A 67,515-nucleotide genomic window follows, 5' to 3' on the forward strand; every position below is an offset into this window, starting at 1 on the left:
AAAGAGGTATCAAGAACTGTGAAAGGTCTGGGATTTTAGCCTCCCTGCAAGCTTCCAATTTAAACCTGCCACAGTTTCACGGATGCTGGCAGAAGACACGAGACTCCAGGATCAGAGACAAAGGACTTTATCGCTCACAGTGCAGCAGGCAGCACGAACTTCGCGTTTTTGCTGGTTCCTCCCAAGTCCTATGGGGATGATGCAGGTGAACTCAGATGGGTGCTGGATGCACACTCGGTTTACATCACAGCTGAGGAACTCCAAGCTTAGAAATCCTAGTTTTTTCCTATCTCAGAAGGAGGCGTTATCTTTACTATGTGGACAGCAAACAAACCTGCCCTCTGCTCCCCAAGAAGAAACTCTCTCTACCTTCCAAGCCTGTTTGCTGTACAAACATCCTTGAAAAGATATCCAGAACAAAAGTTGTGCACGTCCCTGCTTGTGAGCTGTACAAAAATGCCAGAGACTCAGGGAGGCTTGTCTCCCTACAGCAGTAGCACTGACGCCAGTGGGTGGTGGCTGTCATCTGTGAAGGTACTTCAGGCTGCAGGTCAAGCACAGAAGGCTGTTCAGGGTATAGTGTAGTGGTTCAGTGTGTAGACTCAGGAGTCAGGCACCCTGGGTTCAAATCCTGCTTCTGTCTCTATTTAACTGTCCCCTTGACCTCTCTGTGCTCCAGTTTCTCCTGCTGTAAAATGAGCAAAATAACCCTATCTCATTATTATTGTAAAGTTTAATGTATGAGTTTCTATATGCAGGGGCAGCGCGGGAAGAATGAGGCCACGCCAGTGTTAACTGTCGTTATTGTTAATTATCATGATGCAGCGAAGCTTGGGGTCGTGCCTGCTTTTCTGCATTTGTGGGCAAGCCCTGTAACCCACACAGTTCTCTCAGAGTCTGTCTCAGACATTTCTGGCAGAACACGGGGCCTTTGCTCCCTCCTTCCCACACTGAGTTAAAAAACGGGTCAGCAAGGGCTGGAGGGCTGGTGGTTTCAGAATCCGGGGCGTCAGACAGACTCGGGTTTAGATCCTGGCTTTGCCACATGCCAGCTGTAGGGCCATGGCGAGCAGCCTCCCTGGCGGCCTCCGAGGCCGCGCTGCACAAGGCTCTGAGTGAAGGGCCAGTGGGCCTCCCCCATCGCCCCAAGGGACCCGCTCAGCACACGCTCTGCCTCATCCTCAGCCAGCGCCATTTTGATTGTCATCCTTGTCGTATTACTATTCAGCAAACACTTCTGCCTAAGGCGCCAGCCCAGAACATCTTTGCTCGTCTCCTCCAGCGCTCGGGAGCTCCCTCTGCCCCTCAGCCCCTGCACACCTCACACTCGGGGGCCCTCTCCCCTGCTGTCTGATCCCGCGGCCTCATAGCCCGCCACACTCCCCCTGCCCCGTCTCTGCACTCAAGTCCCTCCCCGCCGTGGTCTTCACATACGCAGCACCCATCTCCACCAACCCCACCCCACTCTTCAGTCCTCCCTCAGACCTTGCCTCAATTGTCCCCTCCCCAGGGCAGCCTTCCCTGACTTCCACCCAAGACTAATCAAGTCCCTGTGTTACTATTCCATTGGTTTTGGGGTGGGCTTTTTTTTTTTTTTTTTTGGTGAAAAGATTGTCCCTGAGCTAACCTCTGTGCCCATCTTCCTCTATTTTGTATATGGGATGCTGCCACAGTGTGGCTTGATGAGCCGTGTGTAGGTCCGCGCCCAGGATCGGAACTGCAACCCCAGGCCCCCAAAGCAGAGCATGTGAACTTAACCCCTGTGCCACCAGGCCGGCCCCCTTTAACATTTTCACTTGACACTCTGGGGGCCTGCCGGGTCCCCTCAGCTCCCACTGTTCCCCGCCCCCACCCAGGGTTTCCTTCTTCCAGCAACTGCATCTCTGGGGGGAAGGGGGCTCTCTCCACCGCTGAAGCTGCCGTCGCCCATGCAAAGGCAGACCAGGAATGCTGGGGATCAACACCCACAGAGCAGCCTTCATCCAAGAGGACTGGAATTGGCGGATAAACACCCCAGCTCCCCCACCCCGCTCGGGAAACTCTGCCGAGAGCGCTCTCGACTGCCCGCAGAGGCTGCGGGCGGGACTGCGCCTAGTTGTCCGAGCGTAACCGCTTTATCACCGAGCCCCCCGTCGCGCCTCCGGCGCTTCCCTGTCTCGCTCCCCAGCCCCTTCCCGCGTCTCCTTGGGTTACCTCCCAAATAAATTCCTCGCTCTCGAATTTCTGTCTCAGGATCTGCTTCTGGGGGAGCCCAACCTAAGGCAGCAGTCTCGCTGTCGTGATGAGTTCCGTGAGTGTTTGCAGGCATCGGTCCCTCTCCGCCGGGCTGCATGGTGTCCGCCACCGTGCCTCCAAAGCCCGCACAGAGTCTGGCACGTGGTGGATGCTCGATAGACGACCCTGAGTCTCATGGCTGAGGTGGTCAGGCTGGCAACGGGGAGCCCTGCCCCTACTCCCATCCTCAGAAGCCCCCGGCTGGAGAGCTGCAGGGCAGGGGCGAGCTCTCTTCTTCTGAGCTGTAAAGGCCAGCCTCCACCTGCCTGGTGCCCCAGGCCACACAGCCTGGACAGCTGGGTCAGAGCCCCCAGGAGCCAGGACCCCGCATGACCCTTCCAGCCTTGGGAGGACTCCTTGGGTGTCCCTGGGGCAGATACACAGAGAGGGCGTAACTCCAGTCCTAAGGCTGCAGGGCCGGGGGCACAGCTGGGATCGAACGCCATGCCCAGCCCCCTCCTGCCCTCCCTGGCATCAGATCTTCCGGGAGCTCCCTGAGCAAGAGGCTGTTCCAGGGACAAGGGTCTACCCTACAAGGCCGCAGAGCAAGCTGGCATCTCCTGGGGGAGGATCTCTTCCCAGAGCCAGTGGTGACAGGAATTAGCCACAGCACCTGTGGTGAGGCTGGCCCCAGGGTCTCCTGGGGGAAGAGTGTGGGACTGGAAGGAGCTTCCCTCCGATGACTCAGCCTGAGCCAGCCAGGGGACGGCAGTGCCAGGCAGGAGGACATGGCGGGGGTCCCAGGACGTCTCTCCAGCTCAGTCCTAGGGTCAGCTGGAGCGGGTTCCAGCTCTGCCGATCACAAGCTGGGTGGATCTGGGTGGGCCACTCTGGACTCCAGCCTCCTCCTCTATAAAATGAACATAAACAGTCCCCTGCCTGTTAGGTGCAGGGGGGCTGAAGTGGGAGGTGGCAGGTCGAGCATGGCACTGTGCGTGGCGCGTGGCGAGCGCTCCGAGAACACGGTTCCACTGTCTATCTTGTGTCCTTTCACTGCCGTCGACATTCCTAGAGATGCAAGCATGATGATCCACTTTCCTCATAAGAGGAAACAGAGCCTGCACAGCCAGGACTCGAGGAAGGGATGGGGCAGGGGAGGGGGTAGAGAACCGAGTTGGGGAGGGATCTGGGTGAGGCTCCCTCGCCTACTGAACTTGGGGAGAAACCAACATACTTAGAGCATGAGAGAGGTTCCAGAACGTTCTGTTTGCTACTGTTTTGGCCCCCATGCCGATGAGGGGGGAGTTCTCACCATGACAAAGACAAGGAAGCTAGCTTATGGGTGAGGGAAGGGCTCGGGACAGTGCAGACAGGAGCTGAGAACTCTATGTCTTGGCCCGACCCCCACACTCCCCAGCAGCACTGGCCACTGCCCAGTCTCTCTCTTTATATCACTCCCTCTACTGCCCAGGGCAGGAAAAAAGAAGCCTCACTACCTCTACTCCATCCCACATAGAAGTCTTGATGCTGGGCTGGGGGTCAGGGCTCTGTCTAGGAGTCCAGGAGGGGTTCCTGGAAGAGGAGCCATCTGATCTGGGCTTTGAAGGATGAAGAGAAACTTCCTAGTTAGAGAAATCGTGTGTGTGAGAGAGAGAGTATGAATGTATAGGAGGAGGTGTTCATTTTAATTAACAAGGATTTTCTGATCTTCTGGGGACCAGGCAGTCAGGAGGCCACAGACAAGACTGAGGCACAAGCCTGCCCCAAAGCAGCCCACAGCCCAAAACGGACAATCAAATAATAGCAATAACAGTAGCAGCTCCCACATTCTGAGCACATGCTACTGGGGTTCAGCACGTGAGAGGCACTCTGTGTTTGTCGACTGAATGAACGCGTAAATGAATCTTTCCGAAGGCAGCAAATCCTGCCCAGATTCCTGGAGATGAGAGGGAAGGCGCACAGGCCGAGGGGGCTGCATGTGCAAAGGCCTGGAGGTGGGGAAGTGATGGCCCTGCCTGGCAAGCAGCAGGAGGAGCTCTGAGCTCCCATATAGGGAGAGTCGAGGAGGGGTGTGGGCAAGAGTCTTGAGTGAACGCTGAGGAGCCAAGGCTGTCTCTTGTTCCTGCAGGTGTTGGGGAGCCACAGCCAGATTCTGAGCGGAAGGGAGGGCAAGATCTGAGGAGAGCATCAGGGACTGGTCTGGGCCTGCCTTGGCCTCTGAGAGTTTCCAAGAGAAAGACAGCCCAGGTCAGTCCCACCCTGGAAAGCCAGATCCATGGGGGGCAAGGGAGACAATGGACAGAGACAGAGAGAGATAGGGCATAGAGGAGGAGAGAGAGAGAGAGAGAGAGAGAGAGGGAGAGGGGACCCTGAAGAGACAGAGAGAGAGAAAGACAGAGAAACAGAGAGAGTCCAAGACAAAAAGACCAAAAGAGACAGGGAGACAGAGACAGATGGAGAGAGACACAGAGACAAAGAGGGATGGAGAGAGATGCAGAGACAAAGAGAGATGGAGAGAGACGCGGAGACAGTCACTGAAAGAGAGACAGAGGGAGAAGATGATGAGACAGAGACCCTCCAGAAAGAGGTGGGAGCAATCCAGGGAGGTCCCTGGGGGGCAGCAGGAGATGGGATGGGGTCCTGACCACAATATCTGGAGGCAGGACATAGAAGGGAGAGGGGAGAACAGGAGTGTCCCCACCCCTTGCACCCCTACTCTGCACCCACCCACAAGCCCTCTCCAGCCCTCCCAACCACAGATGGGGAAAGTGAGGCCAGCCGGCAGGCGGCTGGAGTCCTCCTGGGCCAATGCTCTGCCCGCACACCCACACGGGACCTGTGTCACCAGGTTAAAACGGAAACGGGTCGGGCCTTTTTTTTTTCCTTTGAGAAAATCCTAGGCCCAAATAAGGCCAGGGCTGCAGGAGCCGGTGAGCTGGCCTGGCTCTCCTGCCGAGCGAGTGGCGGCTGGCCCGGCCTGGGCTTGGGCCTCCTCCAAGACTCGCCTGGCAGCAGGGCGGTGCGCCCGCCTGCGAGGCTATAAGGGCCCTCCTCCGCCCTTGCTGCTCACTCGCCACCCACCGCAGGCCCTCCACACCCGTGCCCCCACTGCCCAGCCATGGAGGCCATCAAGAAGAAGATGCAGATGCTGAAGCTGGACAAGGAGAATGCCATCGACCGGGCCGAGCAGGCTGAGTCAGACAGGAAAGCTGCCGAGGAGAAGTGCAAGCAGGTGAGGTGCCGTCTGCTGGGCCACACCAGGCTGCCCAGCACCCTCTCTGAGTTGGTTTCCTGCCCCAGAAGGCGAGGCTCTGGGGCCGAGGGTAAGGGTCTGGGAACCCTTGGAACTTGGAGGTTGGGGCAGAGACAGGAGTGACACTCCGGCAAGAAAGAGTGAGGGGACCATGGCGTTCCCTGGAGGGCTCCCTGGGCTGGGAGAGGGGCAGCCGGACCCACCCCCGCAGGGCACAAGGGAGCAAAGTGGGAGAGAGAGCGAGAGAAAGGGAGGGGTGCCTGTGTGCCAGCTGTGCATGCAAACGTGAGTGAGCGGTGTGTTGGGGTGAGTATCGGTGGGGCGGCGTTAGACAGGGTGGCTGGGGGGACGCTGTGTGTGTGTGAAAGGTGTGTTTGTGCGTGTCGGAGCATTTCTGTGTGTGCATGTGTTGTGTGTCGTGTGTGTGTGTTTCTGCTGGAGAGAGTGTGGAGGGGTGAAGGTGACCATGAGAATGAGAGAGGCATACGTGTGTGGTTATTGGAAAGTGAGTGTGAAAGAGTGTGGAAGTGTTTGTGAGCCTGTGTGTGTGTTGATGGTGGTGTCAGCCTGGGCTTGTGTGTAGGGGGGAGAGGCTGGCTGTGTGTGCTTGTGCAAAAGTTGGCATGACAGTAATGGAATATGTGTGTGCCAGGATGAGTGTGTGTGTGTCGAGGTGACTGTGTTGGCCTGCGTGTGCTTGTCAGGGTGACTGTTTCTGTTGGGGGGTGTGTGTGTACACATGTGTCGAGGCGAAGGTGGCAGTGCGGGGCTGGGGGTGAGTGTGGCTGACCCTGTGCCCGTGTCACGGCACACCCAGGTGTGACTGTGAGCCTGTGAGTCCGCATGGGCGACTGTCCAGGGAGGGTGGCCGAGTGTGCATGCGTGGTGGGGCCCGTGTGGCCACGGCAAGGGCAGCTGGATGAGGGTCTGGGGACCTGGGTGGTTGGAGATTCAGGGGGGACCCTGGCAATCTCAGTGTGTTCCTGCATGTCTGGGGTGCCCCTGCCATGCCCACGAGGAGCCTGGGGGCAGGCAGAGGTGCCCGAAGCAAGCACAGGCCTTGGGCCCAGATCTTTGGGGATGAGATTCCCAGGAGACCCTGGTAACAGGGGGAGATCAGGAGCTAATGGGGGGACCGCGGGCAGAGGCCTGGGCTGGGCAGTCCCAAAGCCATGGCTGGGTCAGAGCGGAAGTCAGCTGTCCAGTCTGGGTGGCCAGGGCAGCGGGCAGGAGGAGAAGAGGGGGTCCGACCCATCCATAGCACCCTGCCCCCACGGGGCTCACTCATGCCCTCGGGGTCAACCGTCAAGCCCTCTGGAGCAACAGGGTCTCAGATAAGCCCCAGGAGCCGCCCAGGACAGTGATGCCAAGTGCCCAGCCCAGATGCCAGGCCGGCTTGGCAGGTAAAAGCACAGGGTATGAGCTCAGACTGGCCCTGCTCGGGGCTCAGGCGCTGGGTGCCCTGAAGCAAACGCATTCACCTCTCTGTGCCTGGGCGGCCACCCGTGTGAGATGGGGAAGTAACAGTGGTGTCTCCCTCGCCATCATGGGAGGACAAGAGGTAGCTGGGCAGGCGGAGCCCTTGCCCTGGCGCCTGGCACAGAGTAAGCACTCAAGAAACATGGGATTATTTCCTGCCCCGCCCTATTTCCCCTTTGGGCCTGCCCATCCCCCAGTGTCCCAGAGCTGTCCTAAGCACCTGTGACACATCGCACAGGCGTGCCACACCCCAGGGCTTCCTGCCAGGAACTCTGCTCCTCCCTCCCCGGGTCCCTCCCTGGCAAACACAGACAGCCATCCTGAGCTGGCCCTGAGCTGCTGGCTGCCATCATTCAGCCCTCACCATGAGGGGTGTAGCCAGGGATTCTGAGAAAAGCAAGTCGATGGCTCTAATTCTCATTAAGGTGTGAGTGACTGATAGAGCATAACCTCCCAAGGCAGACACAAGGTCAAAAGGGAAGGCTCCTCAAAGCCCCCAGCCAGCTGTGTGGCCCAGGAGGCAGGGACAGATTCTCTGGCCTCCACTGGATTTTCATTGTGCTCTTTTTTTCTCCACAAAGGCACCCATTGGGGTGGACTTGGGCAGGAAGCCAGCTGGACTGTGTTCCAGCTTCGTAACTCAGGGCAAGTTGCTGCCCTTCTCTGAACCCTCAGTGCTCTGATCTGAGAAATGGAGGCAAATGATGCCTTTCTGATGGCTGGGCCTGGAACCCAGGGCCCCCGAGGCCCAAAGCAGGAGCCAGATTCCCACGGGGCCGATGGCCTGCCCTGCCTGGGAGCAGAGGCAGGAGGGGGCGAGGGACTCAACTTACCCCGAGTGCCTTACACTCCCAGAGGCCAGGGAGAGGGGTCTCAGGGCCAGCCCAACCCTCGGGGACCCCAAGCAAAGTGCTGATTCCAGGCCCTGTCCGTCCAGCGTGGGAACGGGACCGGGAGCCCAGCCTGCCTGCTTCCCGCCCGCTCCCCTCCCAGGGCAGTGACATCCGCCACAGCTGGCCTTTGACCCCACATCCTGCCTCAGTCCTGCCCAAAGGCCCCATTTACAGGGACTAAGGTGTGCAGGCTGTGACCCACCCAGTCATTTTATAGGCAGGGAAACTGAGGCTCAGAGAAGAAAGTGATTTGTTGGAGACCTCCCAGAGCCAGGGCAAGCCTCCGTCCCCAGCAAGGTGCCACCAGCTGGCACACCCTGCGCTTGGAGCTCAGACAGAGTGAAAGAAACCCGATTTGTGTCAGTCTTAGTTATTTTTCATACCCAGTTCCAACTACTGAAGGGGTGGAGTGTGTCATTGATTCACTCTGCAAACTTGCCCTGAGTTCCACGGCGAGCGTGGAGCCCAGCCCTGTGCTGGACGACGCTGGGGCTCAGAGTGACCTCAGCCCCTCGCCTGACCTGGGCAGCCCCAGGCTGGGGGATGAAGGCTAACATGGAGGGACACTCCCTCCCCCAGGGGTCAGGGCTAGGCCAGAGGAAGGGACAGAGCCTGGGAGGACCCAGGGGGGAGGCGAGGGCTCTGCCCAGGGCAGGAGGCCGCAGGGCGGGGGCACTGGCTCAGTGGAGGGTCAGCAGGAGGAGGGCATGCCAGGCAGTGGGTACAGCACAGCCTCAAGGTCAAGAAACCAGCTCTGGAGTCAGTCAGACAAGGGTTCAAAGCCCCATCTGTATGGCCTCGGGCAAGCCCCTTCCTCATTCGGGGACTCAGTTTACCCTTCTATAACAGGGGGCTTCGTGGCATTTGTACTGTGCCTGGCACCTTCTAAATTCTTCATGGCCCCTGCCCACCTCATCCCAGGCCCCAAATGTTGTCATCCCAGCGTTGCTGTAAAAAAACATCAAAACCCCACCCAGCCTTTCCCCGTGCCTGCACACAGTTGGCACCCAGTGGACGCTGCCCCCACAAAGCAGGAAGGAGCTCAGATGGATGCTGGGTCAGGTTGACCCGTCTTTAAAGAAACCGGCTCACCGTCTCCGTCAAGGCAGAAGTTGGAAAGCAACTGCCAGGGTGCTCAGAGACCACCACGTCAGGGCTTCCATTTTGCAGACAAGGAAACTGAGGTCAGAAAAGGGGACGGGGTCATACAGCTGGGATTTGGAGACAGGCTTCCGGGCTCCTTGCCTGGAGGTCAAGGTCAGGCCCCACAGCCCCTGCCTTAGGCCTGAGCTGCTTCCACGCTCCCCGCCCTCAGCTCAGCAGCTGGAGACGAGAAGCCGTGTGGTGCCAGGAGAGGGGCTCTCTGGAACATTTGCACTTCAAGAATTTGTGCATGCACACACACACACTCACACAGCATCTGGCACATTTGCACATCATCTCAGGCATGTAACTCAGATCAGATTCGGAGCCCGATCTAGAAGCTGCAGGCACAGCAGCTTTTATAGCATATTTTCTTCAGGAAAGAAGAGAAGAGAAGGAAGTCAGGGATGCGGGAAACCAGGCCCGCAGGAGGGCCTGTTCAGAGAAGTGGATTCAAATGCTGTGCTGTGTGACCTGGGGAAAGTCACTCCACCTCTCTGGGCTTCCTGCTGTGAGAGGGAAGCAGGAAGATGAAACAGGGCCCAGTGAGGGCTACCTGTCCAGCCTACGAGCATGGTCAGGACCAGGGGTCAAAGCATCCGAGACAGGAGTCAGATCAAGCCAGCACAAGCTGGACTGAGCACCCCAGCCCAGAGCTCGGAGTTGGAGAGAGCATGAAGCCTGGGGGTGACAGAGAAGTCTCCCTGGCCAACCCTTGCCTGGGGGGTGGAGGGTGATGGAGAGGGAGAGGCGAAGGTGTCTGTGGCTTGTATCTCATAGATCTGAGCGTCTCAAACTGAGGGTGCCGGGAGCGGGGCAAGACTCGAGATGAGCCCGGCTGAAACCGCAGGGAACGCAGGGGACATTTTGATTAAAATGAACACGAGCCAGACCTGCAAGAATTTAAAAGATTTAACCCGAGCCTTCAAGGAAAGTGGTTTTTGAGGGGTAGCTCTCTTCTAGCCAAGCCCCCAAAGTCCAGGAGCAGGGGGAGTCTAAGCCCTTCAGTCCTTCCAGGTATTTTGTGAGACAGTCTGCAAACCACTCTCTTGGGCAATGGGGAGCCATGGCAGATTCTAGGTAGGCGGAGGACAAACATATACTACAGGTTGGGAGTAGGGGATGGTCCAGGCCCAGAGAATGAGAGCCCCTTTCTGTTTAACCCCAGACCACGGGGAGGCTGCACCCCTGAAAGTGGGATGCAAAATTGAACGTGTGTTTCCAGGAAACGTGTGGGGACGTTTTCCCAAAAGCTATAATCGATTCCCCAAGAATACTGGGGGGAGCTCCAAAAAGATAACAACGGCAGCGGGTCCCGGGAAAGGAAAGGTTGTGGAAATCGTATTACCAGGGAGCGAACACTGAGCGGTGCACAGTAGAGTTCTCCCTGTTTTACGGCTGAGGAAACTGAGGCTGAGAAAGACTGAGGACTCTCGTGAGTGTGGGGCACGCCCCTGCGCCGCGCGGACGTGGCCCCCGGCTGACGCGCCCCTCATCTGTCCCCAGGTGGAGGAGGAGCTGTCGCACCTCCAGAAGAAGCTGAAGGGGACGGAGGACGAGCTGGAGCAGCGCTCCGAGGCCCTGCAGGACGCGCAGGAGAGGCTGGAGCAGACGGAGAGGAGAGCCGCCGACGTACGTGCGCAGAGCCGGGCGGGCGGGCGCGCGGGCGAGCGCCCGAGGAAGCGGAGCAGCAGGAAGAAGGGGAGGCGGCGCCTCCCGGCGCTTTCTCCAAATAAGTCTGGGACAGGGGCACTTTCCCGCAGCTGCGACCAGCGGTGCCGACGGCAGGCCCTCCCCCAGCGGTGCTGACGTCGGCGGCCGGGCGGGTGACCTCAGCGCCCCGCCGGCGGCCGGGCCGGGGGCGGGGAGAGGCGGGGCTGGCCGGGCGCAGGCAAAGGCTCGGGCCGGGCGCGGCCGCTGCAGCTCTCGCCGGAGCCGAGCCGAGCCGCGCGCCCGCCGCCGCCGCGTGCGCCCCCGCGCCTCCGCGCCATGGCCGGCCTCAACTCGCTGGAGGCGGTGAAACGCAAGATCCAGGCCCTGCAGCAGCAGGCGGACGAGGCGGAGGACCGCGCGCAGGGCCTGCAGCGGGAGCTGGATGGCGAGCGCGAGCGGCGCGAGAAAGTGAGCCCGCTCCCGGCCCCGCGCCCCCCGCCCGGCCCGGCCCGGCGCGCCCCTCCCTGCCCTCCTTCCCGCGCTCCCCGGCCGCCCGCCCGCCGCTGCCCGCGCCAGGAGCCCGCTTTCGCGCCTCGGGCCCCGCCGCTCCCCGATCGCGGCCCCGCACCCAGCGGGCCGGTCCCGGAGACCCCTTCCTCCGCTGCCATCCTCTCTCCTCGGCCGGGGACGGGGGAGGGGGCGCCGCGTCCGGGTCGGGTGGGGCTGGCCGAGCGGGAAGTGGGGGGATGGGGCCGAGGGGGATGCGCGATCCCGGAGCGGGGAGAGGGGTAGGGGCACGGCGCCGCCCTCCGACTCGGGCCTGGCGCCGGAGTCCCGGGCGGTGGGGATCCGCGACTGGACCCGGGAGCGGGAAGTGAGAGTGGAAACGTTGAGTTTCCATTGTCTGGGGCTGGAGTGACTGTCACGGACCGGGGGCGGGGGTGTCGCACTTTCTCGCCTCTTCCGCCGCTTCCCGGCTCCCGCTGAAACTTTCCCAGCTGTTCCCAGGGGCGCGGCGGCGACGTGTCTGCTCCTGGAGGGGGGCGGAAGTTCAGCCCGGAGCCGAGGCCTTTCCCTCCCCAGCTGCCGCCCGCGGGAACCAGGGCCACGGGACCCCGCCTTCCTCCAGAAGCCCCTTGGCGTGTTAGGGCCGGGTCCGCGACCCTGGGATCGTTTTGTGAGCCTCCGCTGCATGTCGCGGGGCCTGAGGCAGATAATGGGGCTGAATGAGGAGGGGCCCTCACCGCCCTCTCTCCATCCCCTGACTGTCCGTCGGGACGGGACAGATGGGGGCAACCCCTGGGGCTGGGGAGAGATCTGTGTTCTCTTCCCATCTCGTCCCACTTGGTCCTTAACCCCTAGGAGCGTTATGTCCCCATTTGTACAGTAGCGCTGACAATAATGCCGACCTAGGATAGCAGGGAGGGGCCCAGGAGGAAACCTTCCCTGCATAGCATCAGGCACTTACTAGGCGCGCGATTGGTGTTTTTTTCCCTCCCCTCCCTCTGCCCCCAGAAGAGCTGACAGTCTAAAGGGGTGGGAGGCTGATTAGCGTTCCGCGGCTTTTCTGGGCTCTGTTAGGAGAACATGACGTTGAAGCAGCCAGCCAGTGGGGTTGGCTTCAAAATGGAGGTTGAGCAGGGTCTTATAGAATACGTTTTGAGTTTGCTGGGACAAGAGACCTGGGTGTACAGAGACTCAGACCAGAAAATTGGGGGGAGGGTGGAAGCCCAGGGTTCCTGGAGCAGTGGCACTCTGGTTGGGGACCCCGGAGTGGAAAAGATGTCTGGCCAAATGGAATTGCCATGTGTATTGACCGGTCTGGGGAAGCGCCCAGACTGCTCAGCGCTTGCCTGCGTCTGAGCTCTAATCCTGCAAGGGCTGCTCTGGCCTGAGGAGGCCTCAGAACCCCAGTGTACGCCTCCACAGTAGCTGGCTGGCCTCCTTCACACGGAACCGGCATATCCCGCACTCTGATCTCAGCCCAGGCCGTCTCATGGGAGGACAACTCCTTCTTAAAAATGGCCCTCCGCCCGAGCCAAGACCTGGGAGTGGGACAGTCCAGTCGGCAGGAAAGATGTTTTTGGAAAGTGTCGGGCGTCCTTTTAAGAGTTCACTTTTCAAAGCATGCTTCTCTTGGTCAGGAAAGGGAGAAGCCTGAACAAGGGTCCTGGGCAAAGGAATTGAGCCAGAGGGGAAAAAACCTTCCTCAGCCTCTGGTAGAGAAAGCCAGGAGCCGGCGTGTGGCCGACTTCTGGGTCTGCCTCCAACAGCTGGTTTCATTTAGATTTTTGTGTGATTAACCGACATCTTCCTGTTCCTTTGCCACATGTATCTAGCAAGCCTCTTTTACCTTATAAGGGAAATCCTTTGTAGAGTGTAGAAGCTTTGATTGCAGGAATGGGTGGAGCCCAAAATGACTAGCAGTGACTAGCAGTTTTTCCTGAAACATACATGTGGATGTATGTGCATGGATGTGTGCCTCTCCGCATTCTTTTGCTTCCAGACAGTTGAAAATGTGCAAAGAGTGTGGTTGTCAGGATTCAGAATTGCCCACATAAGCAGCGGCTCGCTTTTTTTAAAGACCACTCAGGAAGCAGGCACCTCTGTATGATCTTCAAAAGTAATTCCTTGACTGCTGATGCAAATGGGGTTTCTTTTGAGGGGCGACGAACATGTTCTGAAATTAGATACTGGCGTTGGTAGTACAATTTTGTTAATGTACTAAAAACCACCGGAGAAAAAAGTCAATTCCTGTCCCGGTGGCTGAAGAAGTTGAGACTCATGTCGTTGTGAAGAACAAAAGACACCCACTTGTTGGAAGCAGGCCGTGGTTTTGAGGGATCCTCCGAATTGGTGTTTCAAAGGAGCTGCCGTCAAAAACGCCTGTGGCAGTTTCCCCTCCGCGTGCGGCCAGGCCTGGGCTGGGAAGGCTTCCCGAGCTCTGACCTCATGGTGCTTCTCCATCTTAGCGGGTCAACTCGGGGACGGGGGAGAGCAGTTTCCCCTTCGTTTGTACGTCTTCCTCACTTCGGGGGGTCTTACCTGTCTTGACAGGAAGAAGCCAGAGTGGCCCCACCCGTGCCTCCCCTTCTCCCCTCAGTTGGGCCCCTTTTTCACCAACTCTCGACATCCCTTCCTAAGCGTGCCGGCCTTGAAGCCCCCGTAGGACAGGGGGCGAGGGGCAGGGCGTGTTCAGAAAGGAAAGAACCCTGGGCTGGGGCTCAAGAGGCCATTTCTCTGGGACACTGAACAAAATTTCCCCTAGCTGGGCCTGTTGGGCTCCCTACCTGTAGAATGGGCGAGACAGGCGAGGAGCAAGTGAGGAGACCGTGGCCGTGAGAGCTGCTCTTTTGTGGGGCTTCCCACCTGCCAGGTGCACGCCACGGCCTTCAGTCACAGTCCTCACAGCCGCGGGAAGAAACCAGGTGCAGGAGAGGCTCGGCGCTGAAGCCTCCTGCCCAAGGCCACGTGGCTACAGACTGGCCAAGTGGGGATTCTGACCCAGCCCTTTGACCTGGGATGCAGTTCTTGCTTTTATGCTCGCCACCACATGACCTTCGTAGGTGAAGGCACCTGGAAAAGCCATTCCCGCTGTTCACACCTCTTCTGTGCCTGTAACCAAGTTTTCTTTCCTTTCTTCTATCCTTTTGTCCCGTCGTGTCTCAGCCAGACCTAGTTAAGGATGGTGCTCCCACTGGGCTGCCCCTCCCTCCACCAGCTGCACGGCCAGCATTTGACTGAGGCTTCCATGTCCTTGCGTTTACCTTGCCATTCAGGCGACTGGGAGCAGAACCTAGTACATGACAGGGTGAGCCGGCTCGCTGGTGGCCTTGCTCTCCAGGAGCCCCACAGAGGCCAGCATTGTGCTCTCACAGCACGCGGTGTACTTGTCTCTTCCATGCTGACCCGAGCGCCCATCCTGTACGGGGACACACACCTTTGTCACTGAGCGGCAGATGTTCCCTGATGTTTTTGGGGAAGATCATATGGAAAATTCACCTTCTCCAGACCAGAGGGTGAATCCCTTACCGCCTTGATTCCCGAGTGGGACACGTGTTAGCTCAGGGAAGGGCGCCGTGTGACAGGGGCTCCCGCTGCTGGCTGGCGTGTTACTTCTTAACCTGGCTGCCCCTCTGACCTCCCCAGGCCGAAGGGGATGTGGCAGCTCTCAATCGACGCATCCAGCTCGTGGAGGAGGAGTTGGACAGGGCTCAAGAGCGACTGGCCACAGCCCTGCAGAAGCTGGAGGAGGCAGAAAAGGCTGCAGATGAGAGCGAGAGGTAAGGACACGTTGAACCTGGTAACGTTAGTGTTTGCTTCTGGAAAACAGGGATCATCCTGCCCAGAGCTGGGGTGAGTCGCTGGGATCACACGGACGTGCACGTGTGCACATATGTACAGAGGCATGACAGCGCCTCGTAAAGCATCATGCTGTGTGTAGAGGTGTTCGTCATTGTGGTGGTTACGAAGAACTCCCGACAGGCAGACAAAGGCAAAATGGGCAGATGTAAGACGGCAAGTGTGACTGCCACTGGGGATCCGTTGCAGAGCACTGTTTCCCGTGTTCTCTCTGAAAGCCACTGCGCATGTCGTCCATGTTCTCAAGACATCAGCTTCCAGGGTGATGTGAGAAGTGGGCAGATGAAAAGGTGGCATGGGCCCTCTGCACAGATCATTGTTAACAGTGCTGTCAGGCAGGCTTTGGGCTCCTGAATGGTGACAACTCCATGTCAGGAACACACGCAAACCAGCGCCGTTAACGTACTTGCACGCAACAGTGCCCCTGGCCTCCGTGGCGTGAGGTGCCGTGTCCTCCAGGGCGGGCTCGTCCTCTGGCACGCCTTGGCGCAGGCTCTGGAGGACTGAGGGCAGATTGTGCAATTCACAGAAGCAGCCGTCTCTGTGGTTGGTAAATGGGTTCCTTGTGTGGTGATGGTGTGGGCCAGGCCAGTGGCCACTGCGGATCTGCCACACGATACACCAGAATTCTCATTGGACCCATCCGCCAGGGTTTTCTGGTCTAAACTCCTCCAGAGGATTCATTCCTGATTGTACTGTTGTGACCATAAACTAGAGATTCAAAACCAACTGGGGGATCTTGGAGACTGACTTTTCTCGTTGCCCATGTGGGAAATTTCTTCCTGGGCGGGGGAACGGCCTGCGCCAAGGGCACAGACCCTGGTGCAGGCTCTGCTTCAGCCACTTAATAGAGGAAGAGAGTGGCAGCTCAGGGCAGCCACTGGCAAGTGTGAAGGGTCTGGTCACAAGTTGCTCATGGCTGTGCCTGGGGCCTGGATTAGCTGTTGCCCATGTTCACTGTCAGACCAGCCTGGCCGGATGTCTCACTCCCAGGACCTCCCCAGGACAAAGCCAGAGAGCCTGGGAAAGCTTCTCACTTGTTTGTACCATGTCATCTGGGGCCTTTGCTGGCACCCTTGTTGGAGACTGCTGCGTTTTGGTAAAAGGAATTCTATCCTTGGGAGCTGGAGGATCCAGATTCAAGTCCTTCCACTGCCACGTACTGTGTGGCCCTGGGCAAGTCACTTTGCTCTCTCCAGGCCTGCAGAGGGTTTTCTGGGCTTGCTCACATGCTGATCCTGAGGCCGTGTACAGGTGCGAAGGTCATTGTGGACAGTTAGCCGCGCATGGTAGTGACAGGACGAATGAAAGGGTTTATTAGGCAGCAAGAAGTACGTGGTCCTCGGCTCGGGCAGGCACGACACGCCCGGATGCATTACCCTGGGTTGGCCTCTTCTGTGGAAGGGTCTGATCTTACCTAGTCCACTCCAAGCAGTGCAGCCAGAGTGAGCACATCTTGTGCCGGCTGAGTTGTGGGAGACTTCTAGCCGTCCCCAGATCACCGTCCTTTCCAAGCCAGACGTATCCACTTCAGTTCTGGCCCTCCTCACCCCTCACCTTGTTGGTACCTGCCTCGCACCTGGTTTTCCACTGCAGTCCATCCATCATTCTGGTGTCCACTCCCTCCTGCTTTTGAAATCCTCCTGTGGTTCCCTCTTCCCTTGGCATAAACCCTTAGCACGCCCTTCAGGCACACAGCCTGTGGTCCAGCCACCCGGGCCTCCCTGCTGAGTTCTTTCATTCCCCCGGGCTTTCCTGTGCAGCTCTCCCTGAAGAGGAACTTCCCCTCTTCTTGCGGACTCTCTTCTGGACAGCCTTCCATGGCACATGCACACCCCTCCCCCTGCAGCAGAATTCATCCTTCCCACAGCCAGGCTGGCCCAGACCTCTCCTCACCTCGGGTTAACTGTTGGCATACGGGTACGCCTTATTACTAGCTAGTGAGGCGATAGAAAGGGGAGCACAGACTCTGGAGCCAGACCACCAGGGCCTGAGCTGCAGCTCTGCCACTTACTAGCTCCGTAACCTTGAGCAAGTTACTTAGCCTCTCTACGCCCCGCATCCTTCCTCTGTGAAATGGGGTACTGTCCTCACTACTTCATGAAGCAGCTGTAGGGTTGGATGCACTTAGACAGTGACCGGTGCTCAGTGAAGATGAAGGGCATGTGAGCAGCCCACAGCTCCCTCTTTGGAGTCTGGCTCTCAGTAGCTACAGAGAAGCGTTTAGACAAGCAGATGCTTGGAGGTGTAAGACGAGGCGGGAATGTTATTTGGCAGTAACGATGAGGTTGCTCCTTGCAGAGGAATGAAGGTGATAGAAAACCGGGCCATGAAAGATGAGGAGAAGATGGAGATTCAGGAGATGCAGCTCAAAGAGGCCAAGCACATTGCTGAGGAGGCCGACCGCAAGTACGAGGAGGTGAGTGGGGCTGGCAGATGGCAGCAGCAGGAAGAGGGGAGGAAACGGATCTTGATAGGGAGACCCTGGGGCCGCCTAAAGGAAGCTCTTGGTTAGGGCAGCTGTCCTTCTGCGCCCACTTCTTCCTTTCCAGAGACAGCCACTTGCCTAGGAAACACTATCTTCCACAGTGTCACAAAGTCCTGGGGAATTCTGTGACAGTTGTCTAACTTGGGGGGAAACCAACTGATCAAATCACTTTTTGTCCAGCAGCGGGGGGTTTTGGCAAAGTTAGGCTAAAACTGGGAACCGTGGTCCCCCGCGGTGGGCCTTCAGACCCTGAAAGCTCAGTTGCTCTCCTGCCTGCCTTTGTGATCTCATCTCCTCCTTCCCTGCCTGCCTGCCTCACGCCTGGGGCCTGAGGCTTTTCTCCAGGACTGTCTGAGCTGAAGCAGCAGCAGAAAGCCCACCTTGCGGATGGTCTGGGTGTCGTCTTGCTATCTGCATGGGGGAGGGCATCCTGCGAGACGTGGCTGTTAGGGGTCAGTCTCAGTCAGTCCTCTCTCTCTCTGCAGGTAGCTCGTAAGCTGGTCATCCTGGAGGGAGAGCTGGAGAGGGCAGAGGAGCGTGCCGAGGTGTCTGAGCTGTGAGTGCAGAGCAGGGCCGAGCAGAGCCCCGCTCAGCTCCTGGGCTGCAGTGGGAGGGCCTGGCTGGGTTGGGGTTTGACTCTAGCTGGGGCCTCTGGGCAAGTGGATGGGCGTCTGGGACTCACTGTTCAGTCCTTCCCCTTTGCCTCATGGCTGACAAAGAGGGTTGGCAACTGTTTTCCTTGCTGCCCACATGTTGACTCTTCCCACAAAGCTATTGGGAAATAGGAGTGAGGCGGGCGGCAGTAGAGAAGCCTGAAGTCTCATTCTCCCAGAGAGGATGGCTCAGGAGGTGGTGCCTTCTTCACAGAGCGCTGGCCTGTACCAGGCCGGCTGCCCCTGTGGTGTTTCATGCCTTGTTCCTGATGTCATTGCTTGTCGTGATACATTCCTGGGGGAAAGGTGAGACACTTGCCCAGAATCCTGCAAGCTCCAAAACCCCAGAAGCCTCTCCCCTCGGCCTGGGGGGAGGAATGCAGCTCCACGGAGCGCTCCGCCACGCTGAGGGAGGTCTGGTTTTGCAAATCCGTTCCAAGCGCACTTCCTGGAGTGTCCAGTGTAAACTCTGATGGCTGTCCCCCAGCCTCCTGCACTCCATCCCATTCTCACACCTTCCGGAGCCTGCCTCGTCAATCACGGGTTTGACAAGTCCCCGTGGCCTCAGCCTTGGCGGGAGTCCAGGAGTGCTTCACTGACCTTCCACATGCTTCTCCGCCTGCTGCGCCTCTGCCTGGCACGATCGGGTTTTGATAAGTACACAGCGCTAGTCTCAGAGAAAGCCATTAACGTTTTTCCCACATTCCTTCTGGGGGCCCCAGGCAGCGTGGATTCCTCCTCTTGAAAACTTCTTTTAGGAGGATTTGCCATGAGGGAGGATAAGACACAAAAATCCTTTTTCTTTGCACAGAAAATGTGGCGACCTGGAAGAAGAACTCAAGAACGTCACTAACAACCTGAAGTCGCTCGAGGCTGCGTCTGAGAAGGTTGGTGGCTGGCCTCAGGCGCTGGGGGACTTGCCGGACTCTCTTCGCTGCTTCCCCCACGGCCCATGGGAGCGTGCCAGGTGTCAGGGACCTGCCTGTGTTTGCTCACAGCAGCTGGTGCCCGGCAGTGAGGTTTGGTGCCCCCACGGAAAGAGGCATCCCGTGGCTGGATTTCCCTCTTCCGTGGGGTCTCAGCATCATCTCTCATCCCACCTCCAGTGAGGGTGGAGGTGGCCTATGAGATTGGTACCTGGTCAGGCTCCTCTTGGGGAGATCTGAGCATAATCGTATAAATACGGAGCCTCACTCTCAACTGAGTCCCCTGACTCTCAACTGAGTCCCCTGGTTCCTCCAGAAACATCTTCTCAAAGGTTGGGCGGCAGATATCAGGGGTGGAATTGGACTTTTTAGGTTGAAATAGTACTCAAGGCAGTCGCTCCAGGAGAGAACCGCAGGGGAGCAATGTACACACTCGTGCCTGGCCAGCCCCGCTGAATTCCCCGTCCTCATCTCTTCCTCACCCTCCCGCCTCCTGCTACTTTCCCGTGGCATTGAACTTCAGTTTCACAAACATTCCGTGTTCTCCCGTCACCTCTGGTTCTTTGAGCCTGCTGTCCACTCAAGCCGGGAGTGGCCTTCCCTTTTCTCTTTGAGAACCCCCAATTCATCCTTCAGGCCTCTGCTTAAACAGCACTTCTTCTGAGAGGTCTTACCTAGTTCCTCATCTGGGTTAGGTGTTTCTTGGCTTTGTAGCCCCACCTGCTTCTGTTCCTCTGGTGATGGTTGATCATACTTAGCTTAATTAATTAATTGCATGGCTTCCTTGCTAGACTGTAAACTTTAAGGCCAGGGACTGTCTCTGTCTTGGTTAGAGCTGTGTCACTGGTACTAGCGTTGTACGGGCACGTCTTTGACACTGGGGTACTTGATGAAGAAATGCAATCCGTGTGTGCAGGCCACCTGCCGCCCCGGGCCACAGGATAGTGTCAGCAGCGAAAGTACGGCTTCTGCGCTTGTGAGAGCTCCGAGTCTCGTTGAGGGGGAGAGACTGACAAAGTGACAAAGTGTTTTGGGACTTCAACAGAGGGCCTTTGGAAAGGTACAACGAAGGAGTGACGTCTACAAAGGCTGTAAAGCAGGATGATGACCAGGAGCTCAAATCCCAGAGCGCAGTTCCAGTCATGGCTTGGTCACTTCATAGCCCTGCGAGCCTAGACAAATGACTTAACTTCTCTGTGGCTCTTTACTCAACTATAAAATGAGATTAAGGACATCTGGCAACATGTGAGCAATTAACTGAAGTTAGCTTATACGAATCTGAGTTAAGCCTTGAAGGACGCATAGAATTTCTAAGAGGTAGTAATGGGGAAAGGAACGTTCCATGCTGGGGGACTCAGCCATAGTCAAGGGCTGGGGGACTGGAGAGTACACGGAATATGTTGAGGAGGTGGCAAGTGGGGTAGGAACAGATTAGGCACAACTACTGTGAAGGGCCTTGAGCCGAGTGCCTTCCATTCAGTCATCTGCCACGCCTTCATCATACTTTGACCTCAAGTTATCAGCTCAGGCCTTCAGAGCACCACCGTCCCAGAGGGGTGGCCCACAGACTCTGAGTCCCACACACATTTCTGCCTGCAAAGGTCCACGCCTCTCCTTTGGTTCTTAGGCCAGTTCGTAGCGCTTCAAGCACACACTTTCCTCCAGGGAACACGGAGCCTGCATTCTCTTGTGCTCTTTTTTCCTCCTTTTTTTAAAGCAGTGTTTTGGTTTCTCCCATAGTATTCTGAAAAGGAGGATAAATATGAAGAAGAAATTAAACTTCTGTCTGACAAACTGAAAGAGGTGAGTGTGACCCGCCCAGCTAGTCCGGGTTTCTCCTGGGGCTGGTCTTGAAGTGATCACTCGTGATTCCTTTCTTCTCCAGGCTGAGACCCGTGCCGAGTTTGCAGAGAGAACAGTGGCAAAACTGGAAAAGACAATCGATGACCTGGAAGGTACGACATGACCATCTAATTATGTTTGCTCTGCTCCCCCCCCACCCCCACACACGCGACACATCCACAGGCGGTTGGGGGTAGTCTGTGGAGGGGCTGCGTTGGGCCTCGTCCGCCTTAGGAGAGTGAATTGTGGAGTGATGTCACATCTGCAGGTCTGGAGCACTGGAGCAGGACAGCACAAATCAAACTCAGACTCGGGTTGCCATTTTTCAATAAGTAAAATCTCTCTCCTTAATTAGGTCCACATGTAAGCACAGAGACCCAAATATGGCTGACTTAAAAAAAGTCTTTAGAATTTCCTTCAGTTTGCTCATTTCTGAGAGACGCCTTGCATTTTTTAAATGCCTTGCATTTTTACAGAAGCTTTCTCCCAGAGAGCTCCAAGCTTATCACAGTATGAGAAAACGGAAATACAGAGAGTGTAGAGACCCGAATAAAGACGCCAGTCTGCGAGTCTGGTGCCCACGTATCTCAGAATTTCTTGAAGAGTTCCAAGTTAAAAAAATTCTGTCCTGTGTTCATGAAATAACTTGGAAATTCCAGATCTTGGGGTTCAAACAAAATCTCCCAGGCTGCCCGTTCCACCCAGAAAGGGTGCAAAACTCCTTCCTCAGACCATGTGTCCCAGTGTTTGGTTTGCGAAGTGAGGTTTCCGTATAAGGGAAAATGCCCTGTTCCAAAGTATAACCTTTGGACTGAGTGACATCATCGAAAGTCAGAAATAACTTGGGCTGGGGGGATGGGGGAGCGCTCTGCCTTTCTCGTCACCACTCCTTGAAAGGTTCCTTATGACTAATCCTCTGCAGGGCCTCAGGCCCTGAGAAATCACTCCACAGACGCTTTGTTCTCTCATCTGTTTCCCACAGGACACAACCTTCTCCTAGTTCATGCTTTGTTTTCTCACTGTTTTTTCTTCCTCTCCTTGCTCATCTGTGGCACTCCATTCTGACCCTTGCGTTCTGTCCCCTGTGCCTCTTCTTCTGAACTCTCTCCCTGGGGACCTCCGCCCTCTAGACAAGCTGTACACTCAGGAGCTCAAGTACAAGACCACCAGCCAGGAGCTGGACCATGCTCTCAGTGACATGAGCTCTCTAAGAGGCCGCCGGGTGCCGCCCTCTGTCCTAGCAGTCCTGAAGTCTGCCTTCTCGCTGTGGTGCCTCCACTCCCATGGGCAGTTGGCTGCCTCCTGGTTTGATCTTTGAAACTGTCTTCTGCTGTGTCTGTGACTGGCTGAAACAAAGACGGGCGGTCCTCATCTTCATGCCCTCTCATTTTCATTTTCTCCACGTGCCACTTTAGAGCCGTGGCTGTGATGCCCTTGACCGTGGCCGCAACAGAAAGTGGGTGGTTCAGATGAAGAGCTCATTTCAAAAGGAAAATTATGCCCACATGATTCTTTTCTGACGATGCGAAAACAGAAGCCAGTTTGGCATGAGCTCTTAAACTCGGTGTTAGCGAACTCTATCTGCATGCCAACAGCGGTTTTTCCTTCAATAGAAATTATTTTGAATGGAAGCTCATCCAACCTCTTAAGGAGCTTAATAGAGGCAGCAGAACTTGCAAAAACTGGTTTGTGTCTAAAAGAGGCTACCCTTGACTGGGCATGATCCACAGATTCAAACAGTGGCGGTGGATTTGGGTCTCCTTATTCCTCCTCTCTGCGCTTGTTTTCTCTGTGTTACTGTGCTCTGAGAATGGTGCCTAGGGCTCCCTCTGTCTTCACTGTTGGTGGCACATCTCTCCAGCTCCCAGTGCTGGGAGGAAGTTCACCCGTGAAGCTCACTTCTGTACCCTGCCATTACAAAACGACCACACAAGGAATTAAAGGGCATCCCATTAGCAGGAAAAGGGAGTGGAAACTGCTGGAATGCCAAAGAGAGGAAGTGAAGTGATTCTTTCCTCAGTTCCAAACGGAGTTGCCTGAGATGCTAACATCTGTCTCCCCTCATACCTGAGTTAACTGTAACCAGGAACCCTGCTTTGGCTTAAAAAAGTTGGCCTCTGGGGGTTAAAAGGTCATGCTTACAGTAACTAAAAGCTCATGGATTTTTCCAAAAGAATCCAAATTTCAAACGGTCTATCCATTTCTCCCCTGCGCCCACCCCCCCACCTCAAATTGTCCCAGAAACACTGACATTTTGATGTCCGAGCCACATTTTCCAGACTGCCCCTTGAGCCTGAAAAATGGCATGAAAATCTCCAATTAGCATCATCCATGTTTGGTCACTGTAGCTTGTTATTCCTCGTCCTGTTATTTTTTATTCAGGTAAGAACCCAATTGTTTATATTCATTCCTCCAGAATACATCTCCCCTACTCCCCACACCCTTCCACCCCCCCACTTCTGTTGCTAACTGCCGTCCTCCCTGAACTTTTGCATAAACTACCCTCCTCACACACTGCCATCCGTATGCCCTCGGAAAGATTACAGACTGTAGGGGTGAGTGTTTTTGGTTTGCTCTCTCTGTATTTGTTCCTGGGAGTTTTCCAGACATCTGTAGCCTCCACCCTTTGAATAACTACAGCCCTGCCCATCCAGTCATTCACCTCACTAAGCACCAGGTGGAACTTCATTCAGACATCGGGGCTTGGAGACCTGCTGCTTCCTGTTGACAGTCTGTGGGCCTGTCACAGTTCTCGAGGGCAATCATCACCTTAAGGGAAAGTTATCTCAGACCTAATAACAAAGTGGATGCCAGGGAATCTAAGTGAGGTGAGGTCAGGATTTGTAGCCGGGCCATCTGGCTTTGGATTCTAGCCCTACCACTTTAGCTGTGCGACCTTGAACAAGCTACTTAGTTTTTCTGCAAAATAAAGGTGATATGTCAGTCATTGCGAGGATTAAATGAGATAACGGAGAAACTGGCTCATGTATAGTAGGCACATAGTCGCTGTGTGTGCATCCAGACTGGACAGGCCCAGGTCACTGTTCTCTCTCTGAAGGAACCCTCCCAGGTCATAGTCGCCTGAGTAGTAAGGGCCTCGTCAAATGAAAGGTTCAGTGGTTGGAGTTGAAAGGCTGCCATCCTGGCTGTCATTTTTTGTTCCTTTCTGAAAAGTTCCAAGCTGATCCTATCACATTTTATGAGGCGTTTTTGCTTTCCTCCAGTATTTTAATGAGTCTTGGCCTAGTCCCTTATCGGCCCTCGCTCATTGCAAACCGGTTCTCTCTCGTGCTCTGTCATGCAGAGCTCTTAATGGCATCTTACTTTTTCTTTTTTTTAAATCTATCTCATCGGCTCAGTCACTTAATAACATACCCATAGTCGCTTAAATTTCAGCCATGTTGCATTTGCCTGAGTTTGATGACATTGCTACAGACACACAGACACAATACCACAATGACGCCTGGAATTTAAACAGCCATTCCCAGAAACTCCAAAGGAAAGATGAGTTACAGGACTGCGTTTTCCTCCCAAAGGCTCGAGGAAGGACTAATTAACTGGCACTAGGAGGAAAATGTATTAAGTAACCCATACCTAGGACTAATATCTTATGTTTGTAGCACTTTGTAAGTTCTAAAGCATTTCTCATTTGTTCCTTATAATAACTTCTATACCACATTGGTATTGTCATCCCCATTTGAGAGATGGGGAAACAGACCTAGAAAAGTTAAATGCTTACTTCGGTGGCACACCTGGGGCTTCAATCCAGGTGTTCTGACTCTAGGACCGCCAGATTTATTAGCAAATTAAAATACAGGACAACTAGTTAAATCTGATAGGCAATGAATAATTTTTTGATATATCATGTAATATTTGGAGTATATTTATGCTAAAAACTTCTCATTTATCTGAAATTAAAATTTAACTCAATACCCTGTACTTTATCTTGCGACCCTACCCAGCTCCCAAATTGGGTACTTGATCTCTATTCTGTGGTGTTCTGCTGCACTTAAAATGCAAAGTACCTTCTCTGCTATGACTCTCATTCTGACGGTTTGGAGTTTAGAACGCTTTTCTTTTTTTCCTTTAACAAAGATGCTTATTAATTTATTTTTTCCCCTACTCTTAATCCTCACCAGAAAAACTTGCTCAGGCCAAAGAAGAGAACGTGGGCTTACATCAGACACTGGATCAGACGCTAAACGAACTTAACTGTATATAACCAAAACAGAAGAGTTTTGTTCCAACAGAAACTCGAGAGCTCCATGTCTCTCTCTTCTCTTGTAAGAAGTTTGTTACTGCATCTTCGCTTTGCTGGAAATGTCAAGCAAATTATGAATACATGACCAAATATTTTGTATCAGAGAAGCTTTGAGCACCAGTTAAATCTGATTCCTTCCTTTTTTTCAAATAGCACCAGCTTTTTCAGCTTTACTCCTATCCTTAAGTGGCATTTATTCCTAAGGTAGGCAGGGTATTTCGTATTGAGCATACTCTCTTAAGACTGAGGGCATTTGGTTCCTGGGAGAGCAGACAAGCACAGTTTCAAAGTAGACCCCAATATCTAGTCATGGGTCAATTTAAAAGGCTGATGGATGTAACCTTCCCGGCCACCACAAGTCACACTACAGGAGGCCAAGGACTATCACATTAAAATGGGTGGGGATTTTCCATCCAGAGCAAAGAAAAAAAAAAAGGAACTATTGTGGGAAGTCATAAACCCAAGATAGATTAACCTAATCATGCTGGCTCTTTTCCACACTCCACCGTGCAGAACAAACATCCTCTGAGCAGTCAGCATGAGAATGCTCGGGAAAAAGTCATAATAATTACCCAAATATTTTCTGGACAGATCTTTGATGTTATGCTCTTCTACCTGTTTTACTCTAAAGTTGTTCTGAGGAGCAGATGTGTTACTCAAATAACGACCCACGCTTGTCTGCTCTGACATGAGGCCATCCACTCAGCAGGAAGGAATATGTTGGAATTCAGTCCTCTTCAGAGAAGCCCTATCAGAAAGAGTGGGAGCCATCAATAATTGAGCAAGAGTGTTTTTGTACTAACACATACTGGGCAGAAGTAGAGATAAAAAAGTAATTGGCTAACTTCATCTCCTCCGTACTTAAGGGAATGAAAAATTGAAGATTTTTCATCCTACTCTCTAGGACTTTAGTTCCTTCTTTAGGACCAAGTTAACAAAAGACCAAGACTCTCCTGATTAAACTGGACATGGAGGATTCTGTAGACAGGCTGCCCATTTTGGCGCTGTTACATTTCTGCTTCTCAGGGGCATCCCCGCTGCACCATCCCGCACTACCCAGCTCGGGCGCTCAAGTTTACACCGCGCCGCTCACTCCCCGCTCCTGCTCCTGCGCCCTCTGCCCCTCGCTCCTATTTATTAAGCGTCACACTACCCAGGAGGTACACTAGCAAGTTGGGAGCTGAATAAAACCCACACTTCTCTAGATTCCTGCAGCTGTATCATATGTAACAGTATCACTTTTTCTACATTTTGGTCAAATAAATTTTTACATAAACTGGCCCGTGTGAGTTTTGGAATGTGGGGGTTCCGCCTCGGGAGAGCGCCGCCAGGAACCGAGCAGGTCCCCGCCCCGCTGTCCCCTCCGTGCCAGAGCCGGCCGCGGGCGGGGGCTGCCCGGGGTCCCCGCGTGTCGCCCGGATGAGGGCGGCCGGGTCAGCGAGAGCACCGCAGGCGCGGCGGCACAAGCGACAGCCCAGACGTCCCCAGCAGCGCGGGCCGGACGACGCTGCAGGCCGCGCGGAGGAAGGGAGGGAGAGAGGGCGGCCTGGAGGAAGAACTCTCGGGGTCCACGTCGGGCGGCGAGGGAGTCGACGAGGCGGGAGCCGTCAGAGCGTCACCCAGCCCGCGCACGCCCGTCGGCACCGCGGCAGCCGACGCCGCTTTCCCCCGACCCCCGGCGGGCGGGCGCCCTGAAACCCTGCCCGCGAGCGCGTTAAACGGGCACGCTGCGGGGCACCCGGCTGGAGCACGACCCGGACGACAGGACGGCGCGGAGTGACCGGATGCGCAGTGGACACTGGAGACCGGACCAGGGGCGGCCAGGGCCTCCTCGGGCGGCGGCACGTGGGGCGCAGGGGCGTCGGGGACAGGCTGCGGGCGCGGCGACCGGCCGGGCCTCGCCAGGGGACCCGGCAGCCGCAGAGCGACGGGGGCCCCACAGGAAGCGTAGGAGCGGCGGGACCCACGGGCCTCCCGCCCGGGGCCGGCGAAGACTACTCGTTCCGGGCGCGGGGGGCAGCCGGTGGCCCGCCCTCCAACTCCGCCCGGCCCAGAGCCCACGCCGCCACAAGCCCGGACCCCCACCTCGGCGCGCGGGGCGCCAGCGAGGCCGCTCAGGCGGCGGGGGCCCGGGCGCCTCGGAGGGGACCTCGCGCCGACTCTGACGAGCGCCCGCACGCTCCCCTCGTTCGTTCCCCGCGGCCTGACGCGGCCACCTCCACGCCACGCGACACAGCCGCCGCAGCTTCCCGCGCTCGGCCCGTCGCATACTGAGGCTGCGCGGGCCGTACGGAGGCTGCGCGGGTCGTGAGGGCGGAAGCCAGAAACCGACGCGCGTGCGCCCTCTGCTGGCGCCCAACTGTCTCCTCGGTGCGCGTGCGCACGCGCCCCCGGCCCCGCCCACGAACTGCGAGCGCGCGGAGCCGTTGGCGACGCTCCCCGCCCTTCCCCACCCATCAGGGGACGGGGCGGGGCCGCCCCGGAGTCGGGAGAAGGCGGGGACACGAGATGCCACGCCCCCGCAGGTCCCTATTTGAAGCCCCTCGAGTCCTCACTGCTGGCCAATCGCAGCCCGCCCTGTCCCGAGCGCCGGCCAATGAGCGGCACGTTCGGTCGCTTCCGGCTCTGCGCCCCACTAGCCCCTTCCCCAGGTCTCCCCGCGACGGGCGGAGCGAGGGGGCGGGCGTCGGCCGCAGTGACGCGCGACGGGCCGGGAGCCAATGGGGGGCGGGCGCGGTGCTGATGGACGGGGCCAGCGGCCAGTGGCGAGGCACGGGCCGCACTTCCCGTCGGGGAGAGAGTGTAATATGGCGAAGACCTACGATTACCTGTTCAAGCTGCTGCTGATCGGGGACTCGGGGGTGGGGAAGACCTGTGTCCTGTTCCGCTTCTCCGAGGACGCCTTCAACTCCACCTTCATCTCCACCATAGGTAGCAGGGTCGCGGAGCGGCCGGGCGCGCCCCTGAGGGCTGGGGGCTGATGGAGCGGCCGGGCCGGACGGCCTGAGGGCTCTGAGAGGGTCACGGGGCCCAGGGGGAGAGGACCGGCTGCCCCGCCGCCGCGTGGGGCTTCCCGGGCCATGGGGAGGACCAGGTGTCCATTTACAGAGGGGAGGCTGAGGCCCGACCCCCAGCCCGCTCGTCGGGGAGCGTGTGTCCTGGGCTGGGGTCTCGGCGCCCGTCATCTCATTCTGTCCTCGCCGCGGCCCTAGAAGCGGTTCTTTGGGGTCCGCGTCTTAACAGCAGTGGAAACTGAGGCACGGGGAGCTGGCTGTGGGAACAGGACCGTGACATCTGATCTTACTGAGCACCTGCTGTGTGCGTATCACACTCGCCAGTCCTGTACGTTAGATGCTGTTAGAGCCCATGGCACAGAGGAGAGGTTAGGCTGGGGGAGGACACGGGACTCGCCCAAGGTCACACAGTCTGCAGGTGGCAAGGATGGGATTTGAACCCAGGTGTGTCAGACCCCAAAACTAAAGGCTCAGTCGTCCCAGACAGATGTGAGCGCTCGCCCCCAGGTCAAGCACAGCTGATCCTCATCGGAGCCAGGACTCCGACCCACACCTCTCCCGCTCTTCCTCTGGAATATTCAGGGGTTAGTCTCTCCTCCTGACCCTGTTTCCCCCATGGCTGCGTTTCCTCTAGAAGGAATGCTGAGAGGGAGTCCCAAGCCTTTCCCTGCCCCGCCTTCTATCCCACTGAAGGGTGACAGCAACAGCTGCCTGCCTTGGGGCCTGTCATCCCCAAAGAGATTCCAGATAAAAGCTCCAGTAAGAAACTAAAATCAGCCAGTGCCACAGAGCGCCCTGACTTCCCTATCTTGAGGCCAGGACACCGGTTGTCACTTTGCAGAACAGCCTTTCCCGTAGGGCCAGCCCACATTGTGGTTAAGCAGAATGGCTTACTACTCCTCGCTTCCGACATCCAGAGCTGACTTTGCCCGACGCCACAAAGACAGCCACTGCCTTCATGAACGTTTGACCTGGGAGTCACATCAGCCAAACAGAGTGGCCTGTGAGCTAGGCAGCCGTGCTCCGCAGTGGGGAAGTGGGAGAATGGTCACCAAGCCCAGGAGTTGATCGCAAATGGAGAGAACCTAGGGAAGGGGCTTTGCTTTACCCTGCGTAAACCCAGTCAGCTTATCTGCTTGAACCCCACTATGAGCTGCTGATTCCATCCTTGCTGTCTTCCAAAAGCTGCACTTTGCAAAACACTTAGGTGCCAATGTAGAGGGAATTATCCTGGAAATCATAATGCCTGATTTCCAGCTGCTGTTTGCCCTTGAGCAAGCACTTTACCTCTCTGAGCCCTGTTTCTGTAGTTGAGTGTGGTGCCCTCTGCCTTGACCAGGTGAGGTGGTTGAGGATCAGAACTGTGTGACGAATAGGGGCTCGTCCCTGCTGCCAGAGCCGTCTAGAGGAGGCAGGATGGCTCCTTCATGGCAGCAGCCCTCCCCTGGGCTCAGGTGTTTCAGCTCCCTCCCCTCCCCAACTCCAAGGTCAAACTTTGGGGTAACCCTTGCATCCCCCCTAGTCAAAAAGATCTTAACTCCTGGCAGCTGGTGGCTCGCTCTCAGCCCAGGCCTCAGTTTCCCAGCATCAGAAACTTCCTGTGCAGCACAAGCATTAGTAGGGTCAGTTTGGTTGGGTTTTTCATTTGGTTTCTAATTCTTGACCAGAAAGCTCAAGCTAGCGCTTTAGGGCTCCAAGGACGCTGGCTTCCACTTGCAGGCGAGGGTGTGACTTGGGCAAGGTCGCGTAGGGAGGTGGAGGTGACACGTAACCTGGGACTCTTCTCATTAGACATGGCCTTCCTTCAGGCCTCTGTCTTCTAGGAAGGTGTGTCACTCTGACCTTGCAGTCATGGCCTCCTCATTCTTAGGCCTCTTAAAGTTTACACTTCCTAATTAAATTTGTTGTTACTGTAGCCCAGGAGGAGGATGGGAGAGAGCGATGCCGTAGGGCTCAGTGCTTCCTGGTTTCCTATGTCCCTGTGCATCTTGACAGGAGGTGGAGAAGCGACAACCCTGGGCCGCTTCGAGCTGAAATACAACTTAATGCATAAGGGCGACTCTGTTGGCACTGAGTGTACCTCTGGGTTTTCTTTATAGATTTGGGATTAAGTGGCTGTTCATCTTCTGCCCAGGTTTCGTTTTGCAAAAGCCTGTTCTCATAAGCTCTATCGATCATTTGTGGTGTGAATTTGGCCCTGTGGCTCCCTGGAATTGGTTCTTCCCAGCCTGGCTCTGCCCCCACCGCCTTCTCAGGGCCCCCTTCATTCGTTCCTTCAAGGAGGTGAATGACAGAAACTGTGCGGCACCACGCAGCCCCCGGTGCTCTGAGTTCTTTCATCCAGCCAGCTTGCCCGCATGCCGGCTGCAGACCAGGCATCTGCCTGGGTGTCGGAGCTGCAGAGATGGCTCAGATGGCTCAGAGGGAGGCAGAAATGCCATGAAGTCTGCAGTCAGGTGTGTGTGCAGGGCGACTGGCTTCTAGTAAATGCGTGTTCAGCCCCGGCCGTGCTTACTCACTGGAGGTGTAGCCGAGAGAAAGACGTGTGAGTCCCTGCCCTCAAGGGGCTGATTTCTAGTGGGCACGATTCAAGTGCAGGCTTAGCTTCCCTCTTGTCCCGAGGACAGCTCCTGAGGTGGGCAGGGCCGGAATTAGCATCCCCATGATGGGTTCTGAGAGGTCCGGCCAGGCCTGAGCCTCAGGTCTTCACAGGGGGAGACTGAGAACAAACACCCTGCGCCAAAGGCTGGGTTTGGCCATTTCCCCTCCACGCAGGCCATTCACATGAACAAGTTTTACTCCTGGGTTCGTGGAGCAAAGAAACAAATATACAATGTCAGGGGTAAGTGCATGAAGAAGAAAAAGCAGGTAAGGGGAGAGAAATGCGGATGGTTAGGAAGGCTCCCCTGAGGAGGTGGCTCAACCAGAGACCTGAGTGAAGGGAGGGGGAGCCAGGTGGCCATGGAAAGAAAGAACATTCCAAGACAGGAGAGAGCAAGCATAAAAGCCCTGAGGCCAGAGTGCGCCTGGGCTCTTTGGGAATCAGCTACGGAGACAGTGTGGGTGGAGGGGGGCATGACCATGGCTGCTGAGAGGTGAGCGGGTCAGGCAGGACCTCGGAGCACACTGGCAACTATTTGCTCTGTCTGCGGGGGCCAAGGAGGCAGTGGGAAGCCACTGGAAGGTGTTTTGGGGGTTTTTTTAACAGTTTTATTGAGGTATAATTCACCTACCATACAACTCACCCACTTGAAGTGTACAATTTGGTATATTCAGAGTACAACCATCACCACAGTCAATTCTAGAAAATTTTCATTATTCCAAAAACAAACCCCAAACCCCACCCATCTCCCCATTCCCTCTGCAGCCCCTGGCAACCACTAATCTGCTTCCTGTCTCTATGGATTTGCCTGTCCTGGACGTTTTCCTGTGAAAACGTGTGTGTGGCCCTCTGTGTCTAGCTTCTTTCGCTCAGCGTGGTGTGTTCAAGGTTCGTCCCTGTTGTAGCGTGTGTCAGGGCTTCGTTCCTGTTTACGGCTGAGTAATAGTCAGTTCGTTGTACAGACAGACCACATTTTGTTATCTGCTCATCTGTTGGGAGACGCACTGGAAGGTTTGGAGGCGGGATTAGCTTTGTGATGTGGTTGAGTTTGTGCCTTTTAAAGCTGAGGAGGTGACTGAGGGGCAACAGTAGGAGCCTGGAGAGCGGCCCAGGAGGCTGAGAGGTCATCCATGGTCCTGGGGAAAGGGGCCTGCAGCCGGTGGCTGGGAGAGAAGGAGGGCAGGATCAGGAAGCCTTCTTGGGGGGTGTCCTAGCGGATCTCAAAGGAGAAGGAGAAGTTTGCCAGGCTGACGGGTGGGTGGGGCGGGGCTACCTGCAGAGAAGGAACAGCATGTGTGCAAGCTGGAGACCCATGTACATCGTGGTGCATCGCGGGCCCAGTGCCCTGGGGGTCGGGGTGGGGTGGCAGGAAGCATGGGTCTGAGGCCTGCCAAGGGCTCTGCTGCCCACTCAGCGAGGCCATCTCTGTGGGGAGGGAGCAAGTCTTTGGCACCTCAGCTTCTTGGGTTTGCCCGCCAGCTCTGCCAGCTGCCGGCTTCACTCAGGGTGGCTCCTGTCCCCCTTTGAGCCTCAGCTTCTGCTTTCGTGAGAGGAGCGAGTTCTCCAGGTGCCTCCAGCTGTGCTGTGGGGGATTCTGAGACCCCACGTGCCCAGCACCAGGCAGGTGCTCTATAAGCTGCAGCCACTGTTCCCTGCACGGGTTGGCAGTGCCCGCCTCAGATGCAGCTTGGGAAATGGGCTAACAGTAATGCACCTCTTTTTTTCTTTTCTTTCAGGAATTGACTTTAAAATTAGGACCATAGAGCTCGATGGCAAGAGAATTAAACTACAGATATGGTAAGAGTCAGTGTCTTCATCAGCCACTTCGCCTGGTGAGCGCTTCAAGCCAGGAGTTCCTAGGGCCCCTCTCCCTTCCCTCTGACTGTGGCCTCCATCTCTTTGTGCCCAGCTGGACACATCGGGCTTTGTTAGAAGCCCCAGGAGCTGTGGTCTGCTGGCTGCTGGGGCCCAGAGTCTGTGTCAGCACCTTCTGGGGCTCAGCGTTCCAGTGTGGGCCCTGCTTGGGCCTGGCCTTCAGAGCGGCCTGCTTCCACTGAGCTTGAGAGAGCCCTCTACGCCTGGTGGCGGTGAAGGTGCCGGGATGGGGAGATGCCCCGGCCTGGCATTCTTCTGAGCCTGTCAGCTCGCTGAAGACGGCCTGACATCGCTTCCTCTTTCTCTCCCGGGGAAGCCCAGGCCTCACTTCCTAGGACGCAGACCTGAAACCCCAAAACCATAAATGAGCTGAGGCCAGGCCTAGTAACAAGGCCTGTTTCCATTCCACTCACCTGGGGCCGGCTTCCCATGCCACATGAAATTAGAGAAGCTGTGAGTCCCCGTCAGTGGCGCTGACTCCAGTCTGCTGACCGCTGCACCAGGAAGGCTCAGCTCGGATGGTCAGGGGCAGGGGAGCCCACCCTGCAGCCACATCACTTGCAGGGAAGCAGGAGCCCTAAGCGGAATAAAGAGAAGTCACATTTGGCAGAGCGGCTCAGTCCCTCTGTTCAGGCAGGCGCCGGCGGGTGGGAGGGAGCCTGTGAGAGGGGCTGCAGGGCCGCCCTACCCACAGCCCATCTGCCCTCTGCAGTCTCAGTGCAGCATCGCCCCGCTTGTCGGGCGGTCCCCTCGACTTCAGTGGTGTCCACCTCTGAATCTGACTTCAGAATCGAGATCTGAATGAGGCCTCATGCCGGTCAGTCCTGCAGAGCTCTGTGTCCGTCTGTCCTCCTCGTCAGTTATGAGCCATGGAAGTTCCTCGCCTCCCAGTGCGTTGGAGCCTCAGCGCCCAAGTCCAAAGTGACACTGTGTTAGCAAGCAGAAGTTTCGCTTTCCTTTCTTCCTGTCTTCCTGCTTCTGCTCCTGGCGATCTCAGTGGGGTTAGTGACTTTCTTAAAACTCTTCTGGACCAGGACCATGGTTGAGAATAAAATACTATAACCACTAAAGTCGCCTGCTGTTGGTGACAGAAGGCGAGCTTAGCCCCAGATGAGGTGCTTCTGTACAGTGCAGATGGGCGGAGCCCGCAGGGGCGTGCAGGGGTGTGGGAGGAGCCCTGGGCCCCGAGACAAAAGACATGGCTCTGGCCGATCAGTGAGGTCACCTTTAAACCCCATGCTGAGTACCTTCTGCCGGGAGCTGGGCTGGGCATGGGCATGTCTCTCCCACCTGTTGCCTCTGTACCGATGAGGAAGGGCTTTCCGCCTGGCCTCCACCAAGGTCATGAGTGTGGAAGTGCTTCCTGAGCCCCACCGAGTCGGCCTGGCTCAGCCCACCAGCAAGGGCTGTGTTTTTGTGCCACGTGACCAGCACTTTCACATGCAAGGTCCATGCCTGACCTTGGTTCTTCTGTGATGCGGAAACCATGGGGAGAATCTCCAGGAAGCCCAGATGCAGAAGAGAGTGAGCACGCAGGCCAGTGACTCTGGTGGCTCTGCCGCATCCCCAACTGGGAGACCTTAACCCGTCTGAGCCACAGTTTCCTTCTCTGTAAGGAGGGAGAATGGGGGTGCTGCCCCACAGCAGGGTGATCAGTCAGGAGATGGCCGTGGGAAAGCCCGCATCCCTCCCAGGCAGTGCCCTCACTGCCGCCGTGATGATGGTTCTTGTTCAGCATCACTAACATGCCATCTTGTCTTTAGGGACACAGCTGGTCAGGAACGGTTTCGGACCATCACAACAGCCTACTACAGAGGCGCAATGGTATGGACGGGGTGTTTTTGTTTTTGTCTTTTCTTAAGTCAAAATGAACATCATTGCCTTGGATACCAAAACCTGGATGTCTCTGGGGAGCCCGTGCTCTGGCTCCCCGGAAGTCCTTGGGCCTGGGTCCATTTTCAGAACAGGCTGCGTGCCCCACCCGCACTCCCACGCACATGCATCCCCTCTGGCTTCAGAGACAATGCAGGGTTTAGGGAAGCCTGATTCTTCGGGAGTGAAGGGAGACACGGGCAGCCGGTTCTTCAGGTGAGGCCAGTGAGATGGGGGACGGCATGCCCCGACACCTAGGCCCGCCTCACCCTCTGTGGAATTTGCTACCGAGAACTTGAAGCTCGTCCATGAGCTGAGTCGCCCTGGGCTGTTGGCCATTATATTTGTTGCCTGGGCCTGAGGCAAGATGACGTGACAGGAAGACTCGTTTGTCATCCCTTAAGTATTTTTACCAAGCTCCTTCTCCGGGCCAGGCCTGAGCCAGTTGTGGAGGGAGACCTGGGATGGGCCGGGGTCCTGCCGGAGGGTCTGGCGGGAGGCAGAGCCCCTGGACCTGGCTTGGCACGCAGGGTTGTCCTGGGTGCCCCTCTGAGCTCTGTCTCCTGACTCAGGAAGTGGGGTGGAGGACAGGCCTGTGACCCAGCAGTGGTGAGGGTGGATGCCATCTCCCCATTCCCAGCTCCCACAGTACCTCGCCTTTCCGTGGTGCACCCCGTCTTAACTGAGGAGACACCTGTGTCCTCCACTGGGCTGCGAGGTCTGTGAGGGGTGGGCCACGTTGGGGTCACTGCCACGTGCTCTGTGCCTGGGCTGGTGCTGGGTTTGCAGTGGGGGCTCAGGAGCTATCAGCAGATGATGGAGATGAGTGGCAGCATGAAGTCTTTAGACCCTTCCATGCAGCGTCTGGACCACCATAGACACTCGGTCACATGGGTTGCAACCTTAGCACACACGTCTCATTAAAATTAATTTATTAATTCCCCTTACTTGGCTGTGCTCAGGGGGCAGGGGCCACGGGGCACTGGGATCCTGGGGGGCTTCTCTGTGGCCTCATGTGGGCCCTGGCCCTGTCTAGGCTGAAATAGCCCCCACTGTCCCATTCACTGAGCCCTTCCCTGTCCCAAACACCAGGCCCCGGTCTTGGCCATATACCCCCGAGTGGGGGCACCAGGGTCATCCCCATTTTACAGAGGAGGAACCCAAGGCTCACTGGAGTTCCATGCTTTGCTTTAGTCCATGCAGAGGGCAGAGGGATGGGCCAGTGCAGCTGGCCATCCCCAGTGCCTCGTCCTCAGCCAGCCCTTGATGAGGCTGCACTGAGCCATCTGTGAGACCCTGTCCAGCCCCCAGATGATTGTGGCTGGCAGTCCTCCTAGACCTGGGCTAACCCATAAGGAAGCCACGAGCCAGGTGTGGCAATCTGAAATTTAACTCAGTTAAAGTAGGAAATCCTGCCCCTGGGTCGCACCAGCCGCATTTCAGGTGTCCCAGAGCCACATGTGGCCAGCAGCGACCGTGTGAGACAGTGCAGAGAATGTTGCCAGCACTGCAGCCCATCATCCTCTCTGTCCTCACCGTAGCAGCCCCTGGGGTCCCAAAGTAAGGGAGCATTAGTTGTCTCCTGTCACATTGTGAACTTATAGACATCCCGCTGTGGTGCCTGGCACAGAGTAGGCACCAGATGAGGGCTGATGCTGGGGCACCCAGAGGAGGTGGCGCTGGCCGAGCCCAGGACTCGGGCAGGGCGAGGGGCGAGTAAAGGCCTGCAGGAGGCTGAGCACGGCAGAGGATTGGCGTGAAGGGGAGCTCGGTGGGCACCAGGGTCATGGAACACATGCAGGACAGGGCGCTGCGGAAAGGAGGTGGGCCATGATCATCCTGCCGGGGCGAGGAGCCAGCAGCGCTCGTCTGTAAACACAAGCGTGGTGGGGTCTGCTCTGGAGGCAGAAGGGTCACCTCGGTGGCTAAGGGGGCAGAACGAGTCTGGGAGACCAGCGAGGGAGGGTGGGGATCTGGCAGGAAGGGCGCCTGGAGGGGTCCCTGCTGCCCCACCTTGCTGGGCCTCCCCGACTCAGCTTGCAGCTTGTCTGGAGCAGGTGTCTGTCTCCCCCATTCAGGGCATCATGCTGGTCTATGACATCACCAACGAGAAGTCCTTTGACAACATCCGGAACTGGATTCGGAATATTGAGGAGGTAAGGCTCACAGCTCTTGCCATGTGTGCGAACTTCCAGGGGTTCTCTCCTCTCTCCTCACCCCGGAGTGCCCTGGCTTACAGATGAGGTCATGGAGGCACAGAGACACCTAGAAGTGACTCACCATGAGCCCCATAGCTGGGGGGTTTAGTCATGGCAGAACTGGAACCCAGGTGGTCAGCCCTGGAAACTGCATGCTGGCCTGGCCTCCTCAGTAGACCAGACCTGAGAGCCCATTTGCCCAGCTAGGCAATGTCACCACCAGGAGAGAATAGACATCCGAGCTCTGGGTTACTCTGAGCATTTAGTGCTTTCTAGAGAAGGGAGGTTCCAGAACCGACGTGACCCTTGTATTTGGTGACGTGGTGAGATGATGTGTCGGGTCATACTTTGAGCTACAGCGGAGCAGGGTGTGAGCCAGCTGATTGATGTGAGCCCCCGTGTGCAGGCCAGCACGCTCAGATAGCTGCTGCCTATGACAGGAGACTCTGAACCACGGAGGGAAAGGGAGGGGCCAGCCCACCTCCCCTAGCCAAAGCCAGTGCCGTCCCCTGCCCACTCCTTGAAGAGCTCACCTGCACCCCAGAGCCTCCCTGAACGGTGGCACTGGCAGCTTTCGATGACTCATCAGGCAGGGCGTCAGGTCTGAGGTGCGGCCAGAGAACTTCACCCTTCTGTAAAGCCCGGTGAAAGGTCACGTCACTCCCTGCCCCGGCACTGATAGGTGGCAGCACCAGGCCGCCGCACCCCCCCCCCCCCCCCCGCCCCCGACAACCCCACATTTGCTGGCAGGAGGCTGTGCCCTGGCTGAGGAAGAGGGCCTCCTGCTGGTCTCTGAGGAAGCTCTCTGCTTCTGGCCGGTAGGCGAGAGGGCCATTGGTTAGCAGGAGGTTAGTCAGCCAGCAGTGCCCTGTGCTCACTGAGACCAGAAGGCAGGAGGTCCCCTCCCATGCCCTGGTCTTCAGAAGTGACACCCCTCCCCTGGGGTATGGGGGCGACTGGAGGAGGAGCCCTTTTCAGGCCTGAGGGCAGAGTTAAGGGGACACCAGGGTTGCCAGTCTTTGGGGCCTGTGACCACCACAGGCACAGCCCATTTCGGAACCCAAAGAGCGAGCTGGAGCTGGGCAGAATGTCCCAGGACAGCAGCTAGGGCCTCCAGCAGAGCACCTGGGAAGCAAGGGAGGTACAGAGGGTACCCTTCATAGAGCCCACCAGGAGCCCAAGGATGGGCACAGGAGTCTGGTTGACGCGGCCCAAAGGGCAGCTGTCCTCAGCAGCGGGAAAGCATGCACTTGGTCAGAGTAGCAGCCCGAACCCTGGACTCGGTCTTGGCGTTAGCTCTGTGACATGGGCCGGGGCACTCAGCCTCTCTCAGCTTCAGCTTGTCCTCTGCACAGGGATGTGCCCAGCAGTCCCAGCCCCCACTCTCATTTTGGAAGACAGGCTGTGAGTTGGCCTGTGGTCCAGTCTGTCCGCACCCCTCACCTCCCCATCTGCCCCTCTCTCTGTCAGCACGCCTCTGCAGATGTCGAAAAGATGATACTTGGCAACAAGTGCGACGTAAATGACAAGAGACAAGTTTCCAAGGAACGGGGAGAAAAGGTGGGCATGGTGGCGGGCTTGGACCTGGCACCACCTGGAGCCTTGGGGCAGAGGGACCTCAGGGTTTTAGGATTTCCCACATGGAGGCCAGCCCTGCCCTGCCCCACCCCAGAGCACCCCTGATTGCTTCCTGGCTTGTCCAAGACTGAGGGGGTCCTAGGACGCAGGACTTGGCTGGACAGCCGGCCGCCCCAGGGGGCCACGTGCTGTGGGGAGGAGGGTGGAGAGCACACTCCCGGCTGAAGATGCAGGCAGCCAGGGCTTCCAGGGGTGCTCTGCATGCTCCGTACGGTGCCGCGCCTTGGGACCCGTTCAGGCACAGGGAGCAGAGGATGAGCCGTGTTTTGATCCAGGCCCTCTCCACCCTCCTGCCAGGAACATTCCCCACCTGCTCTCCACTGGTAACTCAAGGGAGCGACCCAGGAGGTCACATCCATGGCCCCGGCCCACCCTGGCCCCCCCCCAGCTCCCCGCCAGGGTGCTGCGTGGGGGTCGGGGGCCCCTGGTGACTGACGTGTGTGTGTCCCTCCCTCACAGCTGGCCCTGGACTATGGCATCAAGTTCATGGAGACCAGCGCGAAGGCCAACATCAACGTGGAGAACGTGAGCACTGGGCCCTGTGGGGAGACATAAGCCTGCAGCGCTGGCCCTTTCGGGCTGAGAACAGGCTGCACCCTCTGGGGAGGCTCTCCCAGAGGGACTGGCCACAGGCTCCAACCTGCCACTTCCTGGGCAGCACCATGTGTCAGGCCCCTGAGAGGCCCAGGTGGCCCTGGGGGCATTGCCCCGCTGACAGCAGCAGCTGCAGGCCCCAGCTCGGCAACTACAGCATCATCTCACCGACTTTTGGGTTGCCTGGGGAACAGGCACAGTTTCACACATAGGGAAACTGAGGCTCAGAGAGTCCCAGCTGCCTGGCACCCAGGCCCAGCTCCCACACAGGCCCCGTTTCAAGCCCAGAAAGAGTAGGAGACTGTCACAGGGCCTTGGCCCAGGCGACCCTCTCCTCTCCACAGACAATGGCAGCCTCGCAGCTGAACTGCCTTCCCTCCATCCCACTGTGCCAGTGATCCTTCCAGAGAGGCTCTTCCACATCGTTCCCAAGCCCAGGCCCCATGCCTGGCACAGAAGGCTCTCCCAGCCAACCCCAGCCACCTGTGCCACACCCTCCCCCAAGCCTGTGCTGCGGTCCCTTCCCTCACACCCCCCCTTCCCATCAGGGCCAGTCCAAGTGGCCCCTCCCCAGGGAAGACTCTGCTGTCCCCCAGGCCCTTGGACCCACCCCTCCAGGTGTCCCCATACCCTGAGCCACCCTCCATGACAGCTTTCGATGTCACAGGGCTGTTTGCTGAGACTCTGCCTCTCCCACCAAACCGGGAGCCCCTCGGGTGCAAATGCTGAGGCTGAGTCATCTCTGTGTGAGGCCCAGGGGCAGGGCTGGTGCCAGAGTGGGGCTTAGTATTATCAGGAGAGTGGATGAGGGAAGGGAGGAAGTGGTCAGGAGGCTGTGACGGCAGCGGCAGCCTGGGGTCCAGCCAGCTTGAGCCATCGCCGTCCCTGGGAAGATGAGCCTTTCACCCATCCAGCCCTTCCAGGCCTCCCTGCCGGGCCAGGACCCAAAAGGAAGCATATTTGGCCAAAGAGCCCCCTGTCTTTCTCTCTGCCCTGCCCTGCCCGTCAGAAGGGGGACAAAGGAGTCAGGGATGGAGAGCTGGGTCCTCTGCCTGGATCCTTCCGGACTGGTCAGTTAGCCCTGGGTGCCTTCGGACAAGTCACTTGGCCCTTCCGAGCCTCAGCTTCGTCTCTGACCAGTCGAGGGTGATCCCATCTCCCAGGGTCATTGTCTCAGGGTGGGTGGTGGCCTGGGTGGGCCTAGTTAGCCTGCTAGGGACAGGAGATGGGTCTGGACAGCAGAGGCCCATGCCCAGGAAGCCGCCCTAACACTGGTCCCGCAGCGGCGGCCAGGAACCAGACAGCCTGTTGGCTTCTTGCTCCGGGCATACTGACGGTGTGCTTCTCCCACAGGCATTTTTCACTCTCGCCAGAGACATCAAAGCAAAAATGGACAAAAAATTGGTGAGTGTGTGTCCTTCCCAGATCCCCACAGATGTCCCAGTTGGTGCTGGCTGGCCTTGGCCTCAGTGGCGTGTTGCATCCCCAGGCAGATTTTGTGTTTTTGGACACGCTGGACCTGGGAGGACGTGGCTGGGAAAGGGGGGGCAGTTAGCAGGTGTGGTTGGGGCGTTGGCCCCAGACACACTCATGGGTTCCCTCCTTCCTCCGAGGCCTGGAGCTGCTGGGCGCCAGGCACTGCCGTCTGAGCACACGGACTAGCAGAGGCTACGTGGCCCTTGCCGTCCTGCTCAGGAGATGATGGCCCAGCAGCACGGTGTCTGATAACTGCTGGCTTTCCGTCCTGACGAGTCTGGCAGGTCCTAGCCTGTTTTTGCCCTCCAGTCCTCAGTTCTCCAAGTTGTGCCTGCTCTATGACCTTCAGTGGGTCCCAGGGCCCTGAGGCGTCCAGGAGGTCCTGCCTCAATCCCGCCCCATCCACCCTTTCATTCTTCCAGCTTTTTCTTTACCACACGAACAGTCGCGTAGTCCCCAGCACCCACGTAACTAGTGTGTTCTTGGTGGAGTCGGAACTCTCCACCGTGTTTGGGCGTGTTCAGCACCTAAGTGCTGTCGTGAGTGTTCCAGTGGCAGCTCTTTCCCGGCAGGTGACTCTCCCCGTTGTCTGAGACAAGAGCATAAGCTCTGTTTGTGGCTCGTCTTACGTCTGGTCATATAAGATTGCACGTATGATACAAAACACCATTCAAGTAGGTCATATCTGATTTAAATCTGTTTTCATAATTCTGAGATGCTGTGAATTGAATCGTAAGGCACACAATCAATGTAATAGCAGCTCTTTGGCCAAAATGGGAAACAGCCCGTGTAAACCAATGTACTTGTCTTACGAAAACTTTCTTACAATTGTAATTTTTTTACAGTTCTTTTCTCTTCAGTATGACGGTAAAATTTTGATTCTTCATGATCCTTCTGACTCACTTTTGCCCACTGGCAGTTATGCTGAGCATCACGGTGACACTCTGCCTGGCTTTTGAAACTGGCCTGCTGATTGCCTCCAGAACATGCCATGTCCTTCCTAGGCCTGGGTTAGGAAGCACAGACACACAGCCGTGGCCCTTGCACTTCTTCTTTCGTAACTGAATTACAATTCACTGGCCATTAAATTCTACCTGTTTCCTACCACTGTGTTTATATCCAGGGTTGCAGCTCCTCTCCCACTTCATACCTATTTTTTTATTGAAATATAATTTGTGTACAACATTGTGTAAGTTTGGGGTATACAGTGTGTCGAGTTGATACATTTACACATTACAACACGATCAATACGGTAGTGTTAGCTGACACCTTATCACGCCACATAATGATCATTTCTTCTTTGCGTTGAGAACAATTAAGTGCTAGTCTCCTAGTAACTGTGAACTTTGTCATACGGTGTTGTTGACTGTCATCACCATGCTGTGCATTCGATCTCCAGAACTCGTTCATCTGCTCGTTGCAAGTTCATATCTGTCTTTTACGTCACTGATCCGGCCAGCTCTGTGCACGCCCCCATCTCTCTTGAGAGCATCACAGAAAGCTGGGCTTTGCCAACACCCACCCCACTCCCAGACCTCTGGCGCTCCCCGTCAGCACACTTGGTGCTCCCCACTGCACTGAGCACCAGCTCCACCCCCACGCCAGGCCGCCTGGGCCTCATGCTCTGCTCCTGCCACCCACTCCCCCCTGTCACCATGTCGTTCCCTCTACTCCAGCCACACTGGCGTTTTCTTGTTCTTGGAGCACCTCATGTTCATTTGAACTTTCTCTGCTACATGTCCTAGAGCTGCTGTACCAAATTCTTGTACCGAAGTTAACAGTTTAAACAATGTGCATGTAGTATCTTAACGTTCTGGAGGTCAGGAGTCTGAAACAGGTCTCCCCAGGCTGAGATCAAGGCGTCAGCGGGGCTGCATCCATTTCTGGAGGATTCAGGGAAGAATCCATTTCCTGGCCTTGTGCAGCTTTTAGAAGCCACTGCATTCCATGCCTTGTGACTCTCTTCCTCCGTCTTCCAAGCCATCTGCTTAGCATCTCTCTGCCCCTGCTTCCATCCTCACCTCACTTTCTTGGACCACAGCTGGGAAACTTTCACTGCTTTTAAGGATTCTCGAGATTGGTTAGATTGGGCCACCTGGATCATCCAGGATGCTCTCCCCATCTCACCTCAGTCACATCTGCAAAATCCTCCCCGCCATGTCAGGTATCACACTCACAGGTTCCAGAGATGAGAGCGTGGACATCACTGGGGACAGCTGCTCTGATGACCACACCACTGGACCCTCCCTGGCCTCACTCCTTCAGTCCATGAGGTCTCTGTTCAGATGTGGCCATCAAACGCACCTTCCCCCTGCCCTGCCTTCCTCTTCATTACTCCCCACTGTGGGGAGTCCTTGCTTCCCCACGAGGCCTGCATCCCCCAGTACAGTACCAGCTCCCCAAGGCAGGGGCCTTGTTCACCACTGCATGCCTGTGCCCACAAAAGCGCCTGGCACAGCACAGGCACGCGATAGGTACTGTTGAGTAAATTCAGGTTTCACCTCACAGCTGAAAGATGAGAAGGAATGAGTCAAAGAAAAGGGGGCGAACCTTCCAAACAAGGTGTTAAGTTCCCGGGGTCAGCGGGGACCAGGTCACAGAGGCTCTCAGTGCCAAGCGACACAGCTAATGGGTTTCAGTAAGGCCTGAGCAGACAAGATTAGAGCTTAGAGCTTCCACTACCTGCGGAGGACTGTGGGGAGGTGGTGCGCCAGAGCCTTGGCACAGGGACACAGACCCACTGAGTGTGAGTGTCACTGCCCCTTGGCTGCCTCACTGTTCGGTGCTCAGCACAGAAGGGGAGCTAGATGGAAAGAAGGAGGGCTGAATGGTGGGAAGGAAGGAGGGAAAGAAGACAGTGAGGTGGCCAACAGATGGTTGGGAAGCTGTTGAGAGGATGAGTGGGAAGGGGTGGGTGGGTGGGTGAGTACGTGAGTAGAAGAATGAGTGGCTGGGAAGGGTGGTGGCTGGGTCGTAGGTGCAGAGCAGGTCTGGGTTGTGAAAGATGAATTTTTGGCTGGAAGGGACAGTGGGATGGATGGATGATAGAAGGGTTGGATGGAAGGGTAGAAAATAGACAAGTGGACGTTTGGTTGGAAGGTAACAGACAGATGGGAGTAGGGGAATGGAGAGGTGGGTGGTTAGTTGGAGGGGGATGGGTGGATCATGGTTACCTGGACGGGAGTGGACAGGCCGATGGTTGGTTGGACAGGGATGGGTGGATGGCGGATGGAAGGTGACAAGTGGATGGGTGGTGATGGGGTGGATATAGGTAGACGGGTAGGTTGAGAGACGTAACGCTGATGGTGCTCAGCCGTAACCTCAGAAAACCTTGTGATTTCAGGAGGGCAACAGCCCCCAGGGGAGCAACCAGGGAGTCAAAATCACACCAGACCAGCAGAAGAGGAGCAGCTTTTTCCGATGTGTTCTTCTGTGAGGAACGCCGCCTTACTCTGAGCCCCGCTCAGCCGAGCTGACTGTGCCTGTCCTGAGTGAACCCCTCACTCAGCCGGGGCCCTCCCCCTGCACCGCCCCCGCCGCGGCCACCGGGCCCGCGGCCACCAGAACACAATTGAGAAATCGTTTATTTTAGTAACAGTCTGATCTTTTCAACTTTGGAGATGGAATAAGTTAAGAATTTGCTATTTTTCCTGCCACATCCGCTGAACGGCCCAGCATCGTGTAACTAGAGAGAAAGATGGAGTCGAGGTGTGACCGTGCACAGCAGCCAGCAGGGCAGGCCTCCATCTCTGGGCCTTGACACAGCTAAGCCCCATTGGAAAGCACGTCCATGTTCTCGGCCACAGAAGCGAGGCCCCCTCAGGCCTGCGAAGGTTCCAGGAGTGCCGGCTGTGTACCCTGAGCGAGGCGACCCACATCGGGACCAGGAAGTATCTGCCTGACAGGCCAGACACCCGCTTCACCTCTTCTCTCAGTTTTGGACAAGTGACAAAAATGTTATTTTTTTTCCCCTCTCTCTTTTTAACTGTCAAACCAAAGGGAAGCACAAATCAAGGAAATTCTGAGGAAAGAAGCATGGGGTGGCCCCACCTGTTCACCGCCAGGTTCGTGTGGTCCAGCCAGGCCTCGGGCACGCTCAGCGGGCCTCTCGGCAGTCCCCACCTGAGCACCAAGGGGACTCCGGACGCGCCACAGGTGACCCCGAACATGCAACCACATACAGTCCAGCTGCGATTGGGGCGCCCGCCTCAGCCCCAGCACCCCCGCCCTTCGTCCTCCCAGCCTCTCCAAATCGGACGTTCTTTCTAGCTGAGATTTTTATTTTTCCAGATCTGTGGTGCCATGAAGTGATTCCGTCTCTGATCTCTAATGGCAGACCCAGGTGATCGGGGACATGCGCACACGCCCGGCTGGACGTGGCTAAGAGCGCGAGGCAGCGCCTGGCGTGGCCGAGGCCCCAGGTGGCCCGCGTGACAGACTGACCGCAGAACTTCTGGGGTGGTTCTTGACTGCAGTCGCATGGTTCTGCTTTGACAGCTCTGCCTTCCCACAGAGACTGCACAGCTTGGACCAGGGAACCAGGCCAGAGGGGCGTCATCAGGGAGCCTGTGTTTTTCTTTCTCCCCGCCTACCCCCAAGCTGCTGTCAGTCCAAGACATTGGGATCATAGTTTGCTCTTTTTTTGAATTAAAACCAACATACCAGCCATAGTCTGCTCTTCCCTGGGATCTCTTAACATGCTCTGTTTACATCAATAAATGCACTTAAGGAAAACAAATTAAAGCTCATGTTAAAGTTCGTGGAGTTTTCCGTCCACATTTTCCCAGTGGGCGCACGGATGTGGCCAGGTGGTAGATGGGGGTTCGCAGGAACCCGAGGCGGGCGGGGCCTCAGGTCTGGACAAGCTCAGAGCAGAGGCAGTGGCTTAGCCCAAGCTGGAGGAAACGGTCACCCCACGTTCTGAGGAGATGACACTGTTATCAAAGGGTTGACTTGGAGAAACAAGCTTCCCACCCCGCCCCCACAGCACTGCGCCCCTTTCACAGGAAACAAGGGGTGTCACCCCTCACGGCTCCGCCTCGGCATACCGCATCCCCAGCTGGCAGCGTCTGTCTCCAGCATGCCACTGGATTCTCTTGTCTTGGTCCCCACTGGCCCCCTTTCACCCCGTTGAGTGCTTGGTCTGAGCTCCTCTCCTCCCCTCTGCACACCTTCCTCCCTTGGCTGCTGGCACCCGGCTCGGCCACCGTTCGCCTCCCACCTCCCTGGTGGCTCCTCCAGGGCCCACTCCTCCAGACTGGCTCCCCAGGGAGTTCCTTCCACTCTGTTGGGTGTCCCCAAGACCACGCCCAGGTTCATGGTCCACTGGAACTCGGCACATAGCGGATGGGTTACAGCAGAAGGCTGCAAAGGAAGATTGGCACAGGGAAAAGGCACATGGGGCCACGTCCCGAGGAAACCAGGCGCAAGCTGCCAGGAGCCTTCTCCCTGTGGGGTCCTGCCCAATGTACTTAGTTCCTCTGTCGCCAAGCTGTGACCACACGTGTGAAGTGTGGTCCCCTGGGCACGCTCCTGAGAGACTCAGCGCCCAGGGTTTCTATTGGGGCTGGTCATGCCGGCCCCCTCTGCCCAGATGTACCGGAATCCCAGCTTCCCAGGAAGAAAGCAGGGCTTTAGCATAAAGCACATAGTTTGTACAGACCGTTCAGGCACAGTAGTGAGCCACCCATCCTGGGGGGAAAGTTGTGTCTCAGCAGAGGGAGCTGTTTCCCAGCCTCGTTCCCAGATGCCAGCCGAGAGCCAGCCCCACCCATAGGCCTTAGACATGCCAGGGACTCCGGACTGCGGGTCCAGCCCAGCCCCGACTCGGAGCTCTAGAGGCCCCTGGCCACCTGCCCACCGTCTGTCCCAATTCAGATGTCCAATCGGCGCCCTAAACAGAACACAGCCGAGAGAGAGCTCTTACCTTGGGCTCCGTCCTCCTCCCCCTCCCACACTGGAGCCACCACCCCCTGGACCTCTGTCCCAGCCTCTGCTTTGTCCTTCAGGGTGTTTTCAGGGTATCCATAGGAAATCGGAATCAGATGGTGTCACCCCCAGCTCCCTCTTGTACTTAAATACAACTCACGCCCTCACCGTGCGTGCCGGTGTGCTGGGCCCCAGCCTGCCTCCTCTCTTTTCTCTGAGCATCCTCCCATGGACCACCCCACTCCAGCCCCACTCCTGCCTTACTACTTTCCCCCATACTCATCCCTGTCCCAGGGCCTTTGCACTGGCTGCACCCTCTGTCTGGCAGTCCTCTGAATTTACACACCCCACTGGTCCATCAGGTCGTGACATCCAGGGCCACCTATGCAGAGACCTCCCCCAACCACTTCCCTCTCTCCTCCCACCTCAACTTCTTGGTGGCGTTTATCAGAAGTCACTTGTTCTCATGGCCAACTCTGGGTGCCCCCTCAGCACATAAGCTCCGTGAGGACAGGGGCTTTGCTGTGTGTTCCTGCGTGGCCTGCGCCTGTAAATGAATGGAGACACACATGGCTTCCAGGGGTGGGCAGGGAGGGGCTCACCTCCTCCCTCCTCCACATCCCAGAGGGCAGCTCTCATCCCAGGCTTCTGCCTCTGGGCCCCAAACCTCAGCAAGGAGAGGGCAATGCAACTCAGAGGGGCTTGGGAGCCCTGCCATACACTCCTTTCCCCTGCTGGGCTTAGGGGCCTGCCCTGGGCGTCCCCGGCCTAGCTGCCATCAGCGTCTCTGGGGAGCTTTGTCACGGTCCCGTCCCCAGGACCTCCGGCCCCTGCTCCAGGAGGGCCCTGAATCTTGCTCTAAAACTCAGAGTGCCCAGTGATGCCTGGAAAATGGCCGCTTTAGAAGACCTCCGCTTTCTTTCCACTCCTCCCTGGAACCGCAGAATTCAGAGAAAGTGATGGCTAATGGCCATAAATAGCAAACGCTGGTTGGGCAGCCCCCTACATTCCCCCCTACCCCCCCCTTCCCAGCCCCATGCCTGGCTTGCTGCTGGGCCCTTCACAGGTCCTGGGTCAGAGGGAGCTGCCTGGGCTCCAGTCCCAGCCTGGCCTCAGACCCAGGGCTCAGCACAGCTGAGTGCTGAGCCTCAGTTCCCTCCTGTGTCAAATGGGCGTGGTCATAGTTCCCACCTCACAGGATGGCTGTGAAGAGCCCAAGGCTGAGCCGAGAGAGATTAGCAGCTGTCAACATCCTCCTCCTCAATAACATTGTCACCATCATTATCAGCATTAGCGTTAGCCTCCTTGTTCGTGTTGTGCCCCTAAAGAAGACTTCACTTCCCTTTTCTCATCTTGTCTCTAAGGGGGAACAAGTCATCCAAAAAGCTGACAGCTTCGAGCGGTGAGCGTTCCGTGCCGCAGCCGGGCAGGCGGAGCCCTCCAGGTCCTCAGTCCCACCTTGATTACACCCAGCCTCTCGCTCAGTCACCAGGTTTCCTTGTTCTAAGGACTCTGATGGGGTGGTGGGCAGGGAAGGGGCTGCTCAGCCATTGGCCCCTTGTGCTGAGAGAGGTGACACTGTGGCTTTTTTTTATATAATAGCTTTATTGAAATATAATTGACACACCATACAATTCACCCACGAAAGTGTGCAATTCAGTGGATTTTAGTAATTTGCAGTGTTGTGCAACCATTGCCACAGTCAATTTAGAACACTCTCATCACCCCGTCCCCATGAGCAGTCCTCCTCCCCTCCCCAGCCCATGGCCACCACCCGTCTGCTTTCTGTCTGTGGATCTGTCTGTTCTGGACGTTTCCTACACATGGAATCACGCACTGTGTGGCCCTCTGTGTCTGGCTTCTCTCACTCAGCATCACGTCTTGGAGATCCATCATATTGTACCTATGTCAGTGCTTCGTCCTTTTTATGGCTGGGTGCACGTTTTTTATCTCTCCATTCGTTGACGGATGTCTGGGCTGTCTCCACCTTTTGGACTCCTTGGCTGTGGTCTGCTCCTCAAGGTGCCGAGTTCATCCCCAACCCAGGACCTTTGGCTTGCTGTCTCCTCTTCCACTAGCCTTTCCTGCATGTGGCCCTGTGTGTCATCTGTCTCCCCAGGGACTGCAGGCCCCAGCAGGGCAGGGACAGTGCCCCTCTTGTCTTCTGCTTCATCTCCAGCATCTGGCGTGGTGCCCACAGCTGGAGCTCAACCAATGTTTGTGGCGTGAATAAATGAGTGCGTGAACCAATAGAATGGAGGCCCTGTAGGACTATAGAACCGAAAAGTTGCATGAAGCCCGGCGTTGGCAGAGCCTGACGCCCCACCCTGACAGCTATGGCCCCAGCATATCCCCAGGGCTGAGACAGCACTGTGGTCACCCACCCCGAGAGCCACACCCCACGGGGCTGTGAAAGTCCTGCTAACTAGCTGAGCCTCAGGTTGAAGCCCAACCCTGATCTAGAGGGGCCGGGGCTGACTCGGGGGGTCGGCCTTGGAGTCCCAGCCCCCATCTCCCTGCTGGTCCCCTTCCGGAAGTTCCAGGGGGGCTGTCGGTTGGAGGGCTGTGGTCACCACAGGATGGGGGCGAGTCTGTGGTGACCTTCTCAGGGGAGGACGTTCGTCTGTGGGAGGCCACATCCCCCAAGCAGGTCAGGGCAGTCGGGGCAGCGCTCTGCGGTGGAGCCTCAGGGGGCCGGCCCGGGTGGGCGGAGACGCCCCATGTGTCTGGAGCCTGAGCGCCACACACAGGTGGCCCTCGCTGGCCAGGCTTTCTAAGTGACAAGGGTCTCGGGTACTCTGGTCCCCTCCCCAGCAGCATTGCTCCTCGTCATCGAGGCTGGGAGGCGGCCCACGGCACAGTGGAAGGCCTGGAGGATCAGAGAGGCTCAGCGAGCGCCGCAGGCAGCCCAGCCCGTGAGGCCTGGAGCCCGAGCCAGGTACATGGGCCTCAGATGAGTCACAGTGCCGAGTCCTGGTGTTGCTACTCCTGACGGCCCGTGCTGAGTGCAAGAAGGTTGCCTCTCCTGTCACCCTCCCGTGACTGGGGAGTGCTACTAGTCTGCCCACTTCACAGATGAGGAAACTGAGGCCCAGAGAGGCAGAGCAACTCACCCAAGGCCACACGGGGTGAGTGACAAGACGAGTTCCCTGTGTCTTCTGCTTGGGCCTCGTTGACCTGCAGACTCCAGATAAGGCCGCGCCCCCCGCTCTCGGGAGCAGGGGGCTGTGGGGGTGCCCAGCTGGAGCCTGCAGTGGGGGCTCTCAGGATGGGCTGGGCCGGGGAGATAGGCCCGCAGGGAGCCCCAGCTCAGCCGTGAGGGTCCAGGCCACTTCTGCCCGGGCGGAGGAGGAAGTGGTTTTGTCTGACCGCTGGGGCAGGGGGAGGGGAGTCAGCCAGCGCACATCTGGGGCCCACAGGTCCCCATGCTCAGGGCCAGCACTGTGGAGGGGCCACCAAAACGTTTGAGTTTTTTAAAATCAGAAGAAAAAAATGAATCCAATAATAATGAATATACAATAATGAATCTAGCCTGGACTACCCTCGTCCTGATGCTTATACAGTTATAAACCACAATTTAAATGTGATGTTTTTTTCTACAGAGGAATTCATGACGTGGCCCTGTGCACACAGTGAGGCCCCAGCCTGTCCAGGCTCCATCCTGCCTCAGGGCCCTTGCGCATGCTCTTCCCTCCACCTAGAGCACACTTCCTGCACCCCATCAATCAAGTTGACTCCTACCTGCCCAGCTGCCCCTCCTCCAGATCATCTAGCCCCTCTGGGGGTTTTTGAACTCCAGTCCCCCCTTCCTGATAGGCTGTCATCTGAAACAGCAACCTTAATAGTTTCTCACTCCTCTTCATTGCTCGCTAGACTGGACATGCCAGGAGGGCAGGGCCTGCATCTGTCTTGGGGTCACCTCTCTGTCTTCTGAGGACCTGGCATACAACAGGCACTCCATAAAGGCTTGTTGATGTCTAGGTGCAGCCAGGGTGCTCCTCCACCTGCAGCCCAACCGCTTTATTGGACTGCAGACAGAGGGCGACTGGGGCTGTCCCGGTCCCACCCCCGGGGCTCACCTGCTTAAGAAAACAGGAACCTCCCTGGGGCAGCGCCCCGCCCTGCTGACGTGCAGACCCTGAACCGAAACCCAGGCTCCTGCAGGCACCGAGCACAGCCAGGGCCAGGGCCTCGGCCGCCCAGGGGTCTGCCAGGTACGTGCCCCAGGGGGACCCTCCATCAGCCGCGGCCCACCTCCGGCTGCCCTGCTTGGCCTCCAAGAGCCTCAGCCCCATCCTAGCGCTCGAGAAGACGGAGCATGGGCCCCTGGCCCGGGAGGGATGGGCTGGCGGGGACCAGAGGAGCTTGAGGCGTTTTCCGGGGGCACTGGGAGGTGACCACTGGAAGGGGAGCTGGGCTGGGGAAAGGACGTGCCAGGCAGGGGAACAGCATGTGCAGAGGCGGGGAGGGGAGAGAGCTGAGTCAGTTTTGGGTAGAGAGCGAGGATGTCCTTAGGCTGGAATGTGGCAGCCAAGGAGGCCAGGGAGGCCCCGGGCCGGGGTCGGGAGTCTGAAACGTGGTGAGGTTCGTGCCTCAGCAGTTAGGACAGTTATTCATGTCTATTCAAGAAGAGGTGTTATTTATCAGCAAACTCCCTGCACCCTCCTCTGTGCCCGCCCCATGCCAGGCGATGCTGGGGACTCAGAAAGGTCCAAAAGAACCTAGCCCTGGGCCCGGGCCCCAGGGCCCCAAATATGGAGCAGACAGAGCCAGACACAGGCGTTCCAGCTCCGTGAGATAAGGCTAGGCCAGAGGCAGGAACGGTGGGGAAGGTGGGGGACAGAGAAGGGTGCCAGGGCTTTGTCTAGGGGAAGAGGCAGGAAAGCTGCGTGGAGGGGGAAGTATTTTTGTTGAGTCTTGAAGGATATGTAGGCGTTCTCCCAGGTAGAAAAAAGAAGTCTGTAAACATTACCCCATGCTTGGTCACAACTGGATTCATGAATATTTATCATATACTTATACAGTGCCTAGCTCTGTAGCAGCTATACTTTCCTAGGTTAAATATCATCATTATCCCCAAATTGCAGATGAAAATACAGGCACAGAGAGGTTAAGTGACTTGCCCAAGGTCACACGGTGGCTAAGTGGGGGAGCTAGGGCTTGAGCCCAGGCTGTCTGGCTCCAATTCCAGACTCTTGATTGCTGTGTCACCCTCCTTTATTAGACATTTCTTAGTGGATCTATTTAAGTTTCCTTGCCACAGAATCCCCTGGGGCCGCTCCCCAGGGCGTGCTTGCGTCTGTCTTCCGGCAGGAGAAAGTCAGTGTTGACTGAGGTTGTCCACACACCCCCTCCCTGTGGAAACAGCCTGGGAACAGCGACTTTCTGCGATATTGAAATATTAGCCAGGCCAGGGGGGGACCGAGCTTCAATTCAGAGAGCATCAAGGGTGAGAGTGAGGGGTTGTGAGTGGACAGTCCAGCTGGGCACGAGCCCTGTGCTGGTGAAACCCTGACCTGATACTGTTCCGCCGTTCCGCGCTGTTTTCTCTCTCTCTGTCCGCCTCCCTGCCATTGGCTCACAAGGTCCAGTGGCACCTTGGGCTTAAAACTGTTGAGGACACGTGTGAATTAGCGTCGCACCTGACACGTTACAGGTGTGCCCTCAGTGGCCACCAGGCCAGCCCGGTGGCCAGTTAAGTTCACATGCTCTGCTTTGGTGGCCCGGGGTTCCCTGGCCCGAATCCCGGGTGCAGACATGGCTCCACTTGGCACGCCATGCTGTGGCAGGCGTCCCACATATAAAGTAGAGGAAGATGGGCACAGATGTTAGCTCAGGGCCAGTCTTCCTCAGCAAAAAGAGGAGGATTGGCAGCAGTTAGCTCAGGACTAATCTTCCTCAAAAAAAAAAAAGAGTGAAAATCGGAGTAAGTGGCCACCACGTGTGGTGACATTGGTGGCAGAAGCAACCGTTTGGGGCCACCTCTCTCTAGTGTGTGACGAACCCGTGGCAACCCTCTGTGGTGCCTGCTGTGTGTCAGCCGTCTCTCTCACTCACGGACCATTTTGCCATCTCCACAAGCCTCCAGGGACCTTGATGGTTACTTAATATTTAGATAAACTCAGTTCTTAAACTTCAAAGCATGCATCTACACAGGGGCTTCTTGCCACTTGCAGAATGGCCTAAGGATAAAGGGAAAGGGAGCAGCCTTGGAGAATGTTTGGGAGGAGTCCACGAATGAAGGTGTGTCAAGTGCCAGTGGATAGTAGCTGCTCACGAAACACAAGCCAGTTTCAAGCCCGTTGCTCTGAGCAGCCTGGAGGGCTTCTCAAAGGAGGAGGCACAGGGAGCCGCAAAAGTAGAGCAAAGCTGGGGGTAGACCAGCCTTGACCGTCTCTCCTCCCTCCCGCCCCAGGTCTCCCCCACAGGAAGCCATGACCGAGGCCAGCAAGCTGCCCCCGCCGCTGCCCCCACGACTCGACTGGTTCGTGCAGACGCAAGTGGACCAGCTGGCCCAAGGAGGGGTCCCCACGTGGTTCCATGGTGCCATCTCGAGAGAGTGAGGACACACCCACACCTTCTGCCCTGCCCTTCACCCTCTTTCCTTGTCTACCTCCCCCGCCCCAGGCAGGTTTTCACTGCAGAATCTGAGCTCAGCTCAGCTCAGTGTGTGAAGAGCATGAAAAGGGCTGTGGAATCCTGGGCTTGAATCCTGCCTCCTTGCTGCGTGACCTCGGGCAAGTTACTTCCCCTGTCTGGACCTCAGCTTTCTCTATACAAGTGATCTGGCAGGCCCTCGCCCGCGTTCAGCGACGCCAGGCATCACCAGTCAGTGATGGCAGGATGCAGCCTCAGAATCCTTCTTAACACAGTGCCCCAAACAGCTGCCCTCTATCCATCAGGAGTATAACCAGCATCACTTTCTGCATCAGACTGGGCTCTGAGGACATGAACAAACTCACCTAGTTAGTCACCACAAGGGCCTGGCTCTAAACAACTGGAGAAAAGAACATTTACTGCCCCTTTCTGCATGGGGGAAATAGAGAAAACATCGTGAAAGCCACGGAGAGGAGGAGCAGGCGTGTCTCTGAGTTCTGGGGCACACCGACAGAAACAGAACGTGAGCCGCACGTTGCGGTCTTAATTTTTCAGTAGCTGTGGTCAAAGAAGTGCAAACAGGTGGAATTCCTTTGAATCCCATCTTTTATTTACCCCGGTGCATCATAGCCAAGACATCATCGTTTCTACACGGGATCTGTGCCACAGAGTCATTCGTGAGACGCTGCACGTGCCTTTATTTGTCTGCAGTCTTCAAAACCTGGTGTTTTGTCCCCCAAAGCCTGTCTTGATTCGGACCAGCCACGTCCCAAGCGCTCAGTAGCCACACGTGGTCAGTGGCCTCTGTGTTGGACGACGTAGCCCACAGGCCCCCATCTTATCCCACAGAAGGCCACCCTCCTCTCTGCAGCCCCCGAAGGGGTGGGAGCCGTCCCAGGGAGGAGCGGGCGAGAGAGCACTCGCCGGGCACCACCCCCACTCCGGGCCACGCGGGTCGCCTGCTCTCGCCGCGGCAGCGCTGGGCGCAGCGTTCGCTCTGCCGTGAGGAAGGCCAGCCAGGGAGCGACCCTCGCCGGACACCACACAGCTGAGAAGAGCAGAGCTGGGTTTGAGCTCAAGTGCGTCTGAGACCAGCTCCTGCTCGTGGCCTCTGACGCCCTGAGCCACCCAGATGCACCTCACTGGGGGTCCCAGGCACTGGGAAGGCGGGCAGGGGCTGTGGGAGACGGGAGGAGGTCGGGCCTGGGGTCAAGGTTGTCAGAGGCCTTCCGCCCCCTCTGGGGCGCCTCCCTGTCCCCAAAGACTGCGAGGTCTGAGCCAGCCAGGAAACAACGTGGCTGCTGCAGAGTGTGCAGTGCTGGGGCGCCTGGGGACCAGGCGTCTGGCCGGACACTGGGCAGCTGGACCTCAGCCGTCTCCCTCCTGTTGTGCCTTCCAGGAACGCCGAGACCTTGCTGGAGTCACAGCCACTGGGGTGCTTTCTCATCAGAGTCAGTCACAGCCACGTGGGCTATACGCTGTCCTACAGGTAAGGCCGGGCGAGGGGCCAGGACAGGGCCCGCAGGGCTCTGGGGCTTCCCAGGAGGGGCAGGCTGTGCTTCATACCTCAGCTTCTCCAAGAGCAACTAGTGTGGGGGTCTGGGCAGGTCTGGCTGAAGAGTGAGTGGCTGCAGGTCCAGCTGTAACCAGCAGACATGAGCCTGGGGATAAGTGAGTGAGATGGTTTGTCTGAGAACAGGGGCTGCTGGGGGCCCAAGAGTGGCTACTGCCCTTCCCCTAATCCCCTCCCCCTCCACCGTCCACTTGGCAACTCTCTGACTCCACCCCGGGGCGGGGGATGTGTTAGGAAAGCTCACGACAGTCTGGCTCCTTGGGGCCTCAAAGCTGATCTGGCATCTCAGAAGATTCAGTAGCACAAACTGCTTTTTGAAAGGACTGGAGGCCAAAGGAATGAAAAATCCAATGGCTCCCTTACAAAGTTACCTACAGTGGGAAAAACTTAGGCCTTGAGTCACACAGTCCAAGGCTTGGCTCAGCCACTTACATGCTGTGTGACCTTGGAAAAGTTACTCAACCTCCCTTAAAGTCCTCATCGCTAACATGGAATACTAAAATTAATTCAGTGTTGATGTGAGGATTAAATAAGATACAGTAAGCACATAATGAGCCATTAATAAATGTATCATTAAGAGAGCGTTTATTGAGCACCTGCTGTGTGCCAGGTATACAGCCTTAGGCTGGGGCCTGACTCAAATTTTCATTGCTATCACTGCTATTGTTAATTGACTCCTGGCAGGCGCTGTGCTAAGCTTTTTCATGCAATAGCTTGTTTTGTCTTCACAAGGACCCCTGAGGTCAGCCTTAGTGCTCCATGTTACAGATGGGGAAACTGAGGCACGGGGCTCACCTGCCCAGTGTCACATGGCTAATGAGTGGGAACCTGGGCTGTCAGGCTGCAGCCTCGGTGCTGCCAGCTCAAGGCTGGGGGGACACGGACAGAAGGAGGGAAGTGGTCTGTCCCAGCCGCGGTGCTGTCTTCACAGGGCCCAGAGCGGCTGCCGCCACTTCATGGTGAAGCTGCTGGACGATGGGAGCTGCACGATCCCCGGACAGGAGCTGGCTCATGCCTCGCTGGACGCCCTGGTCGCCTTCCACCAGCAGCAGCCCTTGCGGCCCCACGGGGAGCTGCTGACACAGCCCTGCGGGCAGGTGAGGGCACACCCGGGACTGCAGCCACCTCGAGGGGCCGAGCCCTCCCCCCCCCCCCCCCCACCGGGCTCAACTTGCTCCCAATCGCCCCCTAAGGCTCCCGTGAGTCTCTCACTGCCATGGTCCCTGCCCTTGGTCCCTGTGCCTCTGCAGCTGACGTTTATTACAACAGCCCACGTGCCAGGATAACCTTGGTGGAGCCGCCAACGCAATTCCCTTAAAGGCGCGGTGGGCGAGGTCTGGGCCCTCCCGCCAAGGGAGGACTGTTCCTTCTAGGGTGGGAGGACGCGGTCCGGGCCCTCAGCCGCCGAGGGAGGACTGTTCCTTCTAGGGTGGGAGGACGCGGTCCGGGCCCTCAGCCGCCGAGGGAGGACTGTTCCTTCTAGGGTGGGAGGACGCGGTCGGGCCCTCAGACCTGCTGTCCTGGCCCCTGCTTCCTCATCAGCGCTGTGTTTGGTGCAGCTCATGAGCCCCCACTCCCAGGTTCAGCGTCCCCAGCCCCATCCTGTCCCCCCTCCTGGGGCTGAGCTGCCTGTCCTTCTCCTCCACAGAAGGATCCGGCCTGCGTGGATTATGAGGATCTCTTCCTTTACTCCATGGCCTTGGGGGAAGAACCTGCCAGCCCCGCCCATGGCCCCAGGGAATGTCAGAATCCCCGCTCCTGTCCTGTGGCCTCACTTGAGGAGGTATGTGACTGAAAGCTGGCACTTCCCACCTAGGGTCCAGGGAGGAGCAGAGCTGGCCCCAGCTGCCACAGGAGACTTTCTAGAATGAAGGTTGGAATCTGTAGCTCTGAGCTTAAAGCCTTTCAGTGACTTTCCAAGGCCCTGAGATTAAAACCCCAAGTATCACCTCAGCTCCTCCTTCTGCCCGTCACCAGCCCCAGTCCAGCCCCTCTGCTGCCCCTTTTGTTGTTCAGATACATCAAGCTAACCACAGGAACTTTACCCGTGCTGGTGCCACCCCAGGGCCTTTGTACGTGCTGTGTGCCCTGCCCCCACAGTTCTCATGCATGGCTGCTTCTTTCAGTTCTTCAAGTGTCTCCCTCTCCAGTCTCCAGGCCTGAAGTTGGCCCCCTGCATTCTCTATCACATTCCCCTGTTTATTCACGGCAGAGCACTTTGCACAGTTTGAAGTCTTGTTTATTTATGGGTTTCATGTTTCCTGACTGCCTCCCCCGTCAGACTGTGGGCTCTGGGAGGCCTCGCAATGTGTCGGCTGCTTCGCCTCTGCTTCTCCTGCCCTCGGAGAGGACCTGGCACATTGAAGGTGCTCAGCCAATGAATCCGGGGAGGAGAGGAATGAGTCAGTGAGTGACCCCAGCTCCTCAGGGCTGATCGGGCCCCTAGGTCATGGCCTAAGTGCCCTCCAGGCCCTCCGCACAGCATGGAAGTTCGGACAGTAATGGAAATGAAACAGACTCATGTGACAGGCATTGGCAGTTTGGGGGCGAACAGACAGGGCAGATCTCCTGGAGGAGGTGGCATAGCTCTGGGACATGCAGGGTGAGGAGGAGCCAAACACACTCACAGATTTAGGCAGAGCATTCCAGGCAGAGGGAAGGGCACGTGCAAAGGTCCTGAGGCTTAGTGTGCTTGAAAAACAGAAGAACAACAAAAGCCAGTGTGTGGACGGAATGGAGTGAGTGAAAAGGAGATTGTTGGGAGGTGAGGGGCCAGGGTCTGCAGGGGCCAATCGAGCAGGGCCTCAGGGCCAGAGTGAGGAGCTGGGGCTCTGTTCCAGGTGTGCCAGGAGCCACGGGAGTGTGAGAGCGTGGTCAGATTGAGGGGCTTAAATGCTCCCTGTGGCTGCTGGCTGCAGAAGAGGGTGTCTGTGGGCAGTGGTGGAGGTGGCAGGAAGGAGGCAGGGACAGCATCCAGGTGGGAGGGACCAGAAAGGGCGCCCTGAGGGTGCAGAAGGAAGTGGATATTTGGGAGCTTGCTGGCTTGGAGGCGGAGGATGGGAGGGAGAGGGACGCTGTCATGGCCTGAGCCCCCGGTCCTCCATTATTTGGGAGATGACCACTACAGGAGCAGGGAAGCGGGGCAGGAAGAGAGGGCCTCCTGTGGAGGGCGTGCTAATGAGCTGGCTGCCGGGCCTCAGGCTCCCGGGGAGGGCTGGGACTCCGCGGGGCTGCTCTCCAGTTGTCCCGCCTCAGGGCGAGGGGGCTCGGGGACTTATCCTCCAGCTGCCACGGTCACTGGGCAGCTGCTGTTCCTGGGAGATTTTAATTCTCTGGCACTGCTGGGCTGCAATGTGCGGACACAGTGGGCTCTGGTGGCCAGAGAAGGCCCCAGGGCAGAGTCCAGGTGCTGGCACTCGGGAGTGGAGCTGCAGGCACTGAAGTGCTCAGGGCACAGAGGACGCGGGCAGGGCAGGGACAGGACCTGCCACAAATGACACCCAAGGTTTTGGCCTGAACAACCAGGTAGATCAGGGGTCAGCACACTGTGGCCCAAGGGCCACGTCCGGCTGCCGCCTGTTCCTGTATGGCCCGCGGGCTCAGCATGCGCTAATGTTATTGAATAGTTAAAAAAAGCCCAGGAAAAATCTATTCCATGACCCATGAAAATTGGAGGAAACTCAGGCTTCTGTGTCCATAGCTTTACCGACCGCGCTCGCTCGTGCGCAGCGGCTGTCTGGCCCCCACGCAGAAAGCCCTGCGCTCTAGCCCTTACAGACACCGTTCCCTGGCCTGGGGGACAGGCAGCCGCTTCCCAAGAGAAGGACGGGCCAGAGGCTCCCTCGGGGACGTTTCTCAGCCACAGGGCATCTGGGGGGAACCAGGTCCCCATTCCTGGGGCAGCGTCCAAGCTTTGCTGGGCAGGCTGGCCCGGGTCTCACCCCATCTCCGTTTCAGGCCTCCGCAAAGCCGGTCCTGCTCCGTGGGGCCCAGCAAAGGCAGCCAGAGGCAGAGCCGACCCGCGCGCCCCCCGAGGCGGCCGCTTCCTCCCACCCCCAGAGGACCCCTCTGGAGAAGGCCTGCCGGAAGCTCTGGAGGAACCTCAAGACAGTCCCCGAGACGGGCAGGAAGGTCCAGCAGCAGCTGAAAGCCCAGCTGGCGGCCACAAGCCTGTCGTCGGTCTGGGACACCGGGCGACCCGCAGGGACCCGCAGCTCAGGGGCCCGGGCGGGCGGCGCGGCCGGGGAGGAGGACGACGGCCCGGACCCATCTGTGTCCACGTGGCTCACAAGCCCCGCACAACCCCAGGCTCCCAGAGACAGAGACGGCTCGTCCGGGAGGTCGGCCAGCTGGAGCAAAGCGACCTCAGGGGCCAGGGGCTGGCACCAAGTGGTCATGAGGGCCCTGTCCCAACCAGAGCCCAGGGGCTCGGCAGAGCCCCAGAAGGACTGGCTCCCGGAGGAGTACCGCCCCCCACCGCCCTTCGCCCCTGGGTACTGCTAGAGAACAGCTCGCCTGGCTCTGGGGCCCGGGCCCCCGGGGCTGCTCGCACCCGGACCCCTCGCTCTCTGCCACTGCCCCCAGCCCTGAGGAACCTCAGAAATGCAATAAAGACACTGCCTGGTCTGGGCCTGCAGTGGTCAGCGGGCGCCTGGTTATTTGAGGAAGAACGAGACTACCAGCCGGCTGCAGCACTGGTCTGGGGCGCCAGGCCTGCCACATTTGTGATTTCCTTCAGGCCTCTGAGCCGGCCCGTTAGGTAGGCTCATCCTGCACATTTTAAAGAAGAGACCGGGGTTCAGAGAGGAGGAGTGGCGTGGCCAAGGTCACATGGCTATGTGGTGTCAGCACCAGGATTTGAAGCTGGGTCTCTTCCAGCCCTTTCCCTGCATGCCCTGCGCCCAGGCTCAACCCCAAGTGCCCCCCTACAGGCAGGGCTGTGCACACCTCCCTGGGGTCTCACGCAGATGACGGCCATGAGACTCTGGGAGGGGGCCGGCATGCAGGAAGCACCCCGACCCCTGTCAGCTTGAGGAGCAGCATGTGAGTCCCTTTCTCTCATAAAGGGAGAGGTGGCCCAGGACCATGATTGGGGTGTGCTCTCGAGGGAGTCCTGGGTCACAGGGCTGTGTGACCTTTGGCAAGTCACTAGACATCTCTGGGCCTGTTTCCTCATCTTGAAAGTGGGGAGAAGAGCAGTCCCTCTTTCTCTGGACGAACCTGCAGGTTGCATGTAAGACCAGGGCTTTGGCACACAGTAGGTGCTTAATAAATGGTGGTTAGGGTGGGAGTGGTGCTCTAGAACCATGCACAGTGGAGGTGTGTGTCAAGGTCCCTGAGGGCTGGCTCGGCTGCAGGGATGACCTTGGATTGACTGGGGCCACAGACAGGGTGCCCAGGATGACCGCATGTGGACTGGGCCTGGGGCCTCTTGGGTGAGGTGGGCCTGGGCTCAGGTTGGCCTCTGCAGCCGACTTAAGGTGCAGCCTTGGGCCAGTCACTCTGTTCCCTCTGAATGAAGCCTGACGGCTCCTCGGCCAATGCTGCTGGGACGCCATCGGCAGCCAATGCGATGGCAGAGAGACAGGCGCTTCATAAACTGTAAGGCACTGCGCCAGCCTCAGTGAATGTCACTCCCACCCCCACACCCCCCAGCGGTTGTAGTGAATCAGCAGGGAGTTAAAGCTTCAGTCCCCTTGAGGAGTTCAGGGACCGAGGCAAAGAGGGGCCTCGCGCAGTGGTGGCAGGGCTTGGCCTTGGGGGTCCTGGGGTGGGGCAGCATGGGCCTGGTCTCTGCCCCGCAGTGGAGAGAAATCTGGAAGTCAGCCCCTTCCCTGTCTAAATGGGGCCCAGAGCGGGTGCAGTCACCCCCAGGGTCCCAGGGCGAGGACGGGGGTGGGAGCTCAGGCCTCCTTGGCCCAGCCCCAGCTTTAAGATGGAAAACACGGGAGGCGGGACCAAGATGGCAGAGTGAGTAGTCTTCTTTGTCTCTCCCCCTTCAAATCTACAACTATTTGGACATTCACCGGTTAACAAAGGATATCCATATAGCATCTCAAGACGCCTGAGAGGGGCTGGCCCCGTGGCCGAGTGGTTAAGTTCGCGCGCTCCGCTGCAGGCGGCCCAGTGTTTGGTTCGAATCCTGGGCGCGGACAAGGCACAGCTCATGAAACCACGCTGAGGCAGCGTCCCACATGCCACAACTAGAAGGACTCACAACTAAGAATATACAACTATGTACCGGGGGGCTTTGGGGAGAAAAAGGAAAACAATTAAAAAAAAAAAAAGATGCCTGAGAGACTCGTGCTGCTATACATCGGAAGGTGGACGGACTTCCCCCTGGGAAGAGGTGGAGATAGGTGAAAACTCTCTGACCCCCGACCCCCAGACAGCCTAGCACCTGCAAGCGACTTTCCTCCAGCGGACTCCCCCATAACATCGTCACGCACCAAGGGTGGGAGTGTGCGTGCACCAGCAGAGTGATGGTGGAAACAGGTAATTACAGCCCTAGCTAAGCCCCCCGCGATTACACCTAAGCCCAGGGGGAAACTCCAGGGTCCCGCAGCTGCCGGCAGGGAAAGCCTCTACTCGCCATTAGCGGGGAGGCCCCGCCCAGCATTCAGAACGCCGGGAAGCTCCCAAAGACCGGAATCCACGGCAGCGCACCAGCCCGCCAGCTGCTACCGGGCCCACAGACTCTGGCCGTGTCCCAGACAGGGCAAGGGGCTCCCAGAGATTCCGTGGGAGTGGTCTGGGGCTGGGTGGAGCTCCAGCGGAACGGCTACGTGGCCCAGGGGGAACTCCAGGTTCCCACAGCAACCTCAGCAAAAGCCTCTACATAGCACTAGTGGAGAGGCCCCGACCGGCAATCACAAGGCTGGAAGGCCCTGGGGCAAAAGTAGCACAGCGAGGTGAGCTAACCACAGAATGCAGGAGATGCCCATAGCTCTGCTGGGACCTATAGTGGACAAGTGAGATCTTGTAGGCTCTGACAGTGACAGAGCTGCGAATATAGGTGATCCTGCTCCCACTGCTGGGAAAGCCCACAACACCACTGCAGACCCTAAGGAGGGAGCACATCTAGGTGGTCTGCAACAGTAGGCACCAGCAGCCCGAAGCCCCCTTGCAACTTCCGCAACAGCTGAAGAGGGACCCCACAGGGCCACTGTGACTACGAGGAGGGGCCCAGGCCCAGTTAGCAATAGCTGACAGTGTTCCTGGTCGGTGCAGTCTAAACAGCTGCTCCCCACCCCCCACAGCAGTAGAAACAAGTGGAAGCAGTAACTAAACTCTATGTCTATGTGGTGGCACAAATCCATGCTATCAAGCAGTATGAAAAAATATATGAAATCTCCAGAACAGAAGGAAGATGACAAATACCCAGAAAACAATCCCAAAGACAATGAAATCTATAACCTAAATGACAATGATTTCAAAACAGCCATTATTTAAAAACTCAATGAGTTAAAAGAGAATTCAGATAGACAGCTCAATGAGTTCAGGAGCTATGTCACAAAAGAGCTTGACACTATAAAGAAGAACCAATTAGAAATACTGGAGATGAATAACACAATGGAGGAGATTAAGAAAAATCTGGACTCTCTGAACAGTAGGGTTGATAATATGGAGGACAGAATTATCAATTTGGAGGATAGGAATATAGAAATGCTGCAGACAGAGGAGGAGAGAGAACTAAGACTAAAAAGAAATGAAGAAACTCTCCAAGAATTATCTGACTCAATTAGGAAATGCAACATAAGAATTATAGGTATCCCAGAGGGAGAAGGTATCCCAGAAGGAGAAGGGGGCAGAAAGCCTGTTCAAAGAAATAATGGCTGAGAACTTTCCAAACTTGGGGAGAGAGATGGAACTTCATGCAACAGAAGCCAATAGATCTCCAAACTTTATTAATGTAAGAAGACCAACCCCAAGGCATATAGTAGTGAAGCTTGCAAAAGTCAATGACAAAGAGAAAATACTAAGGGCAGCCAGGCAGAAGAAAATAACTTACAAAGGAACCCCAATAAGGCTATCAGCAGATTTCTCAGGAGATACCTTACAGGATAGAAGAGATTGGAATGAAATATTCAAAACTCTGAAGGACAAAAACCTGCAGCCAAGAATACTCTACCCAGAGAAAATATCCTTCAAATGCGATGGAGAAATACAAACTTTCCCAGATAAACAAAAGTTAAGGGAGTTCATTGCCACAAGACCTCCTCTTCAAGAAATGTTCAGGAAGAACCTTATACCTGAAAAATCAAAAAAAGGAAAGGGGTTACAAGATTCAGAACAAAGGAGATAAGCAGAAGGACGATAACAGAAAGTAGCAGCTCTCCATCAGAGCAGGTTAGCAAAAGTTAAATAAAACATTAAAGATAAACGGAACAGAAACACCAAGAATAAATATAACCTAGTCACTTTAACCACAAACTCACAACACTAAAACGAAGAGGAAAAAAAATCTGACAATAACAACCTAGAAAGGAAAGAGAAAAGGGATGGAACGTTTTAATTTAAGGAAATAAGAGGCTATCAGAAAAAGAACTATCTCAACTACCAGATGTGTTATACAAACCACCTGGTAACCACTAAACAAATAACAAGAATAAAGACAGAAATTACAAATAAGAAGAAAGCCAATACAGAAATTTACCTACCTGAATTAGGAATCCAAAAATCATGGGACGAGAAACAAAGGAAATGCAAAATAACCAAAAATCAAGTGATAAAATGGCAGCAGTAAGCCCTCACATTTCAATAATCACTGTAAATGTAAATGGATTGAACTTTCCAATCAAAAGACACAGAGTGGCAGGATGGATCAAAGAACAAGATCCAACAATATGCTGCCTCCAGGAAACACACCTCAGCCCCAAAGACAAACACAGACTCAGAGTGAAGGGATGGAAGACAATACTCCAAGCTAATAAGGAACAAAAGAAAGCAGGTGTCGCCATACTTATATCAGACAAAGTAGACTTCAAAGCAAAACAGATAAAGAAAGACAAAGAGGGGCAGTATATAATGATAAAAGGGACACTCCAACAAGATGACATAACACTTATAAATATATACACACCCAACACAGGAGCACCAAAATTGGTAAAGCAACTATTAACAGAACTAAAAGGAGACATCAACAACAATACAATAATAGCAGGGGACCTCAACACCCCATTAACATCAATGGATGGATCATCCAGACAGAAAATCAACAAGGAAATTATAGAATTAGACCAGATGAACTTAATAGATATATATAGAACACTTCATCCAAAAACAGCAGGTTAAACATTCTTCTCAAGCACGCATGGAACATTCTCAAGGATAGACCATATCTTGGGAAACAAAGCAAGCATCAATAAATTCAAGAGGATTGAAATAACATCGAGCATCTTTTCTGATCATAATCCTATGAAACTAGAAATCAACTACAAGAATAAAGCTGGGAAAGGGGCAAAAATGTGGAGGCTAAACAACATGCTACTGAACAAACAATGGATTATTGAAGAAATTAAAGAAGAAATCAAATATTATCTGGAGACAAATGAAAATGAAAACACACCGTACTAAATTATTTGGGACACAGCAAAGGCAGTCCTAAGAGGGAAATTCATTGCAATACAGGCTCACCTCAAAAAACAAGAAAAATCTCACATAAACAACCTCAAACAACACCTAACAGAATTAGAAAAAGAAGAACAAACAAAGCCCAAAGTCAGTAGAAGGAGGGAAATAATAAAAATTAGAGCAGAAATAAACAATATTGAAACAAAAAAGACCACAGAAAGGATTAATGAAACAAAGAGTTGGTTCTTTGAAAAAATTAACAAAATCGATAAACCCTTAGCCAGACACACTAAGAAAAAAAGAGAGAAGACTCAAAGAAATAAAATTAGAAATGAGAGAGGCAAAATCACAACAGAGACTGAAGAAATACAAAGGATCCTAAGAGAATACTATGAAAAACTATATGCCAACAAATTGAACAACCTAGAAGAAATGGATAAATTCCTAGACTCATACAACCTCCCCAAACTGAATCAGGAAGAAATAGAGAATCTGAATAGACCAATCACAAGTAAAGAAATAGAAACAGTAATCAAAAACCTCCCCAAAAATAAGAGTCCAGGACCAGACGGCTTCTCTGGAGAAGTCTACCAAACATTCAAAGAAGATAATACCTATCCTTCTCAAACTATTCCAGAAAATTGAGGAAGATGGAGCACTCCCTAACACATTCTATGAAGCCAACATCACTCTGATCCCCAAACCTGACAAGGACAACACAAAGAAGGAAACTACAGGCCAATATCACTGATGAACATACATGCAAAAATCCTCAACAAAATTCTGACAAACTGAATACAGCAATACATCAAAAAGATTATACACCATGATCAAGTGGGATTTATACCAGGGACACAGGGATGGTTCAACATCCGCAAGTCAATCAACGTGATTCACTACATTAACAAAATGAGAAACAAAAACCACATGATCATCTCAATAGATGCAGAGAAAGCATTTGACAAGATCCAACATCCATTTATGATAAAAACCCTCAATAAAATGGGTATAGAAGGAAAGTACATCAACATAATAAAGGCCACATATGACAAACCCACAGCCAACATCATACTCAACGGACAAAAACTGAAACCCATCCCTCTGAGAACAGGAACAAGACAAGGGTGCCCACTTTCACCACTCTTATTCAACATAGTACTGGAGGTTTTGGCCAGAGCAATTCGGCAGGAAAAAGAAATAAAAGGAATCCAAATAGGCAATGAAGAAGTAAAACTCTTGCTGTTTGCAGACGACATGATCTTATATATAGAAAACCCCAAAGAATCCGTTGGAAAACTATTAGAAATAATCAACAGCTACAGCAAAGTTGCAGGGTATAAAATCAACATACATAAATCAGTAGCATTTTTATACACTAACAATGAACTAACAGGAAAAGAACTCAAGAACTCAATCCCATTCACAATCGCAACAAAAAGAATAAAATACCTTGGGATAAATTTAACCAAGGAAGTGAAAGATCTAGGCAATGAAAACTACAAGACTTTCTTGAAGGAAATTGATGAAGACATAAAGAGATGGAAAGACATTCCATGCACATGGACTGGAAGAATAAACATAGTTAAAATGTCCATACTACCTAAAGCAATCTACAGATTCAACGCTATCCCAATCAGAATCCCAATGAAACTCTTTACAGAAACTGAACAAAGAATCCTAAAATTCATACGGGGCAAGAAAAGACCCCGAATTGCTAAAGCAATCCTGAGAAAGAAGAACAAAGCTGGAGGCATCACAATCCCTGACTTCAAAACATACTACAAAGCTACAGTAATCAAAACAGCATGGTACTGGTACAAAAACAGGTGCACAGATCAATGGAACAGAACTGAAAGCCCAGAAATAAAACCACACATCTATGCACAGCTAATCTTCGACAAAGGAGCTGAGGGCATACAATGGAGAAAAGAAAGTCTCTTCAACAAATGTTGCTGGGAAAACTGGACAGCCACATGTAAAAGAATGAAAATTGACCATTCTTTTTCACCATTCACCAAAATAAACTCAAAATGGATCAAAGACCTAAAGATTAGGCCTGAAACAATAAGTCTTCTAGAAGAGAATATAGGCAGTACTCTCTTTGACATCAGTTTCAAAAGAATCTTTTCGGACACCATAACTCCTCAGATGAGGGAAACAATAGAAAGAATAAACAAATGGGACTTCATCAGACTAAAAAGCTTCTTCAAGGCAAGGGAAAACAGGATTGAAACAAAAAAACAGCCCACTAATTGGGAAAAAAATATTTACAAGTTATTTATCCAACAAAGGGTTAATCTCCATAATATATAAAGAACTCACACAGCTCAACAACAAAAAAATCAAACAACCCAATCAAAAAATGGGCAGAGGACATGAACAGACATTTCTCCAAAGAAGATATAAGGATGGCCAATAGACACATGAAAAGATGCTCATCATCACTAATCATCAGGGAAATGCAAATCAAAACTACACTAAGATATCACCTTACACCTGTTAGAATGGCAAAAATATCCAAAACCAAGAGTGACAAATGTTGGAGAGGCGGTGGAGAAAAAGGAACCCTCATACACTGTTGGTGGGAATGCAAACTGGTGCAGCCACTATGGAAAACAGTATGGAGATTTCTCAAAAAGTTAAGAATAGAAATACCTTATGACCCAGCCATCCCACTACTGGGTATCTATCCTAAGAACCTGAAATCAGCAATTCCAAAAGTCCCATGCACCCCTATGTTCATCGCAGCATTATTCACAATAGCCATGACATGGAACCAACCTAAGTGCCCAGCAACTGACGATTGGATAAAGAAGATATGGTATATATATACAATGGAATACTACTCAGCCATAAAAAAGGACAAAGTCGTCCCATTCATAACAACGTGGATAGACCTTGAGGGTATTATGTTGAGTGAAATAAGCTGGACAGAGAAAGACGAATTCTGTATGACTCCACTCATAGGTGGAAGTTAATATATAGACAAAGACAACTGACTGGTGGTTACCAGGGGAAAGGGGGGGGTGGGGGGAGGGCACTAAGGGTGAAGTGGTGTACCCACAACATGACTAACAATAACGTACAACTGTAATTTCACAAGGTTGTTAACTATCATAATCTTAATAATAATTTTTTTTTTTAAATATGGAATACACGTCCTCCTGGCCAGCGTGCGAGCGCAGCGTTTATTCCCAGAGTGAGAGGGACCTCCCGCGGGCGAGGGCCTCCGCCGCTCCTCCTCCTCCTCCTCCTCCTCCTCCTCCTCCTCCTCCTCCTCCTCCTCCTCGGCGCGCTCAGATGCGGATGTGGAAGGTGCTGTGCGAAGGAGGAGGGGGTCCGTGTCAGCGGACGCCCGGCGCCCCACCCCGCGCGCTCCTCTCCCCGCCCCTCAGCCAACGGCCGCGG

General features: G+C 55.8%; 4 protein-coding genes and 1 long non-coding RNA gene across 13 annotated transcripts in view; 3 read left to right on the top strand and 2 right to left on the bottom strand.

Moving 5' to 3' along the window:
• Window positions 1–4,986: 4,986 nt before the first annotated feature.
• Window positions 4,987–26,443, top strand: TPM4 (tropomyosin 4). Of its 4 annotated transcripts, none has more exons than XM_008507040.2 (9): window positions 4,987–5,446; window positions 10,489–10,614; window positions 14,785–14,918; window positions 17,299–17,416; window positions 17,971–18,041; window positions 18,950–19,025; window positions 20,805–20,867; window positions 20,950–21,019; window positions 25,046–26,443. In XM_008507040.2, the coding sequence occupies exons 1-9, from the start codon at window positions 5,333–5,335 to the stop codon at window positions 25,126–25,128; spliced, it is 855 nt and encodes a 284-aa protein (XP_008505262.1). In that variant the 5' UTR covers window positions 4,987–5,332; the 3' UTR covers window positions 25,129–26,443. The 4 variants fall into 4 exon arrangements, with proteins under 4 accessions (XP_008505262.1, XP_070442547.1, XP_070442546.1 ...); XM_070586446.1 differs by lacking the exon at window positions 25,046–26,443 and adding an exon at window positions 22,037–22,336; XM_070586445.1 differs by lacking the exons at window positions 4,987–5,446; window positions 10,489–10,614 and adding an exon at window positions 10,840–11,103.
• Window positions 26,444–27,562: 1,119 nt separating this feature from the next.
• Window positions 27,563–45,174, top strand: RAB8A (RAB8A, member RAS oncogene family). Of its 5 annotated transcripts, none has more exons than XM_070586441.1 (10): window positions 27,563–28,098; window positions 32,520–32,580; window positions 34,422–34,482; window positions 36,609–36,686; window positions 38,199–38,288; window positions 38,826–38,891; window positions 40,314–40,364; window positions 41,282–41,303; window positions 42,601–42,709; window positions 43,780–45,174. In XM_070586441.1, the coding sequence occupies exons 1-10, from the start codon at window positions 27,888–27,890 to the stop codon at window positions 43,910–43,912; spliced, it is 882 nt and encodes a 293-aa protein (XP_070442542.1). In that variant the 5' UTR covers window positions 27,563–27,887; the 3' UTR covers window positions 43,913–45,174. The 5 variants fall into 5 exon arrangements, with proteins under 5 accessions (XP_070442542.1, XP_070442543.1, XP_070442544.1 ...); XM_070586442.1 differs by having other exon boundaries at window positions 42,616–42,709; XM_070586443.1 differs by lacking the exon at window positions 42,601–42,709.
• A 2,774-nt stretch (window positions 45,175–47,948) lies between these two features.
• LOC139077773 (uncharacterized) lies at window positions 47,949–49,715 on the bottom strand. The gene is made up of 2 exons (XR_011530226.1): window positions 49,478–49,715; window positions 47,949–48,635 (listed from the first exon to the last, which is right to left on the bottom strand). It is a non-coding gene; the product is annotated as an uncharacterized lncRNA (long non-coding RNA).
• HSH2D (hematopoietic SH2 domain containing) lies at window positions 49,372–59,177 on the top strand. 2 transcript variants are annotated; one of them, XM_070586439.1, is made up of 6 exons: window positions 49,372–49,492; window positions 52,780–52,923; window positions 54,361–54,450; window positions 55,466–55,631; window positions 56,183–56,317; window positions 58,492–59,177. In XM_070586439.1, exons 1-6 carry the CDS (start codon window positions 49,440–49,442, stop codon window positions 59,035–59,037), a joined length of 1,134 nt encoding a protein of 377 aa, XP_070442540.1. In that variant the 5' UTR covers window positions 49,372–49,439; the 3' UTR covers window positions 59,038–59,177. The 2 variants fall into 2 exon arrangements, with proteins under 2 accessions (XP_070442540.1, XP_070442541.1); XM_070586440.1 differs by lacking the exon at window positions 49,372–49,492 and adding an exon at window positions 50,457–50,578.
• Window positions 59,178–67,054: 7,877 nt separating this feature from the next.
• CIB3 (calcium and integrin binding family member 3) overlaps window positions 67,055–67,515 on the bottom strand; it is a 6,915-nt gene continuing 6,454 nt past the window's right edge. Inside the window, exon 7 of the mRNA XM_070586448.1 lies at window positions 67,055–67,425. Coding sequence (XP_070442549.1) covers window positions 67,404–67,425 — 22 coding nt within the window. The 3' untranslated portion in view covers window positions 67,055–67,403. The remainder of the gene's footprint in view (window positions 67,426–67,515) is intronic.

Source organism: Equus przewalskii, chromosome 20 (genome assembly GCF_037783145.1).
Source record: "Equus przewalskii isolate Varuska chromosome 20, EquPr2, whole genome shotgun sequence".
Lineage (NCBI taxonomy): Eukaryota > Metazoa > Chordata > Mammalia > Perissodactyla > Equidae > Equus > Equus przewalskii.

Excerpts from the sequence above, each read along its gene's own strand:
- TPM4 (XM_070586446.1), top strand. The coding sequence starts at position 5,333 with ATGGAGGCCATCAAGAAGAAGATGCAGATGCTGAAGCTGGACAAGGAG. Across the intron at positions 19,026-20,804 it reads TCGAGGCTGCGTCTGAGAAG|TATTCTGAAAAGGAGGATAA; the intron begins GTTGGTGGCTGG and ends TTTCTCCCATAG. Across the intron at positions 21,020-22,036 it reads GACAATCGATGACCTGGAAG|ACAAGCTGTACACTCAGGAG; the intron begins GTACGACATGAC and ends TCCGCCCTCTAG.
- RAB8A (XM_070586441.1), top strand. The coding sequence starts at position 27,888 with ATGGGGGGCGGGCGCGGTGCTGATGGACGGGGCCAGCGGCCAGTGGCG. Across the intron at positions 34,483-36,608 it reads CCTACTACAGAGGCGCAATG|GGCATCATGCTGGTCTATGA; the intron begins GTATGGACGGGG and ends TCCCCCATTCAG. Across the intron at positions 36,687-38,198 it reads GGATTCGGAATATTGAGGAG|CACGCCTCTGCAGATGTCGA; the intron begins GTAAGGCTCACA and ends TCTCTCTGTCAG.
- HSH2D (XM_070586439.1), top strand. The coding sequence starts at position 49,440 with ATGAGGAAACTGAGGCCCAGAGAGGCAGAGCAACTCACCCAAGGCCAC. Across the intron at positions 49,493-52,779 it reads CTCACCCAAGGCCACACGGG|GTCTCCCCCACAGGAAGCCA; the intron begins GTGAGTGACAAG and ends CTCCCGCCCCAG. Across the intron at positions 55,632-56,182 it reads TGACACAGCCCTGCGGGCAG|AAGGATCCGGCCTGCGTGGA; the intron begins GTGAGGGCACAC and ends TCTCCTCCACAG.